The sequence below is a fragment of the Cinclus cinclus genome, chromosome 3, assembly GCF_963662255.1.
Source record: "Cinclus cinclus chromosome 3, bCinCin1.1, whole genome shotgun sequence".
NCBI classification, from domain to species: Eukaryota; Metazoa; Chordata; class Aves; order Passeriformes; family Cinclidae; genus Cinclus; species Cinclus cinclus.
The window spans coordinates 7,113,237-7,183,991 of record NC_085048.1 but is presented as its reverse complement, the minus strand read 5'-3'; the positions used below and the strand labels follow the sequence as shown (position 1 = coordinate 7,183,991).

General features: G+C 41.7%; 3 protein-coding genes across 7 annotated transcripts in view; 2 read left to right on the top strand and 1 right to left on the bottom strand.

The window, feature by feature from the left end:
- Window positions 1–12,064, top strand: part of UBXN2A (UBX domain protein 2A) — an 18,347-nt gene extending 6,283 nt beyond the window's left edge. For both annotated transcript variants that reach the window (XM_062489663.1, XM_062489664.1), the window contains exons 4-7: window positions 919–1,028; window positions 2,609–2,749; window positions 7,508–7,672; window positions 10,503–12,064. In XM_062489663.1, the coding sequence (XP_062345647.1) occupies window positions 919–1,028; window positions 2,609–2,749; window positions 7,508–7,672; window positions 10,503–10,776 (690 nt within the window). In that variant the 3' untranslated portion in view covers window positions 10,777–12,064. The remainder of the gene's footprint in view (window positions 1–918; window positions 1,029–2,608; window positions 2,750–7,507; window positions 7,673–10,502) is intronic.
- A 2,154-nt stretch (window positions 12,065–14,218) lies between these two features.
- On the top strand, window positions 14,219–52,683 carry MFSD2B (MFSD2 lysolipid transporter B, sphingolipid). The gene is made up of 14 exons (XM_062489662.1): window positions 14,219–14,501; window positions 19,534–19,650; window positions 23,525–23,649; window positions 27,119–27,242; window positions 28,402–28,480; window positions 32,067–32,236; window positions 36,489–36,579; window positions 36,674–36,795; window positions 39,119–39,202; window positions 40,475–40,555; window positions 46,064–46,173; window positions 47,693–47,836; window positions 49,663–49,839; window positions 50,850–52,683. Exons 1-14 carry the CDS (start codon window positions 14,460–14,462, stop codon window positions 50,905–50,907), a joined length of 1,524 nt encoding a protein of 507 aa, XP_062345646.1. The 5' UTR covers window positions 14,219–14,459; the 3' UTR covers window positions 50,908–52,683.
- A 1,028-nt stretch (window positions 52,684–53,711) lies between these two features.
- LOC134042397 (WD repeat and coiled-coil-containing protein) lies at window positions 53,712–65,960 on the bottom strand. Of its 4 annotated transcripts, none has more exons than XM_062489657.1 (4): window positions 65,793–65,960; window positions 62,170–64,039; window positions 60,617–60,734; window positions 53,712–58,872 (listed from the first exon to the last, which is right to left on the bottom strand). In XM_062489657.1, the coding sequence occupies exons 2-4, from the start codon at window positions 64,018–64,020 to the stop codon at window positions 58,601–58,603; spliced, it is 2,241 nt and encodes a 746-aa protein (XP_062345641.1). In that variant the 5' UTR covers window positions 64,021–64,039; window positions 65,793–65,960; the 3' UTR covers window positions 53,712–58,600. The 4 variants fall into 4 exon arrangements, with proteins under 4 accessions (XP_062345641.1, XP_062345642.1, XP_062345645.1 ...); XM_062489658.1 differs by having other exon boundaries at window positions 53,712–58,804; XM_062489661.1 differs by having other exon boundaries at window positions 58,691–58,804; window positions 60,617–60,754.
- Window positions 65,961–70,755: the final 4,795 nt, after the last annotated feature.

Below are 70,755 nucleotides of genomic sequence, written 5' to 3'. Positions count from 1 at the left end.
GCAATCACCTAACAAGTCAAACTGAAAAAAAACAAAAAAACAAAAAAAAAACAACAACAAAAAAAAACCTGGTTGGGTACTATCAAGCTTCATTCAAACTAATTTTCAGCTGAGGTGAATTCAGCATTTGTGCCCTCATCTGTGGCCAGCTATCTGTCAAGACAATGCTGTAACAGGGATCAGATCTCGATAACCAAATGGTTCCTTAAATGGCATGATTCATTAATATGAAAACACAATCTCAAATACCCATCTTACAGTTGAGAGATTTCAGTAAACATTGTAAAGGTTATGAGTTGGAGTAGTGGATGATTTCTGGCAAATCTAAGCAATTACTGAGAATTTATTTTTTCATTCCCCTAACCACCAAGGTTGTGAATGCACCCAAAAAATCCAGGATAACCTAAGTGTATGGCTGTCTGAAAGTAGATTTCCTGATACTTCATTTCCTGAGTGAAAGGCTTCTGTATGTATCATCTCAATGCCTTTACTTTGAGAAAATCCTCCTGAATGATCAGAACAACATTTCACCCTAATAAATCCCCAGCTGTACTATTCTGGCAGTTGGTGTTCCAACACCAGGCATGTGTGCTCTCAAATTAGCCCTTGAAGAGTTGCAGCTGGCTGGGATAGTCCAGCTTTTTTTTTTCTCCTGCTGAATTGAAGGAGTGTTCTTGACCTAGGAAGCCAAAACTATTGGAGGAAGGTTTGTTTCTAACCCTGATTGACACAAGATACCTAGAAGTGTCACTTACCCCTTGCAGTTGCTGTGCCTGTTGGCATGGGGCCAAGGCAGATTACAGTGACCCTGCTCTCAGTATTTTTAGTCCGTGAAGTGGATGATTTATAATCACAGGGTATGTGGGTATACCAGGCTCCTTTTCATCAGTGTTATAATGAGGATTGTTATATCTGTAGGTTGATGTAATCATTAAACTTTGGAAAAATGGGTTTACGGTAAATGATGGCGAACTTCGGAGCTACGCTGATGTTGCAAACCAGCAGTTTTTGGAGTCCATTAAAAAAGGGTAAGCGAGTTTTGTGTTCTTAACCAGGCTGAGTTAATGTGCTTTGGGTAGCACTTAGCTTATGCTCTAAATTTTTTACGTGGCTTTGCTGCACTGCAGTGTCCCTGTAGGAGCACAGGCCCTGCTGGTCTTGTTCCTGCAGTGCTAATGGCTGCTGGAACATCTACAGGTTTAACACAGCTCTCAGTGGCAGTAGTTGTACAGTTTCTGATGAATAGATAAAAGCCAGTGTTGGCAGGGGGCACAGCAGGTGAACAATGGAATAAAGAATAAATCAGTGCCCAATAAGAGCTACAGATCAAATGGTATTTTGACTAATGAAGTCAATGCACAAGGGGTTGAGCATTTCTGGTTTTATGGTCTTTGTTTTCTTTTTGTTGATGAAAAGCCTTAAATGGGCACAGATGTTCTATGTAGCATCAAGCAACTCTGATCAGTCTTAAATTTCTGACATTTTTCCAAGTACAGACTTACTGTTGTGTATATATACCAGTCTTACACAAATTCCTGTGTTAATTGCCATCTTACGTTTTTTCCTATATTAAAAGTTAACATGCTTTCCTGATTTCTGCTATTGTTTGCAGTTGTTGCTTTAAAAAAAAAGGAGTTTGACCATACTAACCAGTGCTATTTTGAGCCTTTAATTTATAGTCTGTTTCCTCACCCCATACAAATGGCAAGGAGATTATAATTGTATGGATTATGTAATTTAATACCTCCTTATCAAGCATGTGAAATTCTTAAGTCATTGTATTTTTCTTTTTGCTATTTTGCTAGGCCATCAAAAATACTAATTTTACACTATTTCTCCTATATGACTGTCACCTGTGTTAGTTGTAGTAGCAATTAACTGCACTGTTTGAAGCCCTTTGTGTACATTAATCAAAAGTTTGCCACTTTTATTTCACTGTTTGCCTGTGAAGATGCTAATTATGAGGTGGTTTCTGCATAATCATTGATGGTAGAGAAGCATTTAGTACAGCCCCTGTGCCAGCTGAGCCCCACCACCCGAAATTGTACTGTCTGCATCAGAGCTCAGAGACAAAGGCATTGTGTTCTGCTTCATGCAATTAAAGCATTATCAAGGTGATGTTACTGAACTAAAGAGTGGAGCTATTAGTGATGATACAATTTTTAGAAGCTGAGATCTGTGTTTGTCACTAAATACATTGTGTCTAAACTCAGTTCTTCCTCTTTAAAACCCTTTTTGTTTTACTGTGCGGGTAAAATAATTGAACCTTTTGCAGCAGTGTGTGGCAACGCTGAACTTCCTACACATTATGTGTTTAGAGTGGTAACTGCTGAGTAAATCTGAATATCGTTCAAAAACTTGCATAATAGAGTTTTTTTATTATATACTTTTTAAATTACATACTTTCTAGTTAATTTGCAGATCAGGAACTTGAAGTTATTTGTATGTCATGCACTTAACCTAACTCTTAATAAACACTTGTGAAGTTGTTTTTTAAATGCATTATTGTTGAAAGGCCAAAAGTTGAACAGATATTAATCATTGGTCTATTTTGTATACTGAAAACAGTATAGTACTTTTTTTTTTACCTTTTGTTTATTTTCTTAAGGGAACTGCCTTTTGAGCTGCAAAAAGTTTTTGATAAGGAGGAGGTAGAAGTGAAAGTGGAAGATAAAAAAGATAAGGTGTATTTGTCATCGAAAAAGCCAATGTTTCATCCCTTTTCTGGACATGGTTACAGATTAGGAAGGTAAGTAGGCTGATGTGATCTATGACTGAGTAGCTGAAGGGAGCTATACTTACAGTGAAGGATCAAAATTCAGGTGGGAAGTGATCTCTGGAGTTTTCTAATCTAAGCTCCTGCTCAAAGCCGGGGCATCTGTGGGGACAGATGAGGTTACTCAGGCTTTTATCCAGGTGTGTTTTGAAATCCTGTAAGAGCAGAGGTTGCGCAGCCTTCCTGAGTGGTCAACTGTCTTGATGGGAAAGAATCTTTTCCTTACCTCCAGTCTGAATGCCTCTCGTTGGAATTTCTGTCCACCATAATGAGCATCACCACCTCCTGCAGACCCTGGCAGGCTGCTTTTAGGTACCCCAAAACCACCACCATCTCTTCCACAGGCTGAACAAGCTGCTCTCCTCCAGTGTCTGCTGACAGTGTGAGTGCTCCTTCCTGCAGCATCTTGTTGTCTCTCCATGAAGCTTGGGGAATAATTGGCTCCCACAATCCACTGGACTGTTGGTACAGCCGGGAAGCTCTTGGCTTTCTTTGTTCAAGGTCTCAGTATTAGCAGAACTGTTTCCAGCTGAAATGCTGTCACTCTTCTATTCTGTGATTTTAGAGAAAATAATCTCTTTTTAAGCTGTATGAGCAGCAGTTTGAGAAGAGGGGGAAGTATCACAATCCCATAAAGAGAACTGAAGAAGAAAGAGGTGATTTTGCGTTCTCTTAAAATTGTTCAGTAATTAATCATGCATGTATTGCAATAAGGCATTTTAGCATTCTACAGTGATCCGTGTCTCTTTTGCAGTTGGAGAGTATCAGCCATTCATACCAGTGCTAAAACTGGACTTGATTTGCAACCAAACAATTATTGTATTTTGGAAGGCTGTTCATTTATTTGTTCCCTGTGACTTCTGCTTACTCCAGCCACATTATCTGCTTGACATATCCCTGTCATGCAAGACTTGTGTGCCTATAAAAGCAGGCTTTGGCCTAAGGAACAGAGCATGTTCCTGTGACCAGGAGGCTACAGGAGGCATCACAGGTAGCACTGCTGAGTGAGCTGCAGGGTGGGGTTCCTAAGCTGTGGTGCAGCCTTAGATGAACAGCTTGTTTCAATTAAGTTGGAAGGGTTTGGCTGCTAAGGTCCAGAGCATGTGCTGAGGGAAAACCTGACCTGCACAGGAAGAACTGAGGTAGGGGAAGAAGATAATGTGCAGAGCAAAAGACTGATAAAGGTAGAGGGTGAGTGGTTCCAGACTAACTCAGAGAAGCAAGTATCTATTTTATGAGTTTCATCTGTTTCTGTAGTACAGTCCATTCAGTTGCTCCATGAGTAGATACAATGGGGAAAATTTTCCCTTGAGAGATGGGTGAGATGGTGCAAGACTTGCTTTTGGAGGCATGGAAATCCTGAGCAAATAGGGGTGAAGAACTTATTTTATCTACAAGTAGAGCTGTTCATAACAAAACCAGAATGATCTTCAGCGTGCTGGGTTTCTGCCTGCTAACCAGGGCTGAGTGCTAGGTTGTTCAGTCACTTCTTGTACTCTGCCATGCCTACAGCAAGTAATAATCTTGCTTCCCAGTAGGCAAGTTAGGTTTCAGAAACATGCTAATCTCTGAATTTTGGTTGACTGGTCTTGTACACTGAGACATTCTACAACTTGCTCAGCACTTTTTATCTTCTACTCTTGCTTGTCTATTCTGTGCTGTGCTACCAAAGCCTTTCCTTAAAGAAAAGTAAATATTTTTGCTGATGTTGGAAACATGAGCTGTAAGTGCTCCTACTCCAGAAAGTAGTGCTCACTTCCTGCTGTTAATAAATGTCCATTGCATGAATACACCACACTTGCAGCAGAAAAACTCTGTGGGGCAGCAACAGAGCTGGCTGAGACCTGGAACAAGTTTTAAGCTATAGAACTCCTTTTCCACAGTTGCATTTGTGTGATTAGTCAGAAGTGAGAGAGACAAATGACTGAAGAGTTTACTTCAGCCTATAGCCTAGCTAAACCTCTGCTTAGCAAATAAACTTAAAAAATTAATACTGTATACTTTGTCAGTGTTCCCAAGTAGAGGAATTTTGTAATGGATGAACCATTATGGTATGCTGACTAGTTCTCAAAATTCTTGTTGGAGGACCAAGAAATAACATGTATGTTGATATAGCTCAGACAAGCTTGATGCTCTGCCTCTTTGTTCTACAGAAGAAATAATTGAGATGCATCAAAATTTCCTAATGTACCTTATGAACCTGTGTAACTAATGGGTATACTGTTTTATCTATCATTGTCCAGCTGAATTTCATAGTTTGGGATTATGACTGGATTTGCAACCCTACTTTTCTATTGGGTTGATCTATGCATTTTTGAGACAGCCTCAGAAACATGTTAATTAAACTATTGACTGAAATCCCTTGTAGCACAGCGAGCTTGCTCTGTAACCTCATTAGGGTAAAGCATTGTGTGTCAAGCTGCTTAACCATCAGTCAGGCTAAGGCATGATACCTAACTGCTGGGCTTTTTCTTGTCAGAAAATTGACAGGATGCTCTTATGTCTCTTTGATCTCTAGTTTACATCTTCTGTTGATATTATTACAAAAGGAATAGGCCTTAAAAGGAGTTCCAATGCTTCAATCTCAGGCTAATAAGACTTAGATTCTTGGGTGTTGGCTTTAGTCGAAGCTCCCACCACTAGATGGCTTTATCTGTCAGTTCTGCAAGAGAAGGTTTTACATCTAGAAGTGCTTTAAATCTTGATGAATACAGCTGTTCTAACTTAAAGCTTCACTTAATGTATTGGCTTCAGCTTCACACATACTTGCTATTGAAGGAATCACCTCCAGTGCCTGCTGCATATGGAACTGTGACTGTGAGGGAAGTTGGTTTGGGAATGACATCAAAATCTGTGTCCATGCTAGACAGCTGTCTGAGCTACAGCTGTGACTGATGTCACCCAGCCCAGCCTGAGCCGGACACCATGGCTGAGCACCTCTGCTGTCCTGGAGCAGCTCACTCATGTGAGTTCTGCAGTGTCTGAAGCAGCAACTAAACAGGGAGACAGCAAGAGCTGGGCATTGCTGGACTGAAGCATGACTTGAATTTTTTTATTACTTTTTATTATTATTATTTTTTAAAATTTTTTTTTTATTTTTATTTTTTGCTCTGCTTGAAAAACTGCTTAATGTTATCTTGCTGGTACTCAAGCTTTTATTCCTGGTCTGGAGGGCAATTAAGTTTTTTTTCGTATTGAGGTCAAGCATGAACAGAAGCTGTTTGTGAGATAGTGAGGGAAGTGGGTGTTAGTACATCACCTGTACTAGTAATGCCCAAATATTTTACAGGTGTAAAATGCCTCTTGTAATTTGTTGCTGCCAAGTCCTTGTGGCCGAGCTGATTTCTGTGTAATGCAAAAAAGGTTTTGTACCTCTTATCTGTCTCCAGTCACAGTGAACATCTCTTATGGCTCACTTGGAAATGAGATTTCTTGATTCTCATTCTTCTTTCCGAGTTTCTATGGAAGATACATAGAAATGCCTCTATTGGCTGATATCCTAGAAGTTAGGGCAGCACTTAAATGGGCAATAAAAGTTTCTGGAATACCTCTGACTAAACTTCTGCTTAAGACTCCAGCTTTATTAGCCTGAATATATTAAGTCATTAGCTAATAATAAATTAGCTGTGACTTTTCTGCCTTACAAATAAACTAATACAGGTACAAGAGCATAAGAATGGAGTTTGTCTGCAAAGCAGGTGTGCAGTATAGTTAAGACTGTTACTCTATGGACCTTAGTTACTTCTCTCTCAAGAAACTCAGCAATTTTCTGTGCAAAGAGAGCTTTTCTGCAAACTGCCGTGTAGTGCTCATGTAGTCTGTGACCACAGCTGAGCTCAGAGGAGAAATGGAAGCTCCTTAAATCACTGCTATTGTTCTGCAAGTAAACATCTGGTTTTAGTCACAGGAGCAGAGAATGTGCCCATTGGATCAGGCCCAGTGGGGACTTAAACTGTACATGCTGAACAAGCTTAGTCATGAAAGAAGCTCTAAGCTCTAGACATTTCTTCAGAATAAAATTTTTTGCCAGCAGTTTTTTTTAATGTTTGTTTTTTTTAAAAAACCATGCACTTGGACTGAGGTCCATGTATTCCGTCAAGTCATTTTATCAATCTTTGCCCCTGTGGTTGGGTCAGCTTTGGAAAATGCCTTAGGAAAAAAATCCAACTGCTGTGTGCATAAGTCTGGATTTTTCACATTAAGTCAATTTTTCTGATAGATGAGTAATTCTTCTAAGCTGAGATAGATTATGTTGGAGTCTAAATCAAGGCTAACAACATTCAGTTAAATTGAATTACTGTAATCACATTATGCTGAAAATTAACTTTTGAGTATGCAGATTCAATACTCAACCCCCTTAAAGTTTAACCTGTGTGATTAGAGTACAAAAATGCATGAAGAATCTTCAGACAGTTTTGTCTCTTGTATATTCATATTTAATCCTCTGATATTTCAAGTTCCTTTCCATCTTATAAAAATGTTAAACACAAGCAAACTGGAATTCTTTAGCATGTTTTAGTCTTTAAATGAAAATAATGGCATATGTGTAGGAAAAATAAGGAAGAAAGAAAAAAGCTGATGTTTATGTCAGTGTTCCTATGTTTGTTAAAATAAGAAGTCATCACCATGCTCTGCTTTGGGGCAGAAGGCTCCAGAAGTAGAGGTCTGGAGGGAAGTTTGAGCTTTCATGTGTACACAGAAGCCTTAACCTCATGTGGCTTTTCTTTTCAGTGCTACTCCAAAGATAATCTCTAAAGTGGGAGATGGTCATCCAGGACCTGATAACAAAAGAAACCTGTCTTTAGTACCCTTGAATGATTTGGAGCCTATCACCAATGTCCAGATCTGGTTAGCTGATGGGGAAAGGATAATTCAGAAATTCAATGTTTCTCACAGGTAAGATTTATTTTACCACTGTCATATATATTTGCATATATTTTACCACTGTCATATATATTTGCATATATCGAACTATTTGTCCTAATACCTGTACATTTAAGTCTTTAATTTCCATGACTAATCTACCTCCTCAGTTCACTTAGCATCAAATTGCTTTTCAGTTCTATGTGGAAAACCTTTGAAATTTTGAGGAATCTTTTAGCCGGCAAGAAAAGAGCATAAGAAAAATGTGAACTGTTAAAAGTCAGCTCATAACTGAGTGTAAAGGAAAATATGAGGAAACCGTAGGAGTTATATGTAGGTTAGTGAAAGTTAAGGTGTATATATTGCTCATTACTAGAAGAAATAGCTTTTAACATGATAGGTCTCTCACAAAACAACTACATCTGGAACAAATGGCTTAGTAAAAAGCCTGCAGGTCATTGGGCAAAGGAAGCACCATAGGTGGGAGCTGAAAACAGGGACTTAGAGTTAAGTCAGAGAAACCTCTGGGGAGGGCTGGAGTCGGTGCACTGCACAGGGAGGTTCACCCCCTGCGTGTCAACATGGACAGGATGGAATGCACACACTGTGTTTAATTCTTAATTAATAAAATGTCTGGTTCCCAAAGAGGCTTAGAAATGAGGATAATGTCAGAAGGTGTCAGCACAGTGCATGTATGCAGGAGCTTTGAGCAAGTGGGATTAACACTTTACCATTAAACTGTAGAGCTACTGTATTTAGAGACCTTTCTCAAATCCAGATTTGAGAAATTACTGCAGTACTACAGTCATGTCGTGTGGAAAGGATATGTTGCCTGTGCTTCTCTGTGAAGCAATTTAAAGGTATGACAGATTTAATACAACCCAGGCTGCTGTCAAGATAAACTGTCTGTGTCTGTGGCTGGTCAGAAGGGAAAGCTCAGCTGTTGAAAGTTAATGACTGTAGTGTTTTCTTTGACTGGTACTAATTTATTACTGTTAGTGGCCTGAGAGACAGGTTGAAACACTGTTGTGATGTACTGCTGAAGGGTAAATTGCTATTTTAATTATAAATACTTCATTGAAGGGCTTCATATCTCAATTATTCCAGGTTCCACACACTTAAGTATATTCAGAAGTTTTGTGTCTTCATAGGAAATAGCAATTTGAACAGCTGCTAAGTGCTTTTGAGAGGAAAAAACCATCTGAGATAAGCAGAACAACAGATTTACTGGTGTAATGCTCTTTTTGAAGTACTGTGCAATAAATACTCTATCATAACATAGCTTCTCTCCACAAGACCAGCACATTTGTGATGTACACAGTGCTTGTGTATAACCTGATAAGAACTAGAGGGAAATCCTTTCAGAGATATCCTTAATCATGATGATCACATACACAGCACTTCTTTCAGTGCATGAGACAGCCAGCTATTTGTTAACCAAGGTGTAGATTAATAGCATGTATCACATATGTAGAATATTACCCAGTGTCTGGGTGAATTGATGATTTTTAGGTTTTTGCAGTTAGAATGTGTAGGTGCCACAATAACTACTGCCTTAGATAGGAATTGATTACTAGTGAAAGATTGGAGCAGAAGCACAGGAAGCATTACAGTGTAGGGAATTGAGACATGAGAGTGCAGCAAGTAGGAGAGCAGAGCTGTAGAAATAGCACACGTAGCTGTGTCCTGGATGGAGTTGTGCCCCCTCTTTGGCACTTACTACATTTGTGTGACCCTGGAGCATCTGGTGGTGAGCCTGGAAAAGTACTTGTTCACCCTGAAGCGGAGAGCTGGTGGCTAATTGCCTGAGTTGCTCTTGGAACCCAATGAAATTTAAAATAATGCATGTAGACACCTGTAGAAGTCAAACCAAAAATTAGTCCTGCTTGAGGTTTTTCAGGCTCTTGGCTTACAAGACCAAGCAGTGCCTCTATGTTGAGGCCTGCGTGCACAGGAATTAGTTTCAGTTTTGCTGGCTGTGTCTGTCCTGGTGAGTGTAGCTAAGGCATGGAAACTCCTGGGCACCTGTGCTGCTAAATGGATGGCATGGCCCCAAGCCAGCCAGCACTTCCTCAGTCAATACCTAGCCATCCATGGTTCATCCATAGCTCAGGTCCTGGACCATTCCCAGAGGAGGCTAAGCCTTATGAGAGACCCTGTGCATGGAGGAGAGGAAGGATGAATTTAGGAATTTGCCAGCAACCGGTCTGCCAGTTGGCCTCAGGACCAGCGAATGAACATTGACACTGTGTTATTCATACAGATGTATCTTCTCATCTTAATTTTCTAATTAAATTAGTCAATCCTGATTCTTCCACAGCAAAACTTCTGTCTTGCTCAGTTGTTGCACGGCTCTTCACAGACAGATTGAATCTGTGCCCTTGCTTTGGGAGGATGGGACTGTACTTAGACCAAGTCAATGTATCAGCTGTCTAAACAGTTTTTGTAAACCCTTTTTCTTTATTTTTATTATGGTTCCGCTACATGAACCACAGACTGGATGCATCTTTATTCTAGCTCTTGGCTACAGAACCCTCAGGTAAGAGCTCCACCAGCTGGTTAGGAAATGGTAGGTTTGTGTAAATACCATCTGAGCCACAGTGGTGCATTTGAGTGCTCAGAATAAGATACTCATCCTTGTCCCCTTGGGAGGATTCAGAGCATGCAGACCTCGGTCCTTGCCTCCCAAGTGGATCAGGCATTTCAGGATACCACCTCATCTGTATTACTCCAATTCTCTGCTGTCAGGCATTCCATGAAGTGGAATTTCATTCCTGTCCCATGGTGGCTGTATGTGTTATGTGCACGTGTGGGGATTGCAGTGCTGAAACTCTAATGCCGAGTTTTCTTACTCTCTTCTCAGAATCAGCCATGTCAGAGACTTCATAACAAAGTATCAAGGAACTGAGGGAAGTGTTCCCTTCACATTGACCACCTCCCTGCCTTTTCGAGAGCTGCAGGATGAGACACTCACACTTCAGGAAGCAAAGTTGCAAAATGCTGTTGTTGTTCAGAGACTTCGGAAAACAACAGAACCTTTCAGACTCTTAGTGATAAAAGCACCTGACAATGACTACAAAACTGCTGCTACACCTAATGGACAACTCAATAATGAGCAAAAAAAATGCTATCAATAGTACAAGATCAAATTAGGTTTTAACTGACCAAAAATTATCTGCAGGGTGAACTAGGCAAAACCAAAAATGTAACCAGCAATATGTGGATGCCCTCACATCCTCATGCACTGTGCTCTTAGAGAGCAGAATGGGTGCTCTGCTGTTGTCTGCTATAATAAACGTATTTTCAGCTAAATTGGGTGGTCAGAGTCTGGCAATGCAATGTAGCAGAGGTAACTGTACAGCAGATCATCCTTAGAATTTCCTTAGGTAGAAAGCTTCTTACTTATTTAATAACTGGGTCTAGGTGGAACAGTTCTCTGAGACTTAACTACTGATAGCACCTTTTAAGGAAAAATAGTATTTATTTTTGCACTTTGGACTAAAGTGAAATTTCACTTTCATTGTAGTGTAACTGCTGCAGTTTGCATTCTTCTCACAGTAACTCTTCAACAGCCAATACTGCAGGCAAGCTCAGATTCGAGCTCTTAACTTGAAAATCTTCAGGATGTAACTTTTATCACAATATCTGCAGTGTAATAATGTTCAGTCAAGTCTTCTCATGGTGGTAGGTGCATGTGTGAGAAGATAAAAATGAGGTAGTCTGGTGCATACTGCATATGAAGTGCCTCAAAGCAAGCTCTGAAGGAATTGTTCTTAGCAATGGTTGAAGTGGTTTCTGCTTCTTTATGGCTGCTGCGGGTGTCTTGCAGATCAGGTGATGTTAAACTACCTAGCTCATTAGCACAGGGACCCACTTGCAGCTTTGTCTCTGAAACTTCAGCTTTTTCAGCTATCACCAAGCAGGAGTAGTAGTTTAGAGTTGTTTTTATATTTTTTTTGTCTGCCTCTGTCCTGAACTGCCCAGTTGATGTAGACACTAATTGGATGTGGTCAAGTTTCAAAGATGTTGAAAATCCTTACTTGAAAACTGAAGTTTTTCTCTTCACTTTGCTCCATTTACATCCAAATCTTTTATTTTGCTATTCATGTACTCAAGGCATAAAGTTTGTCGCCAACTATTCTGTGTTTTGCTGAAAGAGAAAAGAACACAAAGACTTAATATTTTGTACTGTGTTTATTAAGCATGTGGATTTGTGAATGGAACTATAATCTCCAGGTAAGACATATCCCAGGATCTTCAACAAGTCCTGACTCCTCTGTGCTACCTGTGCCAAAGGATGGTTGCTGGGGTTGTACTTCTTTTGTGTGGTTAAGTGAAAGGTGGGTTTGTCTTTTCCTGATTTTGTCCTAAATAGAAAATTACTTCATTGGTGCAACTTGTATTGAAAAAAGAAGTGAGACTTCAGACTAGGGATGTACTGTCCTTCATTCCCAGGGATATAAAACTGGTTTGCTTCAGCATCTCTCATGGTGCGTGTGAAATGAAAGTCAGCTGGGCAGATATCTATTCAAGTGTCCTCAGAAAGCAAATCTCTGGAAACTGTGCCTTTAAACACCTTCCAGTGCTCTAATCTTCCTGTGCTACTGTGCCATTCAGGTTTATGTAGCAAGTGGTACAATTAAGTTTTCTTGACTCTTGCACTTTTATATGAAAAATGTAAATAAATGTGCAGACAAATCCATTAGTAATACTGAAAAGACAACCTACAGACACAGCTCCAGCCATCAGTTTCCAGAGCTTCTTGAACAGGGAATTTTATTAATCAGTACTTTCAAATTTGTCTTAATCTAAAACTGAGTATTAGAAAAGCACATGTGTTGACTGTAAGGTCAGCTCTTCTATCTAAAAGGTGCATGAAATGTCAAAAGTAACAGTGTACTGCTCTTCATGCATTTGCAGCACAAAAATTTGAAGAAATAAATGGTTTGAGATTGAAATTGAAGGGATTGTAAAATTCTGAAGTGAGTAAATCCATTTTGCTTGCTATTCTTTGGAAGGACCAGTAACTATTTAGTATTTCAATGTTGATTCATGTCTGCTACCAGCATTTTAGGAGATTGGACAGTTTGGTGCTTTGCTAAAACCAACTGTCTGCAGCTTTTGTGTACTTGAGTGTGCATTTGCAATTTGAAATTGTCGTGATCTCAATTGCAAAATGAGAGAAAAATCTTTGAAAAGTCTGAAGTTATGCTGGCTGCATTAATCCTGTGCTAGATTAGAAAGTGCCTTTTAAAAAAGGCAACAAACTGTGATAGAATAGCTTATTTCCTAATTTGGACTAGGTCTTTGGAATGAATAGAAGACTTTGCTAAATCTAATTGGTTTTGGTCAATTTTGTAAAGACTGATTAGCTACCTGTAGTGTCTGTAGACAGCAACTGTACATTGGTCAAACACCAGTGTAACTGGCTTGATCAGTGCTGGAATTTGTGAAACACACAAACACCATTAATTCTTATTCATTGTTTCTTCACAAGTCTCTGCAATTTTGAGTAAAACCTGTGCCTGAAGATACTTTGCAGCAAAACTAAAGCAGACAAGAGAAGAACAAAAGGGCATGTTTTCTGTAGTTTTCCCTTTGTAAAGAAACATGCAAATGCAGGTAAAAAGGATTTAATGTGTTATGAAGTCAGTGTGTAAAGACAAACAACCTAAATGTTGAATTTGAATGTTAGATTGTATGCCTTGTATTCGGCTTGGTATGTGCAATAAGTCCCTGTTTTGAAGCTCATCTGACGTCAGCCCCTAGAGACCCCGTTCAGAGAATTTTCAGTAAGGTGTGTTGAAGCCACAATCTCAGTTTTGTTGCAGGTCTGTTTTTTAGAAAAAAAAAATAATGCCTTGTTCTTTCAGAATTTTGCAAATTTGCTGCAAATATTTTTACTAAACAAGGCTGCACAGGATTTAAATGTCAGTACTTCATGGCATGGTTTGCAGTGCCTGCCCAGTACCCGCCAGGTGCCCCTGGCAGTAGCAGAGCTCTTCGAATCAGTCACGCCAAAAAGCCCTGGGTGTAGAGATTGACTAGTCATCATTTCCCCAAGACAAGCAGGTCGCAAGTCCTGTTGGCTTCGTTAAACACTCTTCTCTTAGGCTACCTCACTGTAGAAAGGATTCGTATTTCAGAATGCAATTTGTATTTCCTCCGCTGCAGAGCATGCGTGCGAGAGCACTTTCCCAGGGGCAGGGTGGTGGTGAACGCGTGTGTTCTAGGTAAGAGTGTTGGCTCGGGGGCCGCAGGATCACAGAATCGGCGAGGTTGGAAAGACCCCTGAGACCACCGACGGCCGATCACCACCTTGTCAACCAGACCACGGAAGCGAGTGCTACATCCAGTCTTTCCTTAAACAGCCCCAGGGCCGGTGCCTCCCCGGGCAGTCCCTTACACTCTCTGAGCACCCCATGGAAGAATTAGCAGCCGCTCTCCGCACCCACTCTGTGGTCTCCGTCCGGCTCACAGCGTGGTTCTACATCCTTGCATATCGCGAAACCGCGCATCCCTTCCAGGGCAGAGCTGGCGTTTAGGGGCTGGGTGAACACAGCCCCGGCCCGCTCCACCCCCGTGCCCCGTCCCTGAGCCCCGCACCCCGCCGGGGGCTGCCCCGCTCCTCTCCTCCAGGAGGTGCCGGGGAGGGCCGGACGGGGCGGGGGATGCCCGGTCCCGGCCCGAGAGGGCAGCGCCGGCGCCTTGGCCCCTCCGGGGCGCTGGGAGGGCGGCGAGGATCCCGCCCGCTGTCCCTGGGCTCCGCCGCCCCGCCCCGGGCGCGCAGGTGTCGCTCGGGCTAGGATGTCCCGGTGCCATGGCGGGGGCTGCGAGGGACGCCCCGGCGGGCGAGCAGGAGGTACCGGGGGGGGCTGCGAGGGGCGGGGCGGCTGTCGGGGGGGCTGGGAGAGCCCTTCGGGCACGGCCGGGGCGAGAGCGGGGTCCCGGCACGCCGGGGCTTCGCTTCCACCGCGGCGGGTCTTGGGCGCTCGGCGGGGCTGGGGCCGCCCGGGTTTGTGCGGGGCTCGGTGAGCGGTCCCAGAGCGTACCTGGAACACCTGGAATAGCTCTTCAGCCCTTCCCGCCGCCCCTGCGCGCTCGCCGGCCAGCGCCGCGACCCCGGTGCTTTTCCTGGAATGAGCTGCACGGGATTTGCTCCTGCGGTGCAAGGGAAAAGCGCCTTCGCTCCCCCACCTCCTGCCCCCTCCAGGGCTGCCCCCTGGCCCAAGGAACGTGGGATGCGGGAAGTAGGAGCGGTTCGCTCTCCGGAGCTTCGGAGAGTCCCGGTTCCCGTGATGTGATGTGATGCTCACATCTCCCGCTGCCTCCTCAGACCCTGTGCTCGCCTCCGTAGGAGCGGGGACTCCCCAACTCCATGAGGGAACACCAGGTGAAACTGGGAAGGGGCAGCTTCCAAACTGAGCAGATGAGGAAGCCTTCCACAGTGTGTTGCGGGGCATTCAGCCCATGGAGCTCGTCAGACACCTGGCACGCCCTGTTCGGGCTTGAAATTTTGTGTTTGGGAAGCATCTGGGTGAAGTCATGGCAAAGGTCTGCAGATGTTGCACAGGTACACCGTCTTTGTCTCACGGAGCTCCTCAGAGCTGCGCTGCCAGCAGCTGGAAGAATATCCTGAGGAAGCACCACTGTATCCCACCTTACTCATGTGCCCTTGCCCAGGTGCCCGCACACAAACCCTACTCCTGTCTTCTTCCACTCAGAAACCTGAAACCGGTCCTCAAGATGCTCGGTGTGAGGAAGCTGGGATGCCGCCCGTGACTGCCGCACTCGTTCGTGCTTTCCAGAGGCAGTTGTTTGGTCACTCACAGAACAGTGTTAATTAGCAGTGTTAACTCCACGTTGAGAGGAAAGCTGACTCAAAAGCTGCTCCTCACTAGCCGCATTTCATTGTTTCTCAGATAAACCTAGGCTAGCATTTATCTTAGTCACAGGTTTCGCTCTCTGTTCTTACTGCTTTTAAATTACTTGTTGGTTCAGTTCTGGACTCGACTGATAACAAATATCTTAGGACAAAATGCTGCTGCTCCCTATGCCTGCAACACAGTTGCTGAGTTGTTTTCAAAGAGCTGAAATGCTTTCTGCAGAAATAAGTTGTTCTGCTATGACTATTGTATTCCATTTCTGTTCTCTTGAGAAACGGAAAATTTACAAGTATGGTTTTACCTTACAAGAAAATTAAAAATAAAGGAACTACAGAGGTAGGAGAAACATTAATTTTCCATAGTAATGTTTAAGCTTTCTATTTAAGGAGCAAAATCAAATCTCTCAGCTATTATGCTTTCTTGGTTTGTCTTGAAACACAATTAAATTTGATATGATGGGAGCATGTATAAGTGCAAAATTGTCAGGTTAATCTGAGAACAAAAAAAAAAAAGTACTTTAACTTTGTTTGACCTTCCTTCCTCTTACCTCTCATGCATCATTTCTCCTAAAGCTTATAGAAGTAATTTGATGTTGACACTCAACTACACTACAGGGGCCTCAAAACAAAATTTTGATTGTACTTTTATGTTTAATTCCTTATTTGACCACTGCCTACGCATTCCTATCTCTAACGATTCACGGAGTACGTTTAGCTTGCTGATGAACCTGCATGGGTGAAGAAACTTTTACTGGATTTCACAGGAATCAAGCATTTTGTGGTTTTTTTTGAGGAAGCAGTGCAGCAGAGACAGCCAGCCCTTGGAGGAAAGCCCTGTGAGCTGCTGATAGCCAGTGCTCTGCCGTTGGCCACGCAGCCCTGCTCAGTGTTATCCTTCCAGGACAGCTTCTGTCAGCATTTAGGAGCAGTATCATGCAAACCCAACCGAGGCTGGGCTTGCTCCTGTAGATCCTGTGACAGACAGCTGCCGTGTGCCTCTTCCATGCTCTTAATTGTAGGAAGATAGAGAGAAGGAAATGCTTCAGCTTCAGTGGTGCAGGGTCCTACCTTCATTTTACCACTTTCCATCATGCACCGAGGCAGAAAATGTGCTCATTACCTTATGAATTCAACACGAAGATGCAAAAATCTACTGTGGGCTGCTTCTTTTTGAAAGACACACCAGAATGTGGAGTCTGAAGGATTGCTTCTTAGCAGCTAGAAGCTCAGGGACACTCAATGAAGTTACCAGGCAGCAGATCTACAGTGACAGTGGCATTTCCTTTCACAGGATGTGTCATTTCCATGCAGAACTGCTGTGGTGTTTATGGCTTAATGTACAAACAAGTTCCAAAAGCAATTAGGCAAAATGAAAGCAAAACAGGGATGGAGCAGTGATCAGGATGTAACCTACCTTCCAGGGAGCTCATAAACTGCAGATTCCCTGTGTTTCTGTGGGTGACCAGACAGGACACCTCTGTATGCCATGTCTACCTGACAGCTTGTTTTATTCTGAAAATAACATTCATAATCAAAATTTAATTAAAACTTAACTACTGCTGTGACCAAAGTATTAACTTTGCTTCAAGGTGATCTGGGAGCATGGTTCAGAGAATAGTTGAGCAGCACTGTGGGTGTGTGTGGAATTGCACTGAAACTTCATAAAAAATGTACTAAGATTGTCAATTTTCTAACCATGAAACTGCTTTAAAGACAGGAGTACCACTTGCAGCATGTAAGTTTAGATCTTGGTTGACCATTTAGTGTACCACTTAATTACATTAGTTCTTAAGAACTTGACATTCTTCATGTTCTAATAACATTTTGGAATAATGTATATTATATAGAGGCATTTAATTTTTCTGTTTTACCACAGACTTAGCTATTGTAAGGACAAGGGGCTGTGGTTTCAAACTAAAAGAAGCAAGTAAGAATGAAATTCTTTACTATGAAGGTGTTGAGGCCCTGGCACAGGTTGCCCAGAGAAGCTGTGGCTGCCCCATCTCTGGAAGTGTCCAAAGCCAGGTTGGATGGGGCTCAGGGCAACCTGGGCTAGTGGAAGAAGTCCCTGCCCATGGCAGAGGGGTTGGATTAGATGAGCTTCAGAAGTCCTCTCTAACACAAAACATTCTGTGAGTCTATGAAAATTACTAGTGAAAGTAAGTGTCAAAGCAGCGTTACAGATTTAAAAGTTTTTTTAATAGTTTTTGAGGTTGCAATAGGATACAGGATTTGCACAGCAGTGGTTTATATATCTCTTGATTTCAGCTGAAAGTCATCCTGCCAATGCTTGGACAACCAGAGGGAAAGTATCAAGGGAAAACAATCTTTAGAAGGGATTTAATGATTACAAAATAAAAAATAAAGGGAATGTCTGAAAAATGAAAAAGTGAGACAAAGTTCTGAAGTACACAGCCCCTGGAGCAAAGCTCAAGGGGATGACAATGGGTCAAGCTAGCAAACTTCTGTGGACCCACAAGTCTAATAAAGCTCATATTTATTAGTACTTATGTATGGAAAATGAAGAGTTACTTCAGACAGCAAATATGTGTAGTCTGTTTTGTTTATAATCTCTTATCAAATTAAATAGTGTAATTGTTACAATGAAGTCTGTCTTGTGGCTGTTTATCACTGTTTTTTCCCTGCAAAGAAGAAAATTGCCAATGCAGTGTAAAGTGAGGCCTGCTGTGGTGATAACATTTTGCAGCCCATGCCCGGACAGTGTCCACTTTCCTTGGGTGTAGTAATGGGATCCCACCCTGTCTTTTTCTGGGAAAACACAAAAAAGGAAGGAGTCCTGATATTTGTGCTTGTTTGTTCACACCCACTCTGATAAAACAGTTCAAAGGGAAATGTTCAGATGATGAAAGGCACTGCCTAGAAGTCTAAAAGTCAAAACTGTTACAGAGTAAAGATGATGGGTCAGTAAATTTAAAAATGTTCAGAAATTAGGTAATGCATCAGAATATCATAGTGGTGGATTTAATTTCCATACCTCTATTTTTATCCCAATCTAACATAAGAATTAAGGGCTTGTGTAGTCAGTTCAGAGAGAAGACAGGCCCAGGATTAATATTGCTGCTCCTCTTCACATTTTCTGGCTTCTGTTGACAGCAAATTTTACAGAGGGACTGAAAGCCTAAAAGTTAAAAATTTGATTTGATGTGTTGTCCCTATGAAAGGAATACAGATTTACAAAGAGTAATTTGCTTTCTTCATTTTGAATTTTATGTCATGAAATTAAATGCTATGGGTTTTTTTTAAAGGCTTTCTACTATCCTGGAACTTCTACTATTGGGAAAAAGACTCCTATGCTCTTCATTAGAATCTCTTAGAAACTGTGCATTTCTTGTATTTTAATTACTCATATGCAACCTTATTTTCAACATTTATCTTATTCTTATTTGGCTATTATATTTGAGAATATTCTTGCCAGTGTCACACCAGCATTTTGTGACAAAGGAAGGAACAAAGCACAAATATTTGGAATCTGTTTGGTCTCTGGAACTTTCTGTGAATGTTGTTTAATTACTGTGGTATGAGGGTATTTATCAATTATTATTATCTGAAAGGTTAATAAAATAAATATTTTAAAGTAAAAGTTTTCAGTCTTCAAAAATATGAATTAAACATTCAAAGATAAAACTAAGTTCAAATAATAGTGTAGCACTTCTCTGCTGCTTCTTGCTTGATTGTAGACTAGTTTCCTTTTAATAGCTTGAGAAAGGAAGGTAGGTAAGCCTGAGGGTCATCCCAACTCACTTTTAGGAACACTGTAATCTGTTTTCTGGGGCTGAATTAGAGAACAAACCCATTAAAAATCAAAGTAACTAGCACCCAACTGCCTGTTGATGATAGGGGTTGAGGGCATACAGATTTATTAGTGGAATAGCTGGGAAGCAAATACATTAAAATGGTGTTAACTATAGACTTTAACCTTATCACTTGTGTAGCTTTTAACTTGTGCACCTTGGTTTACTCATGGTTTGCTCTACTTCCTCTCACACAGGGGTTCAGGCTCTCGATGTGCAGCAAACTGTGTTATGCCATAGGAGGTGCCCCAAACCAGGTGGCAGGGAGTGCTGCTTCTTTCTTCCTGCAGATCTACCTGCTAGACATAGCCCATGTAAGTAGCACAAGAAACAATTGCAGGCTGTGGATTTAACTCTGATATTGCTATCTGTATCCCTGGAATGACAGAAGGGGAATTAGTTAATAAATATGTTAAATTGTCTCGTTGTCATTGCCTTTAGCTGTTCAGCATCCTGGAAATTGCATAAACTTGTCCAGAATTAATTGTTTCCCCCTAGTTTTCTTTCTGTCTTGAAATGGCTGTTGTTCACTTTCAGTTTGGTATCATTATTAGGACTTTGGGTGCCGTAGAGTTCACACACTTGCAGACACAAGAAAAATCAGTTCTCAGTGTCAGGAGTCAAAGAATGAAAGACACAAGACATCTGAAAACATTAATATCACCATGTTGAGGCTGTGAAGTTTTGTTCATGTGGTTTAGTTAAAAATCACTCCAGTTGCACCCAGTAGCCAACACAATTTCACACAATTTTGTGTGGTTTGTGTAAGGTAATTTCATGGCAAATAAAGCTGAGTTACCCTTCCTGAAGGTTCTTTGCTTCCAGTCTGTGGCTCTCTGGTGCAGAAGCAGATCTGGTGAAACAAAGCACTAGGAGTCATCCCATTCATCTGACTTTCAGCTGCTCCAGCTAGATTTCAGGACAGCAGAGACAGAAAGAAAATCGATTCATAAGCAATTTTTACTGTTTTGGATTGTCTTGTATGCACGCACGGTAACTAGGACAAGGTACTAGGATAGAAAAAAAGATTTTAGGGAGTTGAGGCCAAATTGCAGGGACTGTGAGAACAGCTCTGAAACTACAGGTGGGACTTCAGCACTGATGACTGTTCCTATTTGCTGGAAAAAAACAGGAGTTTCTGGGTTAGATATCGTTACCCATTTGCTGTCTAAAGACAGGATATTAAGACTTGGAAGTGTCCAGAAGTTTATGTTTTTTCCTGTAAAATTCTGGTATTAAAAGCTGACTTGTGACTTAATAAAATTTTCAACAAGGTAAGATGCGCATGTACAGCTGGGATCATCTTGAGCGCCTTGTTGAGATCAAAGTCACAAGATGTAGAAAAGGAGCCAGTTTTGGACAGCAGTGTCAAAGATGTCAAATGATGGTGTGGAATCTGAGGAGCTGGAGGTGGAAAAAAGAGCTTGGTGGTGGAGCAGGGAGGGGAGCAGCTCTGAGTAAAGCTGCTGCCCACTGACATCAAGGATGGCAGCACAAGCCATTGGAGATGATGAAGCAGGAAATAAATGAGAAAATCTCTAACACTATTTCCCCAGGGTGCTTGGAAATGTGGCAATTTCCCCATTCTTTGCTAATCATAGAGATTGAAAATTCTTGAAGCAAGGGACTGTTCCTTCATGTGTTTGTGTACAGTGTCCAGAGAGCTGGGGTTCCATCCGTGCATCTTTGGCACCACTTAAATAAGTGACATCAAAATAATTATTTTATTAACAAGCTTCTCCTGAAACCAAATAGTTATGCCTAATGTCTGTAGTGATATACTTACTCTTTCATTAAGGGGCTTAATTATTTGTTCCCTGATGGTTTAATTTGTTCTCTGAAGTTGTCCTGCAGGGACAGGATTTATTTCAAGGTCTGATAAATAGCTTTGAAATCCTGTGTTCTTTCCCACACATTTTCAGGGGAGAGAATGTAATTATATAGTCACTCCCTGGATTTATTTCTTTCCCACTTAGGGAGCAGAACTGTTTTAGCTTCTTGAGAGAATATAAAAGTTAACAAGTGTAATCTTTCATACATAATCTTGATCCTTTCTAAGAAAATTATACTTTTTATTAATTTTCTGTAACTTACAGTTTTTCGATTTGAATTCCTTGTTCCACCTAAAATACCTGTAGAGAATACAGATGTAAATGGAACTCAAACCCCACAGGATCCTTGAGACCAATTGCTAAAGGATACCATATTCTCTGATAAAAGGATCCTGGTATTCATTCCTTTCAAGATGGGCAAATTGAGCATATTTTATCTTGTATTTTCTTAACACTGAAAAGTTTCTGGCATTGGTGCTGCTGACAGACACTGTCTAGATTTAGGAGATAAGAAAATGCAGCCAAGCGATGTATAAGCCATACCAATGATGAAGACAGGGTGACTACACAGACTCCACTCCTAACGTGAAAGAAATTTTGCTTTTTCCTCAAAGTTTTCTTCCACCTCTATGTATCTTATCTCCACTTCCCTCCAGTCTGTTTAATTACCCAAACAAAATACAAATGTGGAACTCACCTAATTTGTAGTTTTTTGTTCTTGTCCCCCTCATAACTGCAGTATTTCAACCCCTCTATCTTTCTGGCTGCCCTTTTGTGCTTATTTTGTCTGCCCTGTCTCTTGAGGAGCAGTATTGACCTGTGGGCAGTCCTGGTGCAGCCCCCATGGTGAGTCTGCCTTGGGGCTGCTGGGCTACTTGCCACCCTTTGATGGCTGTGGGAGGGCACGAGCCAGCAAAAGTGGATCAGCAAGAGGGTTGGACACAGTCCAGTGCTCCTCATCCCAGCTTCATCCCACCATGCAGCAATGGAATGGAGAGCCACTGTTGTTATCTGCTGGGCACTGCCATTCCCAATCCTTCCCTCTTCACAAACTTTCCAGGGTGGGATTCGTATCTTGGAGCTGGTGGTGACAGGAACATTGGCTGCCACTGCAATTTCATCTAATTTGGGCTAAAATGTAATGGATGTGATGTCAGAAGTCCATAGCACCTGCCTTTTGTGCTGGTCATCCAGGACATTCAAAGATTACTGCTTCCTTCTTTCACCTCTGAGAGAACACCTGCAGCAAATTCTGCAGGCAGGGGACCTGCACCAGCTGTGTTCCTGGTGATGCTGCCTGGGAGACAGTGTCCTTTGCAGGAAAGCAGGGGATACCTGCTCAAGCTTGGTGCTGTATCAGCTGTGTTTTCCAGGCCTTTGGAGCACTGCTATGCTGAAGCACAGAGATGAAGGGATCTTGTCTGCTTTCGCTCTTTAAGCCACAGAGGCTCTTTCAGCAGCTTCTCTCAATAACTGATGTGAGGAACATTTAGATTTATATAGGTTTCAATGACTTTTTTTTTTCAGGACAATAGTTGCAATGACGTGAACTGAATACTTGGAAGAGAACCCACCCTTTTTAACTATTGTGTGATGGGGGTTCCTAAGCTCTGTACAGATACATGTGAAAAAATAACTGCCTTGCCTGGGATAAACTGTATTTCTATATAAGCACTGAAGTATGGGTTAATTTCAGAGGTTTTGTACTTGGCCATTTTATTCTTTTGTAATCCACAAACAGTTTTCAAGTGAGGTGTGATGGACACGTGCTGGCAGCTTTGATTTGAGCAGAAGTGCCTTACACAATGCAGTTGTCACCACTCAGCCCCCAGTGGATAAAGTCTGTTGTGCAACAACCTCTTCCTCAGCCACATGCCACCAGTTGGAAGCCTTGTTGCTAATCCCAGGAGAGAGAAAAACATTACTGCATGTAAACAGCCCCCTCTACCATTTTCTAGATCAGGTCAAGATAAAGATATGGGGAGAGGGAGATGTGTGGGGGAAAAGCAAGAGGGTGATTACAGAGGGACTCTGTCAGATTGTATGATGAAAACAAGGACTTTGCTATTTGACAGATTCATTTTCCTCATCCTAAACACATGCTGGATCTCTCCTCCCTTGCATTTTCCCCTTCTTTTTCCCTTCCCTTAATTCACAGCGCCAATCTCAATGTCTCATTTGTTTGCTATGGGTAACCAATAGAAATTTCTATGACAGCACCAGACGTGTTTTGTAAACGAGCTATCATTATTCTTTAAAACACTGAGGTGTTTTTTTTCTGGAAAGTTGCTTTATGCTGTTTCATTGTATTGCAAAACAATGGCTCTTGTTTACTGTATTCTGTCTGTACTTTCAGATTACTCCATTTCATGCCTCTTTGGTGCTGTTCATTGGCAAAGCCTCAGGTGCAGTTACTGATCCTGTTGCTGGCTTTTTTATTAGCAAAAGTAGATGGACAAAAATTGGCCGGCTCATGCCTTGGTAAGTATAAATGTGTACATATATTTACATATATATGTGAATATTGAGTGTTGTGATCATACAGCCACGTCACTGAATTACTCTCAGGGATTATATTAATTCCACATATATAAAATAAAAACTAAAAATTGCCATGTCATCTTTAACTTTTCCGCCCATGAAAACACAGAAGAGATTTTCTACCACTGGAGATGCAAATAAATAAAGCCAAGAGGCTATTTTTAGCAAAACTGGAAGCTGAGACCTAAAACTTTCTTAAATCTGTGGCTGAATTTTCATCTTTGTCTAGATTTCTTTAGTTTGACTTTGCTCTTCCACAAAGTTGGAACTTATTTCTACCTATGTCCTAGAGTGCCTTCACGGCTCACATCAGCCTTCCAGGAGCTCCTTTAAAACTCCCCAGGCCTTTCAGTTCAGTTCAGTTCATTTCAGGATGCATGCACAGATGTAGAACAGATGTGTGCATGGATGCAGGACAGATGTGACACCATGGCACTGAAGGGCACAGCAGCAGCACTGCCATGGCACTGTGAGGCTCTTCTTACAGCAGGGTCCTGCTTCTCTTTCATCCCATAGTCAGCACAGCTCATTAAAAAATCACCACGACTCTTACAATGAGTAACGTGCTGTAAGGTTTTGAATTTTTGGTGAAGGAAGTGTGTGATGTTCCACTGAGACATCTTACCTATGTGCATGTGCTGTCCATGTGCTCTGAGGTCAGAACAAGGAATGTTGCCTAACAGGAAGGAGATTGGCAGGTGTGAAGAAAGAAAAATTGGAAAAGATTGGGCTGTGCTAGAGGAACTCAAGCTCATCTATGCCACAGGGCATGTGTTTGTTGTTTCTTTTCATATTTTGGAAGCCAAGGAGAGACTGACTACTGTGCTGGTTTGTACTAATTTAGACCCACCACAACTACTTTGTGAAATAGGGAGTCTTTCATCATTTTATCTCATACATTATATGGATCTATTGTAAGATATTTTAAATTAATTGTGAATTTCTAATTTATATAATCCACCAGCTTGATTTACAACAAAAATCTAAGAGTAAATACATCCTGATCAAGGGAGTAGAAATTTCAGGGAAAATGAGCACAGTTTTTAGCTGGTTCTCTTGCTGTTGATCAGTTTTACTGCTACAGAAACTTGTCCATGGGCAGCTTATATCTGACAAAATAGAGAAGGCAAGTACACATTGGAAAAAGGCTGAGATCAGCTGCTCTTGGCTCAGTAGGAACAGGGCCTTCAGGCTGAAGTTAAGCTTTTTGTCAAGTCTCATGGGAAAAGAGGAGCTTGCTGCTGTTCCTCTTTTCAGGATTGGGTTGGAGGCCAGGTAGATGGTGTGGTTTTTAATGACCACTGAATTAACCAAGTAGGAAAGCTATCCAAAAGGAAAACAATTAAATTTCTTATATAAATGCCATTAAAAGTATTCTGAAGCTTTTTTCTGTTTTTAAGTTCTCTGAAAATACAACAAGTGCATGTGTTTATTGTTAGTGTTACATTGATATTAGAGTGATTCTTGTCCTAGCACAACCATGAACTTTCTTTTCACTGTAAACCAGCTCCAGCACATCTTGCACTTCTTACAGGAAAAGTGCTTATCTAACTCCACCTTTCATCTAACAGCTGTTTTCTTTACAGGAGGATTTTGTCTGTGTTTTTCTGATAACACTAATATTTTCATGGGAATTCCGCTTCTAGACTTTGAGAGTCAGGCCATTTTTTTTTTTTGCAAAGCAAAAAATGGGGCTTCCCTTCACTTAAAAATACTTTAGTATTTTGAATTTTTTTCTGACTTCTTAATAATTGAGAATGAACCAATGGATTTTTTTTCAGTCAGAAAAGCTTGCCAGCAAAGCAAGAACATTAGTAAGGGAGGTAAATGTTTAGCTGTCACTTAATACTGTCCTCAGTATAACACAAAGTTATCAATCACTTATTTAATGGCTTTAAAAGGCAGAAGCAGACATTGACTTGAAATACTGGTCAAATATTTTGTCAAAAGAGATAATAGCTGACAATCACATATTCAGCAACTCCAGCAAGGCTTTGAAAGCTCCCTGGCATTAGAGGAAGAGAAGATGTGGGAAAGGGAAGAACAATACCAAGAGGGTTGTTGCTAAAAAGTTGCATGAAAAAGTGGCTGTGAAGATATTTGGTGTGGTGACTTTGCCTGGACGCCACCTGGAAGAGCTCTTGCTTTTGGAGAGGAAGGTAGATACCCTGACATGTGTCAGGATTTTACCTCTTGTTTATGTTTTCCACTGCTGTGGGTGAACTGTGAGCTGGGGACCAGAGGGACAGAGAGTACCAGAACCTGGCACTTTCCTGGTAAATGTTCAGCTCCCAGTGATGCTGTCCATCCCAAAGAGCAGTGTGGGAAAGCCATTGTTTTGCTAAACTATTTACCCACATTACTCTTTTGTATTCCAGGTTTTCAGTTCACGATTGCAAAATAATCAGCTGACCCCCAATGTCAGTAGTGCTGTTGTGAAGGGATTAATCTGTTTTCTGTTTTATGTGTTTGGAAATTTTTTGTTAGGATCTTGGTCATCTAAATACATTGTTCAGTGCCTGATTTACAAGAATACAGGACAGGCCTGATGCTGCAACTCAGACTTTTAGGAAATAATAGCATCTGACCAATTCTGTATCATGGAGTTTGACAAGTGCTATTTGCCTGAAATGGGTTTTAGACTAATGTCATTAATTGCTGGTTAATGGCAATGTCTGGAATATAAGTTTCTGTGGTTCCTTTTTTTAAAGCCACCTTCCTCTCTGAAGATGATCCTTTTGTTTTTGAAGTGATTAGGAGTCAAATGGAGGAAATTGTCCTAAACCCATCTAGACACAGTGTGTAGGAGCTTTCACAAAATGCTGTCCATTGTCTCGTATGTTTTTTTTCAGTATTTTTAATTGTATCAACAGATTTACACTTGCTTGAAGCAACAGTGAAGAGACAAAGTTCAGGGGAAAATCAAAGGCACTAAAATTAGCAGAGGAAATCTCAATAATAAGTAAACTCATGTAAAAACTGCTGGAGTATGCAAAGGCATGATGACAGATCTTAGTGACTTTTTCAGTGATTCTTTCTAATAAATGTCTAATCTGAGAAATGTGCCAAGGAATGGCAATATAGGTATGCTATTACAGTGCATGTGAAAGGAAATTATGTCTCCTCTGAGCCAGATATTAATTTAAATGTAGCTCTTTTCTTTCATATTTGCTGCGGTTTTTTTCCACTTCAGGAAAGTATTAATCTATGTATTTTATATTTTATATTGATATTATTTTATAGTCATCAGTGTATTTAATGCACACTAACTTTTGATATTTAAAAGCATACATTACTACAGTTAGAAAAACTCCACATAAAATAAATTGTGTTATATTCATTATTAACAAGAAAATTTAATGTGCTTTGCTATTTTAAGATTGTTGATGTGTGCTAATTTTCTTCTCAGGGTGCTGGCATGTACACCCTTCACAATAGTCTCCTATTTTTTTATGTGGTACCTGCCTCCGTTTGTATCAGGAAGAGTTGCTTGGTATCTGACTTTCTACTGCCTTTTCCAAGCACTGACCACAGTAAGTAGATTACAGGTCATGATATTTTCAGCAGTAACTTGCTTGTTGTCTGTCTATATTAAAGTATTCATATCAGTAAACTTGTTTTCACATCTTACTTTGACTTCTAGTGAGTTTAAGGGACAGGCAGATGCCCTTTTACCAAACTCTCTGCTGGTTGATGGTTTCTGCCAATGCTTTTTCTAGTAAATGAATTGCTAATTCATCCAGGTTACCTCCAGTGCTCTCAACTCATTCCTGTATTCCAGTTAGACATCTGATTGCTCATAACTTCTGTTCTCAGGAGCAGATTAGGAATTCTGTATTTCTATGTTGGGCTTCAATATTTCCCTAGGTCCTTTGTTTCCCCAGTAGAAAGATGGTCCAGAAGTCATCCATAATGGTTTCAAATAATTTCTTTCCTCTTTCTTTTGAAAGACAAACACAGGGTTTCCATGGCAGAGTTTTGAAAATGTACACCCTTGCCATTTTTGATGGAGGTGAACAGAAATGGATTTTGTACAAACTTTGTGGGATGCAGAGTGCAAGACTTAATTTGGCTACAGATCTCTGGGGTGGTGGGAACACCACAGAGAACTTGGTTGTTCGGGCAGGTTCATGTCCCAGTTCCACTTTGCAATGGTCTTAACTTATGCCTAACTCAAATTAAGGAGTGTGTGGCACAATGTTGCTGAAAGACAGAGTTGTTTTCACTATTATCTCCTGGATTTACATAACTAGACAGATAATTGAAATATTTGGTGTATTGGTGCAGTCTTCTGGATTGAATAAAGTGGAAAATTATTTATTCTTTATGGCTTTGCTTCCTGCTAGTTAGCTCCAGCTAGGAACACAATAGTGTCCTAGTGCAAAGAAAACAAAATTCCTTTGAGTCTCTCTGTGAAGGATGTATTCCCAAGGAAACTGAAGGAGCACAGCATCATCATAAACCCTCTGGGTATTTTATTATTTATTATTTGTATTCTGAAAGGTACTGTTTTCTTTTTATATACTTTTCAAACCAGAAAGAAAAAGCAGGTCTTTGTGTTAAAAAATTGGTTGAGGGTTCTCAGTGTTCAGAATGAACCTTCAAGGTCCCATTAAACCATTTTCATGGATATCAAAGGAATACAGCAATTTTACCCTGACATTTCCTAAGTCATGTTCTTTCTTCCCATAGTTATTCCAAGTACCATATTCTGCTCTCACCATGTTTCTCAGCACAGACCAGAGGGACAGAGATTCTGCAACAGCTTATAGTGAGTGTGATCTGGGCTCTCTCTTGGGGACTGGGGCTGAGTTTTATTGAAAATCTTTCTTAATCTATAGGAAGTTCCTAGTATTTTGTGTCCCTAAACTGGACTTTTATAAGAATATTTCAATATGTGATGAAAACTAATTTGTCTTCAAAGGAATTGCATTATTCTAGTTAAATAGGAGACATTAATTGTCTCAAATTGTCTGATTAGCTATAAACTCTTTTTGGTTTATTGCTAGCCAGAGGAAACAATAAAAAAATCACTCCTAGCAAGTCAGGGTAAGGAATGATGATTTAATTTAAAGGTGATCTGTAAGGGAAAAAACAAGAAACATTCAATTTAAGAAAGTATGAAAGTAATTTTGAGGATTTTGTTGTTTTGGTTTTATTTGGGGTGTGGTTTTTTGTTTTGTTGTCTTCTTTTTTTTTAGTTCATATTTTCTTAGATTTATGTGTTTCATGTTATAAATACAGATCCCACACCTGTTTTCTCAGAAAAAGATTTGAGAACTCATAGAACCAAGACAGTTAACCTCACCAAAAAGGAAAGTAATTTTGTGTGCATGTTCACACCAACTGAAATATCTTTTTCCATTTAATCTGTGTTTTTTTAATTAATTTTGACATACACCAGATAGTTTAAAGGCAGATCTTGTTGTAATATAACTAGCACTCTGAGTGTATTAGTTAAAAGGATGATGTTTTCCAGACCATATCTCTGGCTCTTCAACAACCAAAACCAGAAAAACTTTTAGCTTTGAAGCAAATCAATCCAGCTAAAAAACAGTGCAGTGAAAATATTTTCAAGATTTCCTGTACAGATCATAAATTGGAGGCAAAAAGTTTCTTCTCCTCCTGCCCTCTTCCATTCTCATGTATTCTTTGTTGTGTAAGTGCATTAAGCAAGGTAAAAAGAAAAAAGTCATATATTACATGAAGGATTTTTTTCTCAACTTGTCCTTAAAGTGTTGCTTTAGATTTTTTTGTTGCATCTGTTTTCTCTTCCTGGCAAGATCCCTTTTCTCTTCCATTAATTCTTCTAACTCTCAACATACTTGATTATGCTGAAACCCACAGAGGCACAGTGATATAGGGAGAAGTACTAAAAATGTAATGTCAAAAATTCTAGATGCAATATTCCCTGATCAACCCAATCCCTCTCCAGAGACAGGAAACTGTTGTAATTTACATTACCATCAACAATCTTTAAGAAAAAGTTGGGATTGGCAGTCACAGGACAGGACTAAACAGCAGGAGATTCCAGTTGTGTTATATTCTTTGGCACTGACTGTATTCTGAGTCATCTGGCCTAAATTCTAACTAAATCCATGTACCTAGTGTTTTCTATTGTCTGGTTTTATGTCTGCAGAGGCTGTGGTCCAAATAAATGTGCTTTCTGATCTGCTAGTCCCATGCAAGGCTTCATAAGCATGTGAAACTTGTACTTATAAAAGCTGTTGAACTCCATGGCTGAGAGGTGTCACACATTTAGTGTCATTTTATTCAGAAAATGTTTAACTTTTGAGTGTACAGCTCTTCTCCTAAACCAAATTAAGGTAGTGGAATGAACCATAGTTTTGAGTTTTCAAATGTTGGTATTTTTGTGTATGTTAATATAATATTTGTTTGGAAAAAAGTTTTCTTGTAATGGTTATGCTTATGTGAGAACCTGATTTTTTTTACCTTTTCCTGTGTTTAAGTAAAACCCATTTGCCTGTCTTTGGGCTTCACAGAGAATTCTTCTTGTTGATAGACTGTCTTGGATGCAGACAGTTGTTCAGGCATTTCTTCAACTGTTAAAAGAAAACAGCTGTGTAATATCAAGTGTGCTCTCAAAAATAAGATTGGGATCAGAGGATCCATTACAGTCTGCAGGAGACAAGCAGAACTGCTTATTATGAATTTTATTCTGCTGTTGATATTAATGCAAGGTAGAAATACTGGATTCCAAAGTTGCCTTAACATAACTCCTACTTAGATTCTGGCCAAAACATAGACTACTTCAAGGTACAATCTGCTGGTGGATAAGCTTTCTAGGCTGATGTGGAAAATAATACATCATAAATTCTGAGCACACAAGAACTTTGAAGGATACCTGTTCCTCAGCTCTTGCTACTACTTAGAAAATAAAGTTTCACAGTGGTTATATTTCTGGTGCCTCTAATGACGCTTCTGGGTTTTATTCTGTACAAGTGCTTGATAAAATGCAGATGTGAAGCCCTAGAGAAAGGTTATGAATGTGTAGGTGGTGTTCTGAATGAAAGGTGTGATTGGAGTGCTTTGCCTTTGCACTGAGTTTGAAAGCTCTGCAACACCCAACTGAGACCAGTTTGTGTCCAAACACTTCAGACCAGACTGGGGTTAGATTTCCATCATCTGCCAGGATTTTTGTGTGCACGGACTGAATTGCAGCATTGCTGGTAAGATTGGATGTGAAGTTTGGGGAAGGGGCTTTTTTAACTTCCAGCTTTTGAAATGCCTGTCACTTCCCAGAGGGAGTACAAGAACAACCACGACACAACCTGCTCTGGAAGCATCCTTCAGCATCCTCTGTGGGGCTTCTCAGAAAGGAACATGTGACCCTGGGAGCCACTGAAAGAGAAAAAAATAGAAAAAAATAGAAAAAAATCCCTGAAGTTTGGGTCAATGAGAAGTCCATTTCCTCACAAATGGGGAGACTTTGCCCCATCCTTAATCTGTTCGTGCCCTGATGTATCTATATGCAAAATGTGTAAGGAGTCTCTGGAGCTAGGACAGGAATTCAGTTTATCTCCTGGCCATGGGGATGCCAGATGTGGCCATATTGCAGGGAAACAGGCGCAGTAGGCTTGAAATCCCTCAGGGCAAGGAGGGTCTAGAACCCAAATTTCTCACCATTTACGTTAACGGAGCTGCAACACCTGGTCAGGTTGTTGATCAGTCATGAGATGATGCCCATGGTTAGATATTTTTGTTTCCCTAAGTGGAGGCTTTGTCTCGTTTTGTTTTTTTTTTTTTAGATGATCCCTTTTCCTGGTGAGAGTTAGTGGTCTGAATCATTCTCTGAGATTGAGGTAGAGAGTTCTGCCTGACTCTGGCCTTAGGCAATTAAGAACAGCACCTGATGTTTCCAAGAGCTTTGTAGCTGGACTATTTCCATAAACCTGACACAAGTATCACTTTATTTTACAGTTGGAGGACTCAGAGGTCCTGAGTAGATAAGTGTTTCACAAGTTGTGGTCAAGTTTGAGATGAAGAGTCTGAGGTCATGACTCCAAGTCTTGCTTTGGGAAAAATGGTATTTAAAAAGTAGTTGTGCTCTGGTCCTCAACTCCACTTGTTATCCCCTTGTTCTTAATTTCAGCATTCACACCTCATGCAGCTTGTATAGAAAATGCTCTTTCATGGATGCTACTTCTCAAAGCTGATCAGAAATGAATGACAAAACTCTCTTTTCTTGAAACTGTTGCTATCACTGACCTTTCAGTTCTTCTGTTCTTGGCATTGCTCATTCTTGTAAGAGGAAATTATTTGATAATGTTTCTCTTCAATGAGACCGATGAGCAAGAGTCTCATCCTCAGTGCACATTTGTGCTTCCATTCTTTAGGAATGACCATGGAAGTGCTTGGGACTTTGATTGGAGCTGCACTTCAGGGGCAGATTGTGGCCAGTGCTCATGTCTCTCCCCACTGCACTGTGAATCCCTCAGTAAACACCACTGACTCCTGGCACGACACTCCCAGCATTCCAGACCGCTCAGATCCCCTGTCTCATCAAGTAAGTGTCTATGGGAACACACTAAAATATCCTACAGAGAAGGGTGGGGGTGTTTCTCTAATACTATGTCATATCCAGCTGGATGAGCGTGAACACGACTTCCTTGAAATCAGTGATGCTGGAGCTGAGGCAATGACCTTGTTGCAGACAGTGCTTTCCATCTTTGCAGTCTTTGCAACCCCTCCTTGGTGTGACACCAGAATTTCTCTGAGGAGCTTTGCAGAAGGTGCCCAACCCGTGATGCAGCTGGGAGGGCCGTGGCCACCCTTTGTTTTCACTAGGGGCTGATTTACAGTTTATAAAAGCTTAGTAAGAAAAGCACAGTTTACCCCTCCGGAAATACTCCATCCAGTTCTGGCGTCCCCAGCACAAGAAAGACATGGACCTGATAGAACAGAGCCAGAGAAGGGTCACAAAAATGGTCACAAGGTTGGAGGACTTCTCCTGTGAATACAGGAAGAGACAGTTGGATTTGTTCAGCCTGGAGGAGAGAAGTTCCAGGGAGAATTTTTTGTAGCCTTTCAGTACAAAAAGGGGGCTTTTACGAAGGATGGAGGAAACTTCTAACCAAAACTTGAAGTAACAGGACAAGGAGGAATGGTTTTAAACTGAAAGAGGGTTAGATTAGATATTAGATTATTAGATTAGATTTTTTAAATTTTTTTTTTACAATGAGAGTGACAAGGCAGTATCACATGTTGCCCAGAGAAGCTGTGGATTCTCCTTCCCTGGAAGAATTCAAGGCCAGGTTGGATGGGGCTCAGAACAACCTGGTCCAGTGGAAGATGTCTCTGCCCATAGTGGGGGGGCTGGAACGGGATGATCTTTAAAAGCCCCACCCAACCCAAACCATTCTGTGACTCCATGAAAAAATGGTGGCTACAGCAGGATCTTTCAGTTCACTGAAAGACTAACACTGAATCAGCAACACTGATTTCCAAAGGAGTTACCACTGGAGGTCTCCTGTATGAATTAACGGCAATTTCATGAACGAAACACTAAATCCTGTTTGGAATCTGTCCTCTTGAGAAGATACAAAGCAGTGTTGAAAACAAATGGTTGGCAACAGCCTGTCAGTGGGGGCAGATCTCAGTGGCTAACTTGTGGAATGAAGCTAGGGATCCATGCTTGTTTATTTAATTTTCCATGCCAGGCTTTTCTTGTAATTTTGCACAAAAAATTTATCTCCTCATACTTGAGTCTTATATTTTTTGAGAAACAAAGGTTTTATATCTGGGAGAAAAACCGAAAACCTGATCCAAACCTCAGTTAACACAATTTGATAGTCTTCCACTGTTTGCAGTGGTCTTGAAACAGGCCCTGAATTAAACAATTACGTAGTGTAGTTCTTTTTTTTTCCTATGTCACTTGTGAAATAAGCAGATTGTTGATTCCAGTTTACTAACTGCTGGATTCATCCTCTATTTTTATATTTTCATCTGTTGCTCTGTCAGTGCAAGTACCAAGCAGTATATAAAATACCCTATGAAGAAAATTCCTTGACCTGAATCTAATCTCAAATTCTTGATGCAAATGAGGAACTACATATCTGTGCTCTTCCTAATGCAGTGGAGTAGCTCCTATTATCATGCTTCAGCAGGAGTAGAATCACAAGCTAAAGGCATGTTTTTATCTGTGTTTTGGATTTGCATACTCTGCCATCAGCACTGGTGGTCTGGGAAAGGGACGAAGCCTTGCCTCCCCTCCTTCCCAGACACTATTCTTTGCCACCTGATCCTTGTTTTTTTTGGCACAGGCTTCTCACAGAGCTGATCTGGGCAACCATCTGAGGACAGCTGGGCTGTTTCTCTAAGTGACCATGTCATTTTATGGCTAAATTATGTGCTTTTGAAGATGCTTGTTTGGTAACTTGCAGTGTGTGTTTTAACAAGACACAGAACATCATCCTGCCTTCCTTTTTAGCTTCTGGGACATTGGTTTGATGTAGAACACTACTGTGTTTATTACACCTCTGTGAATTGTCAAGGCAAGTAGCTTGAAAAGTCACGGAGCAAGCTGAATTTCTTTGCACAGCAGGTTCCCTGTCTGAATCTGCTTCAGACTGAAATCCCCAATTTCTATTTTGAAATCTCTGAAATGGCTTTCAGGGGAAAAAATAGACAATCATGATTTATTTCCTTTCTGTCTAACCACATGTGTTTTCCTGTCCTTTTTGAAGTAGGAGGGAGATGGAGAAAGAAACTTCACAACGAGTAGAATGTCAAGTAGTATTTTATTTTGAAAAACTAGCAAAAATTTATAGCCTGAAGTAGCCACAGTTTGTAGGTAGAGGCATTATATTTCATTAAACTAGATACTAAAACTGGGAAATGATGGGAAAGTATTTAGACACAAACATTTTTCAGATCTGAAGAAGTTGCAGTGTGACTGGAAATCTGCCCTTTGTCCGCACCACACACAGCAGATATATGCACCTAACAAATTGCACAGCAAAGAGATACTGAATTGAATCTTGGTGGATCTTAAATTTTGGTTGTATGGCTGATGGGAATTAAGTTACAAGCTGAGGCAAGACTACATTAATTGACTTTGAAGCACTTCCATCAGGAAATATTTAGAAGAGGGCAAATCTTGACTTTCTTTTAGTGTCCTTCAGGAGTATGACCCTGACTCTTTTTGTCACAAGGACTAATTCCTAGCTGCTCAAGAGCACACCTAGTTTTAAAAAGCACTTAGTGAAGAACTCATATGACTTTGCTCCTTATTGAAAGAAAGGATGTGGAAGAAATGGTGATTTTTAAGCTCTCCTGAAGTTGTTACTATAAACTTATTAATGGATCTCTATTTCTGGAAACGTGGGTATTGATAGAGTTGTAGATGGGCTAACCAGTTTTTTTGGGGGTTAGAGAATCTCATTTGGCCTACCGTAAGTATCCTTGACGGTTGAAGCTCAAATTACATTTAATGATGGCTTATGAAACACAACATTTAATTCAAATGCTTCAAGAAAATTAACATTCGAAAAAATATAAGGTTCATACAGAAGTCCTGTTACTATTCTTTTTTTCATCCCCCTCTCTCCCGGCTCAGCTACAGTTCAGGCTGAAATTGCCTTGCTTAAGTGAATTCAGATATCTCCACTACTGCATTCTGTATTCTGTGCAAGCCATAACCAGCACTGTGAGAGTAGTCTGTACTTAATATATAGCTCTGGTACAAAAACAATCCCAAACCTTTATCCCATATAAAGAATAGTCCTGCATTCCTTTATCTCACCATGTTATTTTTTGAAATGTAAGCGTCTTAACAAAAGCTGTTTTCTTGAAAATTTTCTATCCTTACATGGTTCATCTGAATACATTTGCACCTATACTAAGCGTCTTTATATTTTGAAGTACATTCTTGTAATTACATTTTTTGCCAACTTCTTCTTAGACTTATAATAATTTCATCTACAGTATATAACTAATAATTTGGAATTCAGTTTTCCTATCAAGTAATCATTGTTGCATAAAACTGTTAGCTATCTTTGATAACACAGTATAAGGTAAATTATTACATCATACTAAAGCAAAATATTTTTTAAAGCCTTAATCCAAAGACAGTGTAATCAGAGTTCGAAACAGTAAATATGATCTGGTGGTGTGGGAGGTATCCTTGGAGGCTTTGCTCCCCTGGCAAAAAGGAAGCAAAGATTTCTGAATTTTCTTGGATATTTTACTAAACAGCTGGGAAAACCAGCATGCAAGATGCCATAAGCTTTCACTGGCATGTAAGTATGATTTCTAAAATTCGTTATTGTTGTTAATATCATCATGTATGTTTACATCAGTGCTGAGAGCTCTCCCATCCACCATGAAATTCCAGATGGCAGTCTGTGTGGCCAGATCAACTGGACTTACTGAAAATAAGAATGCCACTGTGAATGATGCATGGTTTTGATTAGGTGACTGTGTATGTCTGTAGTTAGTCTCAACATAAGCAAATTTTTAGAACATTCAGGTTGCCAACATAGTAACCCTTTTGTTCACTGCTTTTTTGTTTGCCTTTTTTTTTTCTTCAAGAAATACATACTTATATGTCCTGAATGTATCCTAAGGCAGGTGTGGTTTATACATGAACTGCAGAAATGAAGTGAACATTTTTCAGAGAGGTAGCAGACAGACATTTGGCTGTAAGCAGATGGGCATTTCTTCGTTTGCAGGTGGCTTACCAAAAAGGGACTGAAATTTTCATAATGACTTGTCATTCTCCTGTCACAATTTCAAATGTCTTTTTTTCCTTCTGAAAGGCAAAAGTTTACATGATTGCAGCAGGGGTCATAGCAGGTGTGTATCTTCTTGGAACTGTCATTCTTTTTCTTGGAGTAAAGGAAAGGGATGGTAAGTTATATTTAAATATGCCTTGATTAAATAATAGTTATTTCACATTCTTTTATTGAAAATATTTTTATTTTATGTATCTTGCTTCTCTTAGATCCTTATGCCTTAAATTCAGACAGAGCAATTCCTTTTTGTAAGGGGCTTGCACTTACCATGAAGCATGGTCCATATGTGAAGCTTACAGCTTCATTTCTTCTCATCTCGACAGCAGTTCAGGTAACTTCAGACCCTCTCAGCCTGTGTGTTGGCCTCATTCCACTCCCAGCATGGGAGAGTCTGAAATGCAAATGACCTTTGGCTGGTGACTGGAGGGGTGATCTAGGGGGTGTTGCCTTCCCCTGTAAATCAGTAGGGAGCCAGAGTCCTCCTTTTGGTGCCTGGGGTCCTGTGTGGCTGGAGATGGTTCTTACAAAAGAGAAGCAAAGCCAAAGTCCTGACCATTTAAAGACTTTTTTTCTTTTCTTTTCTTTCCTTTTTTTTTTTTTTTTCATAAAAGGTGAAGAACTAGTCCTAGTGACCCAGTCTGGGTCATTCTGTGTTATCCATCCACAGTCTCCTGTGGTTTCAGTTACTTAGAGAATGCTTTTTCTCTACTGTCTGTTCCTCTCTCTGTGTGCCCTGTTTAAACTGGTGCCCCTTTCCTTTGCATAGGTGACTGCTCTCAGATAGTGGCTGAACTGGGTCTTGTGGAGTCTTTTGTGATGGAAGGCATTAGGTCAGAGTGAGAAGACATTCAGAGGCAGGAGGTCTCACCTGTGTCAGAGTTAGGTAGAGCTCATTTTGAAAGGAGGACCTGCGATTGGATATGGCTCTCAAAAAAAGATGCAGTGCATCCTCCCATAGAAAGGAACTGTAGAAAAGCCACTTAGTAAGAAACCCTCACTCCCCATAAGTACAGCAGGCTTTTAAAGCCTCACTTTTAAGACATGTTCAATTCAGTAAATTTATTATTTTACTCTGAGCTTGTGCGTATTAGTTGAAGTTTGCTTTATTTTGAAAAGCAAATAATTATCACATTTTTGCCAAGAGACTCAGTCACGTGAACCATTGATCAAGGGAATATCAAGACAGAAGGCAAGAATATGACATGTAAGAGAGCAGTGCTGTGCTCACCAGCAGTCCTGGTGAATTATTAAGTTCCTTGGAAGGACTGCTTAAAAGTTTGTTTGCTGAAGAAGCACTGAAATTTTTTCTTGGCCTGGATTGGGGCACAGCATCTGTTAGTCCTTGCTGGAATACCCAAGGGTGAGAAGCAATAACAGAAGTTATTTCTGCTCATGTCTGGGATCTGCAGGTACTGTGAGCAGCTGCAGAGACAGGGAGAAGATGAAAGGTCCCTTATTGTCCACATGCTTCCAGCATCCACTCAGTCAGCAGGGATATAGAGCACATCTGGGTGCTGGCAGCCAACTTCTTGCTGACAACACTCAGAAAGGAAAAGATCTTCTCTCAGGCCATATCTCTCTGTTTTGCTATTTGTGCAGACTGAAGGGAAGGTGTGAGGGGAGGCAGAAGCTGGAAGCTGTTTTACTCCAGTTCAGCCAGCATAAACAACCCTTGCGGCTGTTACTTGAGGGAGGCACACTGATTTTGTGGAATTTAGAGAGTGGATTACTGATCAGCAAAAGGAATGGGCAGGTAAAGATGTATTTGCCATAATTCCAGAGTATGATATCCTATGTCTAAAATTAGGGCAGCATAAACAGGGACACAAACTAGGGAAGGGTTTTGTGACAATAGACAGGATACAACGTTTTGGATAATTTGTGTACAGGTGATTGGCCACCTGTAATCTACGAGCACACAAAGGAGCAAGAATTGATCATGCTGCCGTGGCATGAGTATTAAATCCTCCTCTGTCACTCTGCTTCTGCAGAATTACTGGAGTTTGCCCTCCATCATATTCTGGTGTTCAGAATCCCCCTGAGTTCTGCAGAAGCAGTGTGACAGAGTGGCTTCACCTGTCATGTAACACAGTGCAGTTAGATCCTCCCATCTGATGAGGATTCAGATGTAGGGAGATATCTGACCCAAAGCTACACTCCATAGCTGAGGGTATGCACAAAACCAGCTGCTTTACCACAGGAAGTTGGCAGGAGTATTATTACAGCTGAAATGTTGCTTGTTTTGGAGTTGGAGCTTCTGGAGAAAGATTTATGGCCTTCCTGGGGAAGGGAAAGGGCAGTTTCTTGCAGTAGCCTGCAGCTGTGACAACACAAGGCAGTTGGGACATAGGGAATAAAACCTCAAGACAGAATCCTTTCACAGGGCCTTTTCTGTTTTGGTCAATTTTATGCTCTGTCAGGTGTGGCTTGCCTCTTGCTTGCCCCAGTATTACTGACATGTTATTCCAGTGATAACAGGACAGTTCCTGCTTCTTTAAATTGTTGCAGACAAGAGAACAATGAGACTCCCATACCCTACATTTAACAAATCAGTCACCAACTATATTTAACTATAATGGAGTGTGATGCAAATTTTGTCATTTTTATATTTTCCTTTGTCTTTTCGTGGCCACCAAATGTCTTGAATTCAACAGCTGGAGCAAGGAAACTTTGTCCTGTTCTGCACTCATGCTGCTGGCCTACGCAGCCACTTCCAGTATTTGGTGGTGACCATCTTGGTGAGTTGCACTTCTCTCTCATATGTTACCTGGTTTTCTCACTGGACTTTGGCACAACATTACAGAAGGAAAGAAGAGTTTTTTGTCTTAGCAGAGCTATCAGGAAGCTGCACTATCTTTTGCATTGTCTATTTGAAATAAAGCTGGTGTTCCCAACTGCACTTCTTAAAAAATTGTGGTTTGCAGCTTTTAATTCATTCTTTGCTGTTTTTACCTGTAAGCCATGGCTTCTATAAAAGACAGAAGCCGCTTCTAGAAAGGAGGTCTGGAATTTTACTTCCTTTGTCCCTTTCCCCAGTCCTGCTGAAAATTAAACAACTTCAGTTTGCATATTCATACACACAACTCCTCGGGCTAGGCAGCTTTGAAGGATAAATATTTAAAATACCTAGAAATAGGAAGATTCCTCTCTAGAGTAATTGGCAGTGTGATAAAAAGATCCTTTTACAGAATCTTTTGTCTTGACATGCAGAGGTAGAATTCTGCTTGTTTAGGTGATAATTAACCTTTCCCACATTATAAGACGTATCTTTTCCAAAACCATTAAAACCAAGATGTTGGAAGAGCAGAAAGGAGTGCTGGGTATCTTGAGGCTCTGCAAGTGATGGTCACCAAGAAGAGAGACATTAGAGGTAAAGTAAGTACAGACTGAAATATAAGAGTAACAATTAGGTGATATTTAAATAAAGGACAAATGCCATTAGTAGCAGTACTTCAGTGCATAGGTACTACATTGCTTGTGGTTGTTGTGCTATGGGTGAGTATTTCAGTGTCTGAAACAGTAATGTCCACTGCAAGCAACTACTTCTCTTACAGATGGTTCCTAAGAAGGGACACACAGTATGGAATGTAGTCTTAAATTTATCTTAGGGTAGGTTTATCTCGCACTTCAGCTTTCTTCCTGTACACGGGGTACAGCTAAATTCACTCATCATTTGTCAAGTTCAGGCAGTTTGGCAAAAGGCATTAGCACAAAGTGTGACTGCAGTGTGTTTGAACTTTAATGACAGAGCACAGCTTTGACTGCTGTGGCTCGCATTAGAAAAGGAAATTTTGAGACACTATCTTCTGAGATTTGTGGAAAATCCTCTGATGGATAGCTTAACAATGGATTTTTAAAAGTCACTCAGAGGATGAGGAGAAACGAGAATCTGCATGTTCACCTTCTTTTCAGGCTTTTATGAACTAGACAAAAAGATGTCTGTGAGCTCTAGAGCTGGAGAAGACAGTGGAAGTAAGCATAGCACAGATATGGGTTTTTGTCCCTTGTAGGTATCAGCAGCCGTGAGTGTTCCCTTCTGGCAGAAGTTTCTGCAGAGATTTGGCAAGAAGTGTGCAGCATGTGGGATTTCGGTAAGCAAATACTCTGAGAAAGAGAATCCTGCTTGTGCTCATTTTGTTTGACAACTGGAGCCACTTCAGGAGCTCTTTCAAATGCTTATAACCTCAATCTATGTGAAATTTGCTCAGTTCCAGAGTTTGTTTTAAATCGTAATACCAAATTTCAGACAGATTCCAAGTTTCCAAGGGAAACTTTTGAGAAATGGATTGATGCCAGAGGGAGTTCCCAGATTATTTAAGATTCTGCACAAGTTCTTCTCATTTGAAGCTCTCAGAACTGAGGTTCAATGAGGTTTTATAAATTCAGATCTGAGTTGCCTCATGTTGACAAGTTACTGTAGTGCAAGCCTTGTTTTGTCTTTGTTATGTGGTGCTGAGGTGTCAGCATTGGTAATTCAGCCCCATGGAAGGAAACAAAAGCCTGTAACACCCCCTCTAGGAGCCTCCACATCCCTCTGAATAGGGAGGGAGAGTTATTAGTGAAGTAAAGAAAAAGGTGACCTACCTGATAAAAGAAGCCCAGTTTAACTCTGACACAGCTTTGCAAAGCCAGCTCAGTGAGCCTGCCCTTGTCACTGATGGATTATTTTAAGTCCCTTACTTAGTGCAGACAGCAGCAATTTTCTGTCATCATCCTCGGTGAGTTATTGTACAGCCCTGTTCCTCCCCATTTTCCTCCTGTTTACCTACAATTACTTATGAAAGAGGAAAGAAAAATTGCCTTGTGCACAACAAAGCAGGAGAACTTGAAAAATCCAGCCCAAAGCTATTGGTCAAAATCTGAACAAAGCTGAAAAATTTAGGTCTGGTGACAGTTGCTGAATAGAGTTGAACAGTTATAAACTTTGGAATTAAAAACTGTGTTGTAATGACTTCCAGAGAATCAGAAGTAACTATAAAACCCAAGTTCCAAATATGCTGAATTGTTATGTGTTTTGAAGTAGGCATCTGGAATTCAAGCCCCATCCTAATTTCTTTTTACCACTTGAGCAAAGAGAATTGCCAAAAGCAGTATTGGCCCATTGATTAGACCTGGGAATGCAGATTTCCTCCCTAGGAAATCTCCTCCTCTGTCTACTTGGCCACAAACAGTGCTTTCTTCAACAAGCTTGGCTCTATAAATTTAGTTTTACATAACTGGAAAGCCTGTCAGCACCTCTGTAAACATGGTTTAACTTAATTTTACAGTTGAGTTGCTTGACTGTTATGGTCTAAGTGGGGGATGGATTGAAAAAAGCCACCTCTCTGTTTCACCTTGTAGACATTTCTCAGGGGACTCAGTGTGTGCTCAGTGATGGATTTTGTGTCTGACAATGCATCACAGGAGCTTCCTACCCTACCATCTTGTGTGATCTGTACAACTAATCTGTACTTTCCCACTATGAAATAAAAGCACATCATTTAAGGCTCCTAAGTTTGTCACTGGGGAATGTTCTACTGGAAGGGAAGGAGACAGGGAAGAAAACATTTTTTTTCCTCTACAACTTCACTCAGCTTTCAGGGTGAACATTGGAAATTCAGTTTCCTGAAAAAAAATTCACAGTACTGCCGGCTAATTTATCCTGTTAAGGTGATTTTGTATTGAAGAGAGCCCTCAAAGAGTTTAAAAGTTGGTAGATAAACAACAAGAATCTTGTGTTTCTTCCACTGGTATTTCTCCCTTTTTACCCATTCCTCCAAAAGACTTGACCATCAAGTCTAACTATTGATTAAGTATCTCAAGTTCCTAGAAGTTTAAAGCCTAGAATTTTTGGAATTATCAGGAATTATCCTGCTCCCAAACAGGATCCTTATAGCATTCTTCCCACAATCAGGTTGGTGCACAGGCTAGAAATTATCCTCTTCTGTTTATTTCCTTCAGCTTCCACGTGCTGTGTTCATTTTGGTGTCTACTCTGCCCTCACTGGCAAACACTGAACTTGCACTCAGTAAGTCTCAGCTTGTGGCTGGAGGTGAAGTTATCATGAGAAATTCTAAGCGTGGCATCTTTTTGGTTCATAGTTTTGGCAAGGTCACTAAAAACAAAGATGGCTCTCTCCCACAACTCTAGCCTCCATCCTAGCCCATAATATCTTTTGGCTGTGGGTTTTGCAGGATTTAGTAAAAATAAGAGCACCTCCTCACAGATATGCTATTATTTATTTGCCATCTATGAGCACTGTGCAGCATGGAAAGATGCCTTCGGATGAATTCTGGCTCTGCAGCCCTGTTTCCACTCTTCCATCCTGTTTCCACTTACATCCTCCCTGCACATTTTCCTGATTTGCCCTTCATGTGCTGCTGCAGAGACCAGTACCCTCTTCAGCATCCCACCTTCCACACGCTGTCAGGGAATGGATGGAAGGCACGGGATAACTGGAGGATGATGTTTATAACTCAGGGGGCAGCAGCCCTGTGATGACGGAGCAGATGCCAATAACAGAGTGTTTGCTTTGCAAGTGAGAAAGAAGGAGCTGCATTAACTGCTCACTGCAGTGGAAGCACTGAGCTGCCACTGCATGGGCGAGACTTTGGGGCACTGTAACCTCAGTCCTGCTGGCCCTGCTTCTCTTTCTCTAGGAAATTACACTTACAATGATTACTATTATTGATCTAGAATTTTGTTTAAGTGCTTTGGTTTCTGAGTGGGTGCCCCGTGTGGAGCATAAGGCATAAATTGCCTATAGACAACATAAAATCTGATATTGCTGGAGTGCTCTCTTGTGGTGAAATAACGATTTTGCCTCAACACTGGGCTAATGCAAGGATTATCTGCCTGTGCTGGGAACTTGCAGTCAGGAAAGGTTATTTTCTGCCTCCTTAGCTTGGGAGCAAATGCTTTGGATGGGAAATGCATTTAAAACATAAACATAATGGATTAGGCTCCAGGACTCCCAGAATCACTTATCATACAGAACTGTAAATAGCAGTGCTTAGGGGAATCACTCTCTGTGAAAGCTCTTCTCATGCCCTCAGCTCCCAAGCTGCACGTATAGAGGATTGAAACACTTAATGTTAAACTAATCCCCCATCATTAAAAAGCCCTGTAGATAAGCCCTTGGTTCTCGATTCTACGTGTGCTGCTGTGCCTGTGGTTCACAGCTGTGGGAGACGGAGCATGTGACGGGTATAGGACAGCTGGGCAGTAGGCACTCAATCAGCATTTTAAAAAGTGGATTCTCAGTCCTGTAAGCCCATTGCTTCAAGCTGAAGTTGAAGAAATCTAGTGACTATGACTACTGCCAGAAAACAAATCCCAAGCATCCCAAATTAATTTGGTTTTGAGGGTAACCTCTGTGACTTGTCATGCAATGTCATGAGTGGATCCAGCTGTGGGGAGTGACACTCTGACTTTTGGGTTTAGTTATTGCTAAGTATGTATATGGCTTTAAAGTGGTGATTGGAAATGAAAGCAAATTCTTCCTCATTCAAGACTGAAGGTGATCAGGTGAAATGGTATATTTACAGTTTAAAATGACCACTGAAGCCCTGCCACTCCCTTTGGAATGCAGTGTGAGGATGTTTTAAGGCATTGTCTCTACCAGTAAATTAAATAGTTCCACTGGCCTAGAATAGAAATGGACATTTGGTCATCTCTGTTATTTAACTGGCAGAAAAATCTTCACCCAAGATGATTAGCAATCTCCTGAGAATTATCAGCATTCATGGATAAGGGAAGAGCAACTGACAGTGTCTAGCTGGACTCGTGCAAAGCATTTGACACTGTCCTTCATCACATCCATCTCTGTAAGCTGGAGAGGCATGGATTTGGTGGATGGACCACTCAGTGGATTAGGAAGTGTCTGGATGGTGGCACCCGAAGGGTTGTGGTCAGTGGCTCAGTGACCAAGTGGGGACAGTGAGGACTGCCATCCCCAGGGTCGGTACTGGGACCGGTGCTGTTCGACATCCCTGTCACTGACATGGAGAGAGGGACTGAGGCACCCTCAGCAGGTCTGCTGGTGACACTGAGCTGTGAGGTGCAGGTGACAGCTGGAGGGAAGGGATGCCATCCTGAGGAGCCTGGACAGGCTGGAGATGTGGGACTGTGGGAACCTCATGACGTTCAGGAAGGCCAAGCACAAGTCTTGCACCTGGGTCAGGGTGATGCCAAGCACAAAAACAGTCTGGGCAGGGAATGGATTGAGAGCAGCCCTGAGGAGAAAGAAATGGAGGTGTTGATTGACAAGATGCTCAAGATGACCAAGCAATGTGCACTTGCAGCTTACAAAACCAAACGCTTCAAAAACAGTGTAGGCAGCAGCTGAGGAAGGGGATTCTGCCCCTCTGCTCCAACTCTGCTGAGACCCCACCTGCAGTGCTGCATTCAGCTCCAGGACCCACAGCCTCAGAAGGCTGTGGATCTGCTGGATCTGGGGATCAAAGGGGGACCACAAAAATGACCACAGGGTTAGAGCACCTCTCCTGTGAAGACAGGCTGAGTGAGCTAAGGTTTAACCTGGAGGAGAGGAGAGGAGAGGAGAGGAGAGGAGAGGAGAGGAGAGGAGAGGAGAGGAGAGGAGAGGAGAGGAGAGGAGAGGAGAGGAGAGGAGAGGAGAGGAGAGGAGAGGAGAGGAGAGGAGAGGAGAGGAGAGGAGAGGAGAGGAGAGGAGAGGAGAGGAGAGGAGAGGAGAGGAGAGGAGAGGAGAGGAGAGGAGAGGAGAGGAGAGGAGAGGAGAGGAGAGGAGAGGAGAGGAGAGGAGAGGAGAGGAGAGGAGAGGAGAGGAGAGGACTCTGGGAAGACCTTAGAGACCCTTCCAGTGCCTAAAGCAGCTTCAAGAGAGCTGGAGAGGGACTTCCTACAGGGGCATGGAGTGATAAGGCAAAGGGGAATGGCTTTGACCTGACAGAGAGTAGATTTAGATTGGATACTAGGAAGAAATTCTTTACTGTGAGGGTGGAGAGGCCTTGGCACAGGTTGTCCAGAGAAGATGTAGGTGCCCCATCCCTGGAACTGTTCAAGGCCAGGGCTTGAACTCCTGGATGGGGCTTGGAGCAACCTGGTCTAGTGGAAGGTATCCCTGCCCATGGCAAGGAGGTTGGAACAAGACAATCTTTAAAGGTTCCATCCAAACCAAACCAAACCATTCTATTACTCTATCTAGCACAGTTTTGGAATCAACTACTTTCAATATTCACAAAAAGCATTTATATGGTCATAGGTCTTTTGGAGACCATGAATGTTTAGGTCTATGAATGTGGCCAGGGTCTGTGAGTTGGCTTCAAGACTAGTAAATTCGCTCTTGGGTCTGTTTAATTTACTAGCTCAGTTGTTGCCCTAATACTGCTAACAGAGACAACACTACCATCACTTGTCCTACTTTTCTCCAATTGTTCTGGACAGTTAAATACAGATTGGCTCAGGGCTTTTTGGGAAATGTAATTTGACCAAAATACTGAAGTGTGAAACATTGCTGTGTATGAACTGTTCTGTAGCATACTTTTGTATTTTGAAGGGAACAATCATAGCTTTATATATGCATAGCTTATAGCACTAAGCAGTGGATGCTGTAACTTAGATATAATGCTTTTCTTCTTCAGTGGATGATTCCTTTTGCAGTCATGCTAGTGACCATTCCAAACCTGATCCTGGCTTACTTCGTGGCCTTCGTCTCTGGTCTGAGCATTGCAGCATCTCTTCTGTTGCCATGGTAGGAGAATTTTATGTTTGAGGTGGGGAATTAATGTATTTCTGCCCTACATGTATGTACTACTGCATGGAATTTGCCTCTGAAAGAGACAGAATATGGAAGAGTCACTTCTTCCAAGAATATTTTTTTGGTTTTATAGTGGATGCTGTTTGCAATGATGTGACCTTGGTTGCCCATTTGTTAACAGATTACATCTACTGTAACTCTAGCTGCTTTTTGTACATGAGAGTATTTAAATTGATCAATAATCTAAGTAGCTGTACAATGTGTGATAACATTGCTTCAGGAATTATGAAGATAGGCAAATCAATTAATGCTGAGCAATTAAGAATGTAGCAGAGGACACATAAGGCAAACTATGTCTAACCTCACTTTTTATAAGGGCATGTAGTTATGGAACAAGGGGTTTAAACTGAAATATGATAGATTTAGATTAGATTTTAGAAAGAATTTCTTGCTGTGAGGGTGGTGAGACCCTGGCACAGGCTGCCCAGAAAAGCTGTGGATGCCCCTGGATCCCTGGAAGTGTTCAAGGCCAGGTCAGATGAGGCTTGGAACAACCTGGGCTAGTGGAAGATGTCCCTGCCCATGGCAGGGGACTGGAATGAGATGATCTTTAAGGTCCCTTTAAACCCAAACCATTCCATGATTCTGTGTCCCTGTTTGAGTAGTCCTCTGTTATAGAGCATACACACAAGGTTATGGTTAAAAGACATCAAGAATTCAAGGTCTTTTGCACCTGAGGACTGAAAATAAGTGGGGGAAAACAACTCAAGGATGAGCATGGCAGGACATTTCCTCTTTAGATTAAATAACTGAGAAATCAAGACCATTGCTGAGAGCACCGTTTTTCATAACTTGTTTGTAAATTGCCCTGAAAACTCCAAGAGATTGTGGAGTACATAGTTTGAAATTAGTTGTCACACTATGTAAGCTTTTCTGCACAGAGGGTGAGAAGACCTTTTTTTCCAACAATAAACGATTACATATATTGGAAATAAAATATTAGTTCACAATTAACATTTGAGCAGCTTGTATTCTAATTCCCCATTACCTAATTCAGTCTCTTTGAAATAGAAAGAGAATAGGTTTCATTGTTTTCTGAAAATGTTGTTACCTTGTCAAAAGAGTTATTTCAGAGTGCATTTAGACTGTAAATGCAACTATTTAGACATTCAGAATCCCTTGATATCTTAAGAAATGTGGGGGATTTTTGTTGTTCTTTTTTGTTAATATCACAACTTCTGTTTGGAAAGACAGGCAGACTAGGAAATTCTGTCACCTCTCATGTGTTTGATGGCTTTTCAGTGATGTTCTACGTTGTAATTTGTGGCCATACTTTTCTTACACATTTTTTGCCCTCCTTTCCAGGAGTAGAACCTTTTGAACTGGATTCTTTCATGTGCATGGCTACATCAATCAGCTTAAAAATGGAGGAGGGCTGTGCTCTACTTCATTAAGTTTGGACTTTGAAGAGAAATGTTGGCTTGAGTTTCTCTTTTATCTTGCTCACTTCTAGGTCAATGCTGCCTGATGTTGTTGATAACTTTCGCCTGCAGAATCCCCATGGGAAAGGACATGAAACCATTTTCTATTCTTCTTATGTCTTTTTTACCAAGATGTCAGCAGGAATTGGCTTAGGAATTTCTGCAGCAGGACTGGAGTGAGTAACACTGTGTTTCCACTTAGTGGATCTACTCTGAAAGCATTCTGAGGTTACAGCACTTTTAGCCTGTGGAGTTAATTGCCTTCAGGCCCTGAGCCTGAAAGTGCCAGCAGCTCCAGATGGCTGACCACTAAAGACAGAATTGGTGCCAGCTAGGCCAGACAACCAAGCATTAAGTTACTTGCCCTGACATGGTTCTGTTCAGAAAAAAAACTACTTCCCTTTAGATTTTCCTCTTTTCAATTACTCATGTAAATTTTAGCGGCTTATATGAATAACGAACTAAACACGAAAGTGCAGCAGATGAAGGTCCCCCACAGGTGATACAGGTGCTTTGTGCATTCCCTCTTGCTCCTGAATGGGACTATCTCTATGGGCTTGTAAGGCTTTACATGGATTTGAGGGCATTCATGTGTGCCAGAGGCCTGTTCAGCATGAAAGCATCAGAAATTCCTTCATGGTTTTAGGGAGCTGGGTACTGATCAGAGTCAGGAATAGCCTTTCTCACAGCTCTGCCTGTCACCCAGACTGTGTCACTTTAGGAGAGGGTTTACAGTCTCTTTCTACTTTGTCTTGTCTGTTCTGACCAGACACATTGAGAAAGTGGGCAGACATTTCCTTCCCTGCCTTTGTGCAAGACCTGGCAGAAAGAGCCTGTGCCTGTCCCTGCTACAGCACACAATAAATACTTAGAAGGGAATTCCAGCCCTCAGCTCCAGAATAGATTTTGGTAACCAGAATGTTTTGCTTTGGGGACTTGAGCTGAAATTGCTAAATAACAGGCAATGCTTGGCTGAACATTTTGGGCTTAGGAATTTTAGCTGCTTATTGCTAAAACCCTCAAACAATTTGCTGTTCCCCTATTAGTCCCTTTTCAATTGCATTCCAGTTGGGTCCCAGCAATTTGCCAAGGCAGATGTTTGTGGGAGAACACAGAAGACAGAGTGATGCCAAATGAGCTGTAGCTTTCATTAGGTGGATGTTCAGAGGAAAAACTCATTCCACAAATTGGGAATAGGCATTTGAGTATATCAGCAGTTGTGGGACTGCATGGAAGCCCTGAATCAATGAAATGTAACTGTGTACCTAACTCTGAGCACTTAAGTAAATTTGTCTATCTTGAGATGAGTGCTTAAGTGTGTGTTTAAATTAAAGTTAATTATTGCTGTTGAAATCAGTCAAATTACTTGCATGCTTTTAAAGCAGAGCTTGAATACTTTGCTGAATATTAATAGGAAGCACATAACAGATTAATTTCACAGAACCACAGAATGGGTAGGGCTGGCAGGGACCACAGTGGCTCATCTGGTTCCAGCTTTCCTTGTTTAAGCAGGGTCGTCCCAGAGCACAGAGACAGGACTGTGTCCAGATGGTTCTGGAATATCTCCAGTGAGGGAGACTCTACAGCCTCTCCGGGCAATCTGTTCTTGTCACAGTCACTACACATGAAAGAAGCTCTGCCTCGTGTTCAGGTGGAACTTGCTGGGCACCTTACCTTACCTTTATTTCCTTACATGGGATTCCACAATCCTTTCTTTAAAAGTATGCAAGTAAATTGACTAACTTCAACAGCAATAATTAACTTAATCATTATGTATAATAACAAGAAAATACAGACATAATGCAGTTATCTGAAATCAAGCACAAAAACGAGGTTTGAAAAACACAGTTTGAAATGTAGTGGGGAGAAAGAAAAAAGAGGGGTATGGGGAAAACAGGAGAAAAGCCTTGAAGAGGAGTTGGGGGGGAGAAAGAAACTTTCAAGGTGAACATCAGCCTTTTAGCTTTGGATGTCCACACACCACTTGTTTCTGTTTGTTTAGGTTTACTGGATACAAGCCAGGGATATGCAGACAGTCAGATGATGTGATCCTCACACTGAAACTCCTCATTGGAGCAGTCCCTGCCATCCTCATCCTTTTAGGTTTGTTTATACTCCTTTTCTACCCAATCACTGAAGAAAGTCGGAAAGAAACAAAGCTTGCCCTTGAAGAGTTAAGGTAAGTTTGGACTGGCAGTAAAACAACAGCAACACCCCCACAGCAGCTCTTAATCATACTGGGAAAATTATTGTTGTAAGGAATCCCTATATTCCTTACAACAAAATGAAACAACATGCTCTTAGTCAAATTATTAACAGATTTTTATTGTGACAAGTTCCAGTATTTCTTTTTTGTTGCAATACAACCTGCTTAGAAGACCATTTATCAGAAATTTCAGTTGCTCTATTTTACATTTTCTTTGGAGTGGCTCACAAAGCACTATTGTGGTACATTGTTTCAGGCCAGAAATGAGGAATATTCTACATAGATTAAATTTTTGGGGGAAATGTGAATAGTTACAATTTACTTTTATATAGAAGAAAATGGTATTTTTGACTGCATTCTTGGTGTTTATGGGATACAAGAAACATCCAAACCATTTAGAATCGTAGGCAGAAAAGACTGTGGGAGGAAAAAAGAGATCAGCTTTGAGCTATTCTTTCCCTTTTTATCCTATCACTCTCCCTTCCTCCCTTTTTCTCCTTCTCCAAGGAAAATCTTGTCTAGCTCAAATTCATCCACCTCTGTCAACTCTTGAGGGTATACATAAGAAAATTCCTAGCACACTGATGGATAAAATACCAAAAATCTGGTTGTTCCTTTGTCTTGATTTTATTATCCCAATTTACTGGAATTAGAAACCGATTTCCATGTAAAGGAGTCAATTCCAGGACCTAAACATGGGTGCCTGGGACCAATTCATGCCCTAAAATACCCAAGATATGTGCATGGGGTTGGCAGATATGACACAGGCCTCTGTGCAGACTGGAGGGGATGGGGTAAACAATCTGAAATGTTGTGAAATGTTCACTTTGACTGGTCACTCTGTTCAGGAGCTTCAGCCATTGTCCAGAACAACCACACCTTGCTGGGGGCTCTCAGCTCTTTGAGATTGCCAAACTCAGCTTGATTAGTCAGCAGTGAAAGCCACAAGTGTGGTCATGTATCCTTTGTTCTGTTTTTACCAGGAGAAGCCATCAAAGCACAGAGAACTTGGACAGCCCCAAAAAAGACACTTCTGTCTGAAAACTCTGAATGCAGTGGCTTTCCAAATATGGACTCACATCCCACCAACAAACTCTGTGAGAGTTTTCCAGGTCATTTCTCTGCTCACATTTTATCGAAAAGGACAAAGGATGATTCTGACGTAGCCCCTAATGAAATCGAGAGAGGACACCATTGTGCAAATATACACCTAACTCCATGCACTGTGCTAAAAAAGACATTACACATGCTCAGAAATGCAAGCTTTTGAAGGCTTGTGGGTTTTTTGTTTGTTTTTCAGTGATTAATGGGAAGCTGTGATCTTGTTCATGGGAAATTTTATGCATTTGTAGCTTAAGGGGGAAAAAAAGTATAAATGTGACCAGAGAATTTTTGAAGGTTCTGTACTGGAAAATACTCACAAGGGTCATTGAGTCCAATCCATGACGCACCATCCAAATATTAACTCACCCTTGGAGGCTGGGGTGGATTTTGAGCACAATCTCTACCTATAACTTGCACACTATTGTGTTTGGAAAGCACTTGGGAACTTGAATTACACTATATAAAGCTACGATTTATTTTGCTTTGAAATGAAAAAAATCACTGATATGGATATATTTTGAGGATTTTTCCCCTTTTTTTTTGAAAGAGATTTTGAGGTAATCTCAGTTTATAGATTCTGTAAGAAATAGAACCCTGCATTTCCCACTACTGATGTTTCTTGCTTCTGAAACGTGTAAACTGGTATCTGTCAGAGAATGAGAACTTAACATTTTCAAAATCAACATCTCCCCTGAGGATATGAAAAATCAGTAGACCCTTCCAAAAATTATGTAATTCAAATTTCTTTAAATTTTTGCCTTTAAGGAAACACCATGTCCATTTCTCACATGGTGTAGGCTCTCTACCTCACAAAACACCACAGCACAGCTATTAATCTCATCTTGCACCTATTTTGCAATAATGAGGCCACACCTGCCTTTTAATGGTGAAGTTTTTTCAGTCAGGGATGTTATTCTGCTTTAGATACATCAGCTGGAACCTCATTTCTACTATAGATTTACATGTTGAGCACACTTTTTAAATGAAAGACACACTTAACCTCAGGCACCTTCTGGGGCACTGAAGTTCAGACTTGTTCATTCCTGGCTTCTGTGGTCAGTGCAGGTACAGAAACCTCCAGAGAGAGGCTCCGTGCTTAAGCTAAAATGACTGGACTCTGAAGATGTATCTAAACCTGGGAGGGAGAGTGAGGAATTCAAGGGGTTTGTTCACCTTAAAGAAATTAGCACAATGCAAGACAAGACATGAATTTCATCCCCCTGCCTTCCCTGTGTGACTCTGAGCGTGCCTTTTTGCTGTACCAGAATTGCCTTGGACGATGGGCTTGCTGCTGTTCGTGAGCACCTGGAGGAAGTGGCCACCTGTAATTTGCTCAGGGCCAACTGGGAAGTGGCTGACAGTGCTGGGACTGGAAATTGGGAAAGATTTTGCTGAAGGACCCTGGGATGTAAAATCAGTGCAACCACGGATCGTCCCATTAAGTTTGATACGGGAACCTTGTCAGGCAAGTTTGAAGTCAAAGGCCTTATGAACTGTCCTAATTCCTCAAAATGCTTCATCATCAGGGAGCTTCTAAGGAGATATTTTGAGTGTGTGTGGGTAAGAGTTAACTGCATTTAAGATTTCTGTTGACTTGACATCTAAGGCTGGAGTATTTTGTTTTCTTCCTTGTTTCAGTTTTTGGACAAACCAAGATATGTATGCCTGGGGCTTATGTGTTTACAACAATAAAAACCATAAGCCTGTTAACAATTTTGAGTCTGATGGAATTTGAAATAGTGGCTTTACTGCACTTTGAAGTAGGTAAGTTATGTAGCAATATCACATAGCTCCAAAACATCACAGAGAATAGTTTGGGGCATTCGATTTATTCTGTAATATTTGTATATTTTGGAATAGTAATGTTTAAAAATAACCAGAAGGCCCAGTAAAGGCTGTTAATGTTTTTTAATGGGTTACGTTTTCAGCTACTATAAATCTGTAGCTACAAGGCAGTGGGTCCGTGACAGTTTATATAAACTGAATACTTAGCCCAGTGATAAAAGGGTGTAGAAACTGCTGGCTGGGGTTGAGTGGAGCCATTTGAATGTGGCTTAAGATATTATTTCTGGATCAGTTGTGCAGTTGCCTCTAAAATTGCATAACACCCAGTCTGAATTCAGGCTCTTGGAAGGTAAATTTATTTGATTGGAAATGCTTTTCTTTTTCTCCAGAGAGACAATGTAATCTTTATGTCACTGAAGTGTACTCATTCCTCACTTTGCATATTGTACCAGCAATAGGAACTGCCAAAAGAAAAGATAAAGCTTCTGTAGATTAAGTGAAGCAGACTATTTTTATATTTTGAAAATATCATTATTTTATTTCATTATCAGAAATATAATGTTGTTGTAATTTTGTTGAGAAAATGAGTGTATTTTTGTAAGTAAAGAAAATGGAGGATTAAGTGCAGGATAAAATTATTTTTGTAACTTTCTTTTCTTAGGTTTCGGTGTTGGTGCAGTAAAATGAAAGAGATTTATATGTCTCTTGTTAGTTTTAAATTATGTGTATGCTTTATGCATGTTCAGAACATTTGACTGAAGTAAGAAAATTCTTGTGTTGACAAGCATTCAGATTAAATGCTAATCTAATGTAAACCTCTTGCCCTCCCACTGTAACAGGGGCCAGGTTTAATTCCTAGGGTTCTCCTTCAGGTAATATCCAAATACAGTAACAAGAATATGGGAGATCGAATTAAACCAGTTGGGTGCATAAGGGACAGCACTTCCCCACCTGCACACAGGCAATTACAGCAAATATGGAAAGAAAAGAGAAGCATAACAGAGTTATGTGTCACTGAGTTTTTCTCTGTAAGCCAAACCATGTCCAATTCCTTGTTCTTGCTGAAGTGTAGTGAGGACAGCCTGAATCTTCCATACTGGGCTGGTTTCTGGCAGTCAGTGGCTGAGCTGGTCACCAGACATAGAATCATGGAACAACTACAGCTGAAAAAGACCTTTAAGATCATCAAGTCTAACCATCAACCCAGTCTTCTCTTCCAGTTTCACTGCTTTTCCTGCAAACAGCAATGCTGACACCTCCCGAAGTTACCTCACCTCCCTGAGAGCTCCTGCTGGTGATCAGTATCCCTAAGTATATCCAAGCTGCTGCTCCCACCAGGCACTGATGGAGGGGGTTGCTGTTGGCCACCAGCTGTTCCTCTGTGTTCCCCTCCTGCCTCGCTGTCCCCTGCCTGTCCCTGAGCTCAGTTTAGCTGGATTAGATTCCTTCTGCCAAGTCCCCCACTTTAACAGGTGGACACCACCTCGGACATCTGTCCCTGGGGAGTCCCTGAAGGCTGGGACCTTCTGTGTCAGGTCACTGGGTTTTCAGGAAGGGCTCTGAAGATTTGAGTACTAATTCCTTAAGTCACTCCTGAACCTTATAAGAATTGCTGCTTGATTCAATCCCTGCTGCAACCTGCTTCTCATCTTTTTTCACCTTCAGCATTCCAAGCAAAGTAGTTGAAGAGGAAAAGGCTTTAAAGCAAACTGCTTTTGAGTTGAGAGTTTGTTTCCAAGTATCACTTGCTCATTTACTTCTCTGCTTGCCTTTCTGGGCTGTAGACAGAAAACACAGAATTAAATCAATCTTCTTGAGAGGAGGAGTTTCCACCAGGGAAACTTGGGGCCTTTCAGACCTGGTATCTGTTGTCCAGCTGTAAGATGAAGAGACTGCAAGTTAGCCCAAAGTCCCACCCAATAGATTACAGCAATTTTGTGGTCAATCATATACATCATATGAATTTCATATCATACTTATGGAAAAACACTCTCAAAGTGTTACACTTGCCTTTTCCTTAAGAAATGTTCTAGACTGATAGGAAGCTCAGCTGGACTCATAGAATGGGTGGGTGCAGGAGGGAATTTTGGTTTTGTGCAATTTCACTGAATGTTTTTGGTGGTGTGTTTTGTTTTTTTTTAAAAACTATCTGCAATTCCACAGTTCAAATACTCAGCAAGAGTGCTGAGTGTTATGGTTACAAGAATGTGTATATGCTGTAGGCTTAAAGTATGAAATCAGATGGCTTTCACTTCACAAACACCAAACCTGCTGCATAAACCAGATGCTAACCCACTGAGAAGCTTCATTCAAAACATGAAGCAGCAGCATCTGTCTGTCCCCGAGGCAGAGGAGGAAAATTTTTGCTATGTAGCACCTGAGAATTTCCAGTCTCTGAAGACACAAACTGGCATGACAGAGCTGAACAAAGAGAGGGCACTTTTAAACTGTGGCACTTTTCAGAGGGGCTAGGTCCTCAATACCACTTTAGAGACATTACAGTGGCAGCCTCCAATTCCAGCAGGAGAGCAGCAGAACTGCTGGATGGTAAGGAAAGTGTGTGTTTGCTCTAGAAGTGTGGAAGCAGAAATAAACCTTATTTCCTGAACTATTTCTTACTCCAAATTATCTTAGATGAGACAGTCAGTTTCAGTGACACCATTCAGATGTCTGTCCTCACTTTTGCTGTGCTCTGCTGTAGATGATGAGGAAGGATTTCTCGGGTCTCATGGGACTGATGATAGTTGTTTGCTCAGCTTCACTGATAAAGCTCCATTTTGGAGGCCCAGCACCCATCCCCTGCCAGCCTGTTTTTCCTGATGTACATGGAATCATCTACATTCAGCAAAGGATCAAAAGAATTTCCTTTGCACCCTAGTGTTGTCCATCATGGAATTTCATCTGTTTTACCTAGAGAGTGTTTTTACCTGCCTAGGGCTTTTCACCATGATTATGTAGCAGGTTTACAGTGTCTGAGAAGTTTCTGTTCCAACTGGCTGCAGCCCATGAGGACTTAACTTCCCTTGTGTTTCCAAAATAAACTCGCTTTTTGGTCACCTTCAAAGTCATGGAATAGAATGTGCACATTTCCACATCCAGCAGCTTCAACAATTCCCACAGCTGCTGGCTGTGTTGGATCATAGCCTCGGTGCACAGAAGTGCCTGCTGACATCAGTGTGGGATGAGGCAAAACTGCAGCCACTCCTGGCAAAGCCTCAGCTGTGCTGAGCTGGCCAAGCAGAGAGAATGGGCAGCTCCAGAATTCCCAAATGGACTTGTAGGCATGAAAGAAAAGCTTTAAGAGAAGAAAGTTCCTTAAAATCTGGCAATCTTCTCTTAAAGATTCTTGGATTAGGCTTGGCACTTTTTCAACTATTTGGGCCTTCTTTTAACATTCAGCATTGGTGCAGTTAAGTTTAGAAATGGTGTTTTGATTTGAAATCAAGCAGCCCTGAAAGGAAATATTTGGGTCTTTTGGTTGACAAGAAGCTCAACATAAGCTGGCAATGTGTGCTCAGAGCCCAAAAAGCCAAATGTGCATCAGTGTGCTTTCCTTGTGCATCAGTGTGCCAAATGTGTCCTGGGCTGCATCAAAAGCAGCATGGCAGAAGATGAGGGAGGAGCCCTGTGAGATCACACCTGGAGTCCTGTGTCCGGCTCTGGGGCCCCGTTGGAATGAGTCCAGGGGAGGCCATGAAGATGCTCTGAGGATGGAGCAGCTCTGCTGAACAGACAGGCTGAGAGAGCTGGTGTTGTTCCATCTGGACAAGAATCGGGGAGGTCTCAAGAGTCCTTTCCAGTGCCTACAAGAGAGCTGGAGAGGGACTTCTTACAAGAGCCTGTGGTAATAGACAAGGAGGAAATGGCTTTAAACTGAAAGAAAGCAGGTTTAGTTTACACATTGGGAAGGAATTGTTTTCTGTGAGGGCGGTGATGCACTGACACAAATTGCTCATAGAAACTGTGGATGCTTCACCCTGGAAGTGTTCAAGGCCAGGCTGGATGGGCTTGGAGCAACCTGGTCTAGTAAAAGGTGTCCTTGCCCACAGCAGGGGTTGGAACTAGATGATATTTAAGGGCCCTTTCAACCCACATGGTTCCATGATATAAGCAAGTCTCTTAACATAAGGATTCAATTCTTCCAGGATTCCTAGGATTATATTTTAAACATAAATGCACATGCAAGTGCACAGAGCACACCATGAAGAACCAATGTAATCTGACCAAACTATTAACAGCTTTTGGCAGGTGTCTTGCACTTGCTGTGTCTGCTCCAGTTAGCCCACACAGCACTGCCCTGTGCACAGGTAAGTCCTTGGTGCTCACCTGGGGAGCTGGAAGAACTCCACAGGTCTGTTTGGTATAACCTGAGACCGAGCACATTCCTGATGGGAGATACTATCTTTTGTCAATCTAACACAAATAGCAATTCCAAAATAAGCAGCTGATTTTTATACACCGTTTGGCTGCATTAACAAAATTACAGAAGCAGCAGTTGAGGCATGAAAAAATTCAAGGTTAAGATGTTTTACAGAGCCAAGAACATTCAGCTCTGACCCTCTCCTCCCGTGGATTAGTGGGATGTTGGAACCATGAACAGGCATGAAAAAGGACTGTCAGACTGCTGAAGAAACGTGGACCATCCCCAGCATCCAGCCTGCTTTGAACCCATGCCCAGTGCTGAGGTTTCAGTGCCTTTTCGGTGTATTCATGGTCCACCTTCTGGTTAAACAGTGAGCATTACTGAGATGACTGTTATGTAAAGGATTGAGCCCACAACCAAATTATTTTCTGTTTTCCTCCTCCCCTGCTCATCAAAAGCTGTAACTTGTAGTTTCAGCACCCAACCCCGAGAGCCCTCTGCAGCTTTTACTAGTGCTTTATCTTTAATATTGTATTTAGTGGATAGATTTGACAGTGGCTAAATTTCCAAATAGTCAATGAAAAAAAAAAAATAGAAGAGATTATCTGAGTCCTGAGACAGCAATTCCAATTCTGTAATCTAGCTGCTTGATGCCTTCTCACACAGTAAGTGCCACTGTGAAAGCCTGATAAACTGCTTAATGTTATCATGCTGTGATTTTACGGGGAGCAATCTTGGATTAGTCTTTTCTTCAGTGCTGCAATCTGTGTTACATAAACTTGTGCTTACATAAACTTTTTCTAAATTTCCCCTTTGCATTTTCTCTCTCTCTCACTACAACAGCCCATAGAACATTTTCTTCTGTCAGACTTTAGCTGGATGTTCTCATCACAAAAGATGAGACACATGGCAAACACTTCCCCAAATCCACAGAAATGGAAGCAGAGAGGTGTTAGGGGCAGGTACAGGAGGGGAAAAAGATCTTGCTTCCATACAATATGGATATTTCACATGATCCTACTTTGTCCCAAACTCCCATGACCTTACACTGGTGCTTACACCAGTGCAAACCCAGGTGCATTTCTGCAGGCACTGCTCCTAAATAACACCTGTGTAGTATTTCAGGCTTTGGCAGAAGAGAGGAAATGGGAGACAACGCAGTGTTTTCAACAATTTCTTTATTATCCAGGTTTACTATTATCTAAAAACACCAATGTATTAAAGACCAAGATGGAAACTTGAGCTCAGAAACTCGTATTTTCAACCTCACCTGTACTGCAAGAGCCATAGTTAAAAAACACTGTTCAGTAGAAAAAAAAAGGTTAAATGCTTCCAAGGATCAAATAAATAATTTACAATGCAACAAAAAAATTATAGAAATCGTACAGAGATTCGAGACTGTTGTTGATAATTTGCAGTCCCATACAGTAAACATAAAAGCCTCCCATCATCAGGTAGGCACTGCAAAACCACTGTCAAAAACTACATTTTATTGCTGGGCTGTTCTGAAGGGCTGATGCTGTCCAAGGTCTTGGAGGAGCAGTCCCTCAGGACTTCCAGAGAACTGGTGATATCCAGGCTTTCAGAAGACATAGATCTACACTCCTGTGTGGAACTGATTATGTCCAAAGTCTTGGAGGAGTGGGCACTGTAGCCTTTTGCAGTGGCATCTCTGATGAGGATCTCCTGTGTGGATGCAAACATTAATGGGATGAAGCCCTCACTGTCCGCTGTGAGAACAATCCAAGATGAACCTGTGAAGACAAGCAAATGGCTGTTGATAAATTTTTGTGCAATTAGGGTCTGTTTAAGGTAAAAAACCAATTTCTTCTAAAATTAAATGTTTCTGTGTATTTACAGTTTCTAGAAAAAAAATGTATGAAAAGATACAGGCTGTACAATCTCAAAAACAAAGGACACTTGGCAGCTATGATGGATTTTGCCACTAGGAGATGAGACAATAAAACATGCTTCAAATGAGGAAGAGGAATGAAATTCTGAACAGAATTCGTAAGCATTCACACTTGGTTTTAATTAGGTATTGATAAGCTACTTCACAGTGCTAAAGCTGTACAGATACTATAAAAAGCAAAGATTTAGTAAATTAAATGACAAATTAATAAAGACAATTTAGAAACTACCTTTATTATGAAATTTCACTATACTTAATTCCAAGAAATACAATGAAGGAATATTTTACAATACTGTACAAACATGTCTGGTCCATTTGCTATTTGAATTCATCACTAGCTTTTTATCTTTGTAATTTGAATCTGAAACCCTGACTTCTACCACTACAGATAAACCAGAAAATTTTCATATTTTTATCCATTAAGCTGATGAAGCAAGAAAATAGAGCTCATGAGGGGTAAAGGAATTCAGAGAAGCATTTCCAGCTGTTTGTAAATTTACATTATATAACTTTACGTCACAAGTAAGATCCCAAGAAGATTGTATCTTAATAGCACACAACCCTCTAATCTTCTGGCTTAATTTGGACCAAACTTGAAAATCAATACAACTCAGGCTTTGAAAATACCATTCCTACTTTGCATCTGTATATTTCAAATGAACGTATTCCATCCACAATTCTGTACGAAAAATAAAACTTGGACAATGGCAAGAACAGCAGCCTTAGGCTTTGGCATGGTAGCCCATTGACCTGCAAGCAGGCAGAGAGCAGATACAAGGGACAAGTGGATGGAATATAGCACAAGGAACAGCTGTAGTAGTGAGAAGTCATATCCCCAAGTGTTTTCTACCTCTGCCCAGAGTGAAACACTCAGAATTGACACTTACACAGACACAATGCATGGGCATGGCATGAGCTGGTAACAGCAGAGAACACAGCAGTAGGAGAGGCAGGTCTCTTCAGAGCAAAACCTGATGTGAAATGCACTGCTGGAGTGTATAGAGCTGATTTTGTGCTACATGATTTCCTAAAGCAAGACTAGATGCTGGAACTACAGATTCAAATACAGAACACTGTACTCCCAAACCACCAGTCAACCCTACACTCCTTGTTACTCAGACTTCTCTCTATAAAGTAGTTGAAAACAAGCAAAACACTAGCTGAAAGCAATTTTCCAGTATAACTAGTAACTTGATATGGGGCATCCATATGTAAGTTTGCTCTTCTTTTTTTTTACAATGCAAAAGATTCAGTAAAAGAAGGTTTAGAGAAAAATTTTTACATTATTAGAAAAAAAAGGCAGAATTTTATTTATCTTTCATTATTTATTCCTTGGTTTTTCCCTGGATGGAATATGCATATTGCTATTGCTCACTAAGAATGACACACAGAATGGTTTGGGTAGGAAGGGACCTTAAAGCTCATCCAGTTCCAGTCCCCTGCCATGGGCAGGGATACCTTCCACTACATCGGGCTGCTCCAAGCTCCATCCAGGCTGGCCATGGGACACTTCCAGGGATGGGGCAGCCAGAACTTCTCTGGCAATGTGTTTGAAGTGTTTGTACTCCTGGATAATCCCAACATACCGTGCTGCATTTCTACAAGGGATAGGTTGAATATCTGCTGGATGACGTTTAGGCGGAGTTTACCACCACAGAGAAGAACGGCCCGACTTTCATCTGCATCACTTTTGGAAAGCAGCTTCTGAAAATGAAAGAAACAGTCTTTAGCTACTATGATGTACAGTTAAAATGGCATTAATCAAAACAGGACCACAGACATGTCTCCAGTGCCATCATTTACAGGCAGTCAAATGCTACACACTTTCAGGCCCCTTTGCAAGATTTATCCTTTGAAGTCTCAGCTGTTAAAGTGCTGATGAGTGAGTGACAGCAGCAAGGAACTTATCCAGCACACATCAGAACAGGAAAGAAAATCATACACAGCTGCTGAAGAAACCATGAGCTTCATTCACAGCACAATCCTCAGCCCCATCCTTCCATCTGTGAAGGACATTTCCCCAGAGAGCTTGTAAAGGTACAGGTTTTCTATTCCCACCTTCCTCCACCCAACCCTGACCCAAAACTTCAGAAGCAAGAACTCCTGGTCATGAATGTTGGGGTGAAGAACAGACTCACAAGTCAGAAGGGCTTATTTGTCCCACCCCTGACCACCACTGCCCCAAGCCTTAAATCCAAAAAGCATCTTCAAAGAATATGCCCAGTAGGGCAGAACAAAGCATTTTTAAAATCTGTTATTACAATTATTAAATGTTTACAATGGGAAACAGTGAAGAGAGTGAGGGAATATGATCTAGAACTTGAGTTCAATGCTACAGAAGTTAGTAATTTTTTTGTAGTAATAAGGCTTCAAAGTAAGAGCTAATATAAAGTAAAAAGTCAGTTTAAATTACTTTGAATATTGACTAAGGTTCATTAATTTGAATTCTAGAAACAACCCAGTAGATGTCTGCCAGGTTTTGATATTCAGGTAATTTACCCTTTCTAGCATGAGATTTGCAAGAGCAAGTATTTCAGCCAAAAGTTTTTCACTTGAAATTTCACTTTAAATCCATTTTTAAGCTATGTTAATGGAAAGATTTATTGTGTCCCTAATGGTATCTTTCTTCCTTGGATGGTACTCTCAATGCTAATGAGCAACATTTCTGTTTCAAAGCTGAGGCAATTAGCTTTTGTTTCAGTCTCCATTATTTTAGTTTTCCTCCCAGAAGAGTGAGAGATTGATACCAATTCCCACACATGGAAATCTTCACTTGTCGAAATTTCTATACAGAAAACTTTAGAACTTGCCTAGGAAAAGCATTCCCTTCCTAGATCTCTATAAAGGGCTTTATTTCTGCAGCTGGGCTGTGACATGTGAGGCTGCTTTGGAGTCCCAGCAGCCTCACTGCAGAGCTGAGGGGCTTGGCCCAGTGTGAGGAGGGGACAGGGAGCTGAACATTCCTGGATATCTCATTGCTTTAAAAACATTGGAAGCCTGCAGAGTAATGGGATTTATAATCATATATAACTATCTGCAGGAACAGGATGGAAATCTAATCCTACTTTTACTTGAGCATCATAAAGAACATACAGCCATAAATAGGTTTCACCATTAAGGCTTCCAATATTAAAATTACCTGGCAGGTGATGTTAATAAATGAGGGTTCCTGAGAAGATGGGTACACTGGAAGATTTCTCTTCCCAGATTTTAGCAGCTCAGTTAATTCAGAAAGATGGTGCTGCAATTCTGTGAAGTTAGCAGACAATTTTTCCACATTTTTCAGAAAATAACTTGCCTCCTTCTCACTGAACAGGTTATTCTTGTAAGAATTGGGTATTTTGGAAGCTGCCTCAGGCTGTCTCTTTGGGGACGTTGGCTTGTTCGAAGCGTTAGACAGTACCACACTCCGATTAACTGGCTCAGCATCCAGAGTCTCGACAGCCGGAGGAAAATTCATGGAAATCTTTTTGTCTTTGAAGTCGCTGATGTTCAGCACCAAGTTTTGTTCATAAACAGGACTCTTGATTTCTTCGATGAGTTTCCTTCGGCTTGTAGGGGACTGAAGTGCAGAGCGATCTGGTATCAGGAGCCCATGGCTGAGAGGGGGGACATCTCTAGAGGGATCATGATTAATGTTGGAAAGATTCAAACTGGAGCTGCCATCATCTGGCACAGACCTTGAAGGACCCATTTCAAGTATCAGTTCTTTAATCATCAATCGGATCATGTACTTGTCTGATCTTGAAGAAGGAAGAAAAGCAGGGTCACTGAATTTTTGTCTTCCAACCAGTACCAGTAACAATTTATTGGTCAAAAAGCACAAACCCTTTGGCTTCTCACTTTTCTCCAGCTGAATTTGTTGAATATTGGGTAAACTGGATGAAGTCAGTGAATAGACTAAAATAACATTACAAGTATTGGAGGCAACAGATACAGTTTGAGTTTTGGAGTCAAAAGCTATTATATCAGGAACAAGAATGCCTGGGATGCTCACTTTTTTGGTAGAGGTAACCTTTCTTTCAAAAGTCACCAAGATGAGGTGTGAGGAATCTTGGCCACTTCCCGTCAGGTAGTCCTTGGGCCTCAGGTGAAGGAGAGGGCTGGAATCAGCACCCTGCTTGCTAGAAAGTATGTGAGTTAGATCCACAGGAGACGTAACTACAGACAAGGGCTTCTCAGAGTCCAGTGACTTCTTCCCTCCATCCAAGGAATATTCTTCCTCCCCACACAAGCTGGACTGCGAGGGGAAGGACTCCGTTTCAACGCTCGATGGAACTTCGAAGGCAACACCAGCATTCAAGCCACAGATCTTGTCCAGAGGGAGCTCAGTGGCAACAGCGACTTGCAAATTCTGCGTAGCTTCCACGGCACAGATGTAGCCTCCCACATCAAAGATCGGGCAGAAAGAGCAGGCGCTGAGTGTTTTCTGAGCATCATCCCAAATGTAGGAATGGAGGGCACTGCCCACTCCCACGACCAAGCGGTTGCCTTCCTTGGTCCAACAGGCACAGTGTATGAGCCCACTGCCCTTGATGTCCGCGTTAATTCTGGAGTTGCTGAGGTGGACAGAGGGCAAGACAGAGGCGTCCCGGGTGGTCAGCACTGCCAGGACCTCCTTGCTGGGATGCCACACGCAGCCCTGGGGGAGCACGGGATATGGCTCGCTGATGTCGCAGATCTGGGAAACCAGGAGCTTGTTCCTGTCGGCGCCGTTGAAGCAGAGCTGCCAGATGGTGATGTGCTTTTTGTGCTGCACCGCGAGCAGGGCCGGGGCCTCGGCGGGACACGGGCCCCAGTACAGCCCGTGCACGTGCTCAAACTGACCGACCACGCTCGAGTCACCGAAGCTGGGCTCTCCGCTCTGCAGGTGCAGCGCAGTCAGGATCACCTGCTTGCCGTCCGTCCAGGCCAGCCCGTGCACGGGGTGAATGGCCTGGTGCAGGGCGTTGAGGCCAGTTCGCAGCAGCTTCGCCTTCCCCAGCTCCATGACTTCTAATGTGGAACATCTACACAGAACAGAATGAGAAGGAAAAATGAATTATTGTAGAGGACAGTATCTGGATGATTATCTAGCTTATGGCCCTGCCAGTGCTGGACTCTTCCTTCCAGTGAAGTCAATATACACATAATGCTCACCTTTGCTTAATTCCCAGTAATTTTTTGCTTATGATGTTTCCACCATGAAATGCAATTTTAAGAGAAAGAAACTTGGCTGTTTCTATAGGCTTACCATCAGATTTCTGCTGCATTTTCATCACAAGACTAGTCCTTTCATTCTAATCCATAAATTGCTGATCTTAGAATATTTTCTAATTACTTCAGAATCAACAATTCTCAAAACATTGCTGCTCGCTCTCAACCTCCTGGAGCATTTGTGGTCAGATGAAGCAATCCCTTACAAGTATAACCAAGCATTAATGTGTTATCTACAAATCTGATCCTGAATTAAGCGTGGGAGAATGAGGCATTTGTATGGTTACCCCAGAAAGCTCTCTAAGAAAGCAAATGCAATCTTGAAGAAAGTTAGGATGAAAGCAGATTTTGATGAGGAAATTAAAGAAAAAAGAATTTAAAAGAAGACATACACAAGGCATCAACACTGGAAAACTTCAGGGTTTTACACAAATTTCTAGTTTTTGAGCTGTGAACATCCCTACTCTGTGAACAAAAGCCAGTTCAAAGGAATTGATGGTTTCCTAATTTAAGATCTCCACACAATTCAGCTCAGCTGTAAAGCCATGGCACAGAATGAGTTGCAGTTTTAGTAGGAAACATGAAGACCAAGAAGAAAGTTTTTTGACATTAAAACTGTCAAAACGGAAGAGTTTATCACAATGTGCAGGGCCTGGCACCACCAGTCAGTATTTTAATTATTTGTGGATCACCCTAAAATTGCAGGAAGAGGACTGCAAGAATGGATTTCAAAGATTAAAATTGTATAGAAAGCTATGTTATTATGACCAAAGTAACTTCTTCTCAACCTAATAACAAGTGCAAAATAATAAACTTTGTAAAAAATAAACCCCACCAACTTGGATACTTCTCCAGGAATAATTCCCTAGGTAGAGGTATAAGGAAAAAGGATCTGGTTTACAATGCATCACAAACGGAGTATTTCAACAATGTGAGATATGTTGCCAGGTAAGAATAATTAATTCTGGAATGTTTTAAGAGAGAGGGAGATACATAATAACTGCCCCACTTCCTCATTGCTAACAGCACCTCCCCGGAACCTACTTCTGAGTTCAAGGATGATGGAAATGCTCAACAAAGTAAAGTGATCAGAGAAACACATGAAGTGGGTGTCTGGAGAAGACTATGAGTGGGAACTTGAGAACATCTACCAGCCCAGTGACAGAACACCCATCCACTGTTCTCCAGGTATATTCTGGACAGTCCATGACAATAATCAGCTTAGTTTCAACAAAGATTTAGGTCAGCTACTAAGGCAAAATTCTGACTATATGCGATTCCTAAGCATTGAAGCAGGTTACCTTGGAAAGGAGGGGAGGGCACTCCATGAATTTCATAATCTGTAAGAACCAATTAAGGAGATGTCTGTCAGGGATAAGTTTAAGTACAGTGAATCCTGCCTCACAGGAGAGCACTCAATATACTTCAGTGCAACTTCTCCACCACCTACCTGGCCTCTCCTCTATAACCAACCTCAGTCCTGTTAAGCAGCCACCAGTTACAGGAAAATGAACACTGGATGTTCGCTGCTCTCAGAAACCCCCCACACTGCTGGGCAATACTTACTGATGGCAGGGAGATGCGAGATAAAGTGCCTCGTAAGACACTCAAAAATGCTGAAGCCTCCTGGGCCGTCTGGAGGGATTCCTGCGTCACAAGGGGCGTTTGCACTACCCCAGCGGGCCTGCAAAAGCAAAAGAACAAGCGATCCACCGGCCAACGCATTCCTGTGCCCTAACCCACACCGCCTCCTGCAACGCCCGGCCCAGCCGCAGCTCCCCAGAGGTGTCACACCACAGGGCGGGTGCTCGGCGAAACGCGGTGCCCGTCCCAGTCCCAGGGGCAGAGGAGCCGCTGCAGGGACCCCACTGCCCCGAGCGGCCACGGCAGAGGCGGGCCGGGGAGCCCGCACAAACCGCCCGCCTGCGCCGCCGCTTCCTGCGCGGGCCCGCCCGCACCGGCACTCCCCGCCTCCCCGGCGGCCCGCCCGCCACTCTCGCCTCTCCGCCCCGCCGCGGCCTCGCTCACCCGCCCTGCGGGCAGCCCGGCCCAGCTCCGCTGAGACAGCCCCGGGGCCCCGCAGCCCCGGAGGCGCTGGGCCGTGGCGGGCACCGCCTCGCCTCCCCGCCCCGCCCCGAACCGCCCGGCGCAGCTCCGCCCGGCCGCGGGGAGCGCCGGCGCCGTTCGGCCCGGCCGGCCGCTCTGCAGCGCCGGCGCTCTATGGCCCAGCAGGCGGGGCCTGCACGGGGCTCCCGCCCGCCTTCCCCGCAGCGCCCCTGAGGGGCCGCGGACCCTGAGCGGTCGGCGGGGGCTGAGGGGAATGACAAAGCAGGGGGTATTCCCCAGCTGGGAGGCACCCGGAGGCTCGAGCCCGGCTGTTGTGCGTGGCACACCCCAAGAGTCATACCGTGTGCCTGAGAACGCTTCTTCAACTCAAGCTTGGTGCTGAGACCACTGCCCTGCGGAGCCTGTTCCGGCGGCCAGCCACCGTCTGGATGAAGAGCCCTTTCCTGATATCCATGTAAACCTCCCTGACACAACTCCATGCCATTCCCTCGGCTCCTGTCGCTGGTTGCCAGAGGGATCAGAGTCTGCCCCTCCACTGCCCCTCCACTGCCCCTCATGGGGATGTTGAAGAGCACACACAGTGAAATGTCCCCTCGGTCTCCTCCAGGTTGGACAAACCAAGTGACCTCAGCTGCTCCTCAAAAGGCTTTCCCTTCCATACTCTTGCCATCCTTGCGGCCCTCCTTTGGATGTCTTTCTTATATTGTGGCACTCAAAACTGCTCATGGGACTCGAGGTGTGGCCACACCAGTGCCGAACAGAGAGGGACAATTCCCTCTCTTGACCAGCTGTCAGTGCTGTGCCTTAAACACCCCAGGGCATGGCTGGCATCCAGCAGAGCATCACCAGCCAGTCTGAGGTGATTGTCCTGCTCTTGTCACTTAAATCGCCCACAGGGGTCATCTGCCGTGTGACCCTTCCACACAGCACCCCCAGCCTGCTCACACCCGTGTGGCTCTTGGGGAGGCCTGAGGAAGCGGCGCAGAAGGGCAGAGATGCCTCCAGCGGGTGGACATCAGGTCCCTGGTGTGGTGTACCCCATCTCACGAGGTGATCACACTGCACTGAGGAAAGCATCTAAATTCAATGCAGAGCTTCTCTAATACAACTTACCTGGTCCCGATTTATTGCATTGAGCATAGTTCCTTTTAAGTCTCCAAGGCCTTTTAAAAGTTAATTAAATTGTACAAATGTGCCACTTTGCCACTCCTCAGCACTGCAAAGCAGTGTGATCATTGTACCATTTTTGAAACCCACACTCTTGATAGGATGCTGAAACACTAGAAAAGGTGCTGTAAAAAGAGCTGCCAAATGTGTGTGGGGAAAAAAAGCTTTAAAATAGTCGTAAGGTCAAATATGTAAGTAGCTCAAACTTAGCAAAAGAAGAACACTAGGTGGTGACTTGGTCATATTGCATGAGTGCCTGTACAGTGGGGGAAAAAAAAGCACTAAGAAGCTCTGAAGCTAGTGAAGGAAGGTTTAACAAAAGCCGTGGACAGATTCAAATATGTAAGACAGATGTGTGTCTTGCACCTACTTACAGTGGTCTAGATTGACTACTGGAACAAACTGCCAGCAGAGCATCTTCACATTAAAATGGTGATTTTCAGGGACATACCATTTAAAATCACAATCCATGGAATTGTTGAGTTTGGAAGGGACCTTAAAGATCATATTGTTCCAACCCCCTGCAGCAGGTAGTGAGACCTTCCACTAGACCAGGTTGCTCAGAGCCTCATCCAGCCTGGCCTTGAAACCTTTTGGCAGAAGACATTCCCACCTCCTTCCTCCCCACCACTGGCTTACTTGAGCAGCTCACTCAAGCCAGTTTCCCAAGAAGTTTTGTTACATGAATGTTTAATCTGTTCTTACCTTCATAATAGTAATTTTCCTCAGTGGTGAGTCTGGCCAAGCAGGATTGTCACTTGGTGTCTGGGACCCTGAGCCACCAGCTGGCTTTATTAGACAAAACCAGTTTTCTGACTATAATTTTAGTCTCACAAAGAATTCTGTTGAACAGTAATTATTCACTTTTTTTTTTTAATATAAAACTTAAGTTGACCATCCATATTAATAGACAGAAATAAACATTTAAGCCACAGAGAGACCACAGTTTAGGAATGCCTCAAAGACATTTTCATGGTAAATGTCTATTTTTGTTTCCTATGCATATAATTATACAATTAAGTATTTTTAAGGACTTATTTTCATCATGTAACTTGTGTTACATGTAAACTTGTAATAGAGTTCAACAAATGAACTGAAAATATCATAAAAAGCCAAGGGTTAGTTGAAAATATGAAAAATAATATTTTCATAGAAACGGAATTGACTCAACCTACCAGAATGCCAGAATGGTGTGCACATAGTTATTATTACACCAGTTGTTTATTTCCGTGCCCAACAGTGTGTGTCTTACTTGTGTAACCACAGCCTGGTTATTTTGACATGTAGAACAGCATGAAAAAGGCTGGAGGCTGCTTGGCCAGCAGCCACGAGCCATGGCTGGTCACACAGCCACGATGTGCATAGGCACAGTTGTTATTCCTCAGCAGCTGTACTGCAAATAAACATCTCTTGTTTACTTTTTATTTTCCAGACTTTCCAACCTGTTCGCTGCTGATACATATGATGTGTCTGTGACTTTGGGGATTTTAACGACACAGAATCCCTCAGGAGATGTCTGTAAGGTAGAAAGTGGGTCAATGAAATTACAAAAGGAAAAGTGTTTAAAAGGCTAAAAATTACAGAAATAGTTTCCTGTGGTCATGCTCATTTAAAGAACACATCTTGGCTTTTAAAAACATGTGATTGTATTGAGTCAGGCTTATCCTTAAACACTGAGCAGACTCACAAATCTGTTCTCAGGCCCTGCATGGAGAGCTGATTTGCCTTCTCATAACTTAATTTGTTGTATCATTTGGATGTCTGCTTTTCAAATTAGTTGAAACACAATGTTAATAAGAATATAGGAGAGTCTGAGACAGAAGAGTTATGAATACCTTCTAGAGGGAGGGAATGGCAGGGAAGGGAGGTGAAATGGGTGTGATAAGATATGTAGAGTTGTTATTTTTGCAGTCTGTAGATTCTTTCTTTGCTCTTACTGAACTTGTACACATTTAAAGAACATGATGTTACAAGGGAAAAGAATAATTTAAAGATATTTTCTCTTAGCTTCATAACCATAATTTTAATATATATATATATATTTAATCCAGTCTATGGACACTGCTGAATGAGCAAATTGATCTCATAATTGTATTTCTTAATAGGAAAACTTAATGAGGCACTACCCTGTAATTTAGACCTCTAAAATATGATGTGGTAAAGTCTAGGATCAGTAGCTGAAGGATACAGATGTTTTATATGTTTTTTTATTATCAGATTAAAATGTTTCTTCTTCATTCTGGGAGCTGATTAGTAATGAAAATAATATAAGATGAGCAATTTTGCAGAAAATTGCCTCATCCTGAGTCAATATCATGTTGTCAGAAGAAGTCAGACCGTGCTGGGGGATGTGTGAAGGGATCCTTGTATTGTGTCTGCTCGGCTTAGCTGAGTACAGCCAGATGGGGTCACAGCATTTCCACAGCACAGTCAAAAATGAATTTTGTGCTCTGTAGCACAAAGTCTTGCAGAGGATTCCTTGTGGCTCCAGGCTTTGAGGAATGGAGAGGATCAGTACAAATTTTGGGGATTAGAACAGCAGCAGAGTGGGAATTTCAGCTTTTCTCTGAAGCTGTAGCTACCACATCTCTCCTAAAGCAGCTCCCACTACAGGTCTCCTGAAGCCTGCCCTAGGAGGTTGTACTGCACAGGTACAACACTTTGCTGGTTGTTGTAGAGACAGAGGAGACTCAGAATGTTGAGTTTTCAGTTGATTATTTTCTAACCATGGAAAAAGGCATGGGAAAGGTACAAAACTCACACAGGAATGTTTACCACCTCCTATCATGGTGTGACAGCCTATTTTTTCTGTGTGTAAAAACCTGCACCGGTGCTTTTCCATGTCTGAAACAGGCCTTCAGCTGAGTTCTACCAGCTCTGCTGCAGTTCAGGAAAGACACTGCATGCTGGCATAGGGCAGAGAAATGAGATCCAGGGTGGATGTCTGTGAGAGAAACTGAATAGTGGTGTTGCATAGAGAAAAGGAAATTCAAGGAAGACCTAAAGGACAGAACAGTTTTCAAGTATTTAATGGACAGCTTCCCCAAACAAGGATCTAAACTGAGAATAGTCAAAACAGACCTTCCACACCTTGGAGTAAAGACACTGGAATAAAGCTCTATGTCGAGCTAGTATTCTTGTGCTGCTGTGGAAGTGCTACAAAGTAAAAATCAGTCTTCTGACTTCTCAGTTTGTTGTATACCATTAATAACACACAAAACCAGAATAGCATAATGTATATTGAAAATAAGATAGCCTCTTAGGAGTCTTTCCATTTTAAAATTTATTTGTGTAA

What these genes read in the sequence shown, in the direction of transcription:
- MFSD2B (XM_062489662.1), top strand. Translation starts at nt 14,460, where the DNA reads ATGGCGGGGGCTGCGAGGGACGCCCCGGCGGGCGAGCAGGAG. An exon ending in AGATTCTGCAACAGCTTATA is followed by an intron (nt 28,481 to 32,066) that starts GTGAGTGTGATC and finishes TCCATTCTTTAG; the next exon opens with GAATGACCATGGAAGTGCTT. An exon ending in ATTTCTGCAGCAGGACTGGA is followed by an intron (nt 47,837 to 49,662) that starts GTGAGTAACACT and finishes CTGTTTGTTTAG; the next exon opens with GTTTACTGGATACAAGCCAG.
- LOC134042397 (XM_062489657.1), bottom strand. Translation starts at nt 64,020, where the DNA reads ATGGAGCTGGGGAAGGCGAAGCTGCTGCGAACTGGCCTCAACGCCCTG. An exon ending in TTATTAACATCACCTGCCAG is followed by an intron (nt 60,735 to 62,169) that starts GTAATTTTAATA and finishes TTTCATTTTCAG; the next exon opens with AAGCTGCTTTCCAAAAGTGA. An exon ending in CCTTGTAGAAATGCAGCACG is followed by an intron (nt 58,873 to 60,616) that starts GTATGTTGGGAT and finishes TTGTCTTCACAG; the next exon opens with GTTCATCTTGGATTGTTCTC.